The sequence below is a fragment of the Beta vulgaris genome, chromosome 2 (assembly GCF_026745355.1).
Source record: "Beta vulgaris subsp. vulgaris cultivar EL10 chromosome 2, EL10.2, whole genome shotgun sequence".
NCBI lineage: Eukaryota > Viridiplantae > Streptophyta > Magnoliopsida > Caryophyllales > Amaranthaceae > Beta > Beta vulgaris.
The window spans coordinates 34,456,826-34,528,914 of record NC_079203.1 but is presented as its reverse complement, the minus strand read 5'-3'; the positions used below and the strand labels follow the sequence as shown (position 1 = coordinate 34,528,914).

At 33.8% G+C, this 72,089-nt stretch overlaps 2 protein-coding genes and 1 pseudogene across 6 annotated transcripts; all 3 read right to left on the bottom strand.

The window, feature by feature from the left end:
- Positions 1 to 17,472: 17,472 nt before the first annotated feature.
- On the bottom strand, positions 17,473 to 21,783 carry LOC104906078 (AP2-like ethylene-responsive transcription factor TOE3). Of its 5 annotated transcripts, none has more exons than XM_010694787.4 (10): positions 20,779 to 21,780; positions 20,617 to 20,642; positions 20,478 to 20,508; positions 20,292 to 20,379; positions 20,035 to 20,180; positions 19,708 to 19,752; positions 19,512 to 19,618; positions 19,257 to 19,393; positions 18,972 to 19,091; positions 17,473 to 18,123 (listed from the first exon to the last, which is right to left on the bottom strand). In XM_010694787.4, exons 1-10 carry the CDS (start codon positions 21,378 to 21,380, stop codon positions 17,866 to 17,868), a joined length of 1,560 nt encoding a protein of 519 aa, XP_010693089.1. In that variant the 5' UTR covers positions 21,381 to 21,780; the 3' UTR covers positions 17,473 to 17,865. The 5 variants fall into 5 exon arrangements, with proteins under 5 accessions (XP_010693089.1, XP_010693088.1, XP_010693092.1 ...); XM_010694786.4 differs by having other exon boundaries at positions 20,035 to 20,183; positions 20,779 to 21,779; XM_010694791.4 differs by having other exon boundaries at positions 17,960 to 18,123; positions 18,992 to 19,091; positions 20,035 to 20,183; positions 20,779 to 21,783.
- A 14,285-nt stretch (positions 21,784 to 36,068) lies between these two features.
- On the bottom strand, positions 36,069 to 37,226 carry LOC104906101 (uncharacterized). The gene is made up of 3 exons (XM_010694817.2): positions 36,993 to 37,226; positions 36,491 to 36,888; positions 36,069 to 36,414 (listed from the first exon to the last, which is right to left on the bottom strand). The coding sequence occupies exons 1-3, from the start codon at positions 37,224 to 37,226 to the stop codon at positions 36,069 to 36,071; spliced, it is 978 nt and encodes a 325-aa protein (XP_010693119.2).
- Positions 37,227 to 50,871: 13,645 nt separating this feature from the next.
- LOC109136319 (uncharacterized) lies at positions 50,872 to 53,820 on the bottom strand (annotated as a pseudogene).
- Positions 53,821 to 72,089: the final 18,269 nt, after the last annotated feature.

Here is a 72,089-nt window from a genome sequence, read left to right as displayed (position 1 = left end):
GAGTTAAGATTATTAAAATTCATAATTAAAATCTATAATGACGTGATGATGATAACAAGTGATGTTTAGTTATCCCTAAAAAATAGGAATAACGGTTCAACAAGAACATATTATAAAGTGTTTAAACATTAAGGCTTATAAAGTGTTAGATTATGAGTTTTTATGTGATTTTAAAGATTTAGTTTCACTACTATGTTTATGGCTTTTTAGGTTAAAACTTTAATATTACAGGAACAATTTTTTAAAGGTTTTAGAGACCTTTTAAGTATTATTGTAATTGCTGATGAATTTTCTTATGATAGTGATTAATTATTATGATTACTTGTAGGAGAATCATACACGTTCAGTTACTTTAATTTTAGTGCACCAAGGTGGCTCAAAGAATAGTCTATATATACAAGGTATGTGAAGGTCTAAGAGTTTCGGACATAGTATCATTTACTAGGATTGATTTTGGAACTTAGTATAATGCTTATGGAATTTTGATAGTTCTTAGACAAGATTGTCTGCAACAAAATTTCATGTTTATGTGAACATGTGATTATTATTCATTATATGTTTGTATGGGTGGTTTATTGAGTTTAATTATTTATTAATCATATTTATCTATAGTCGGCAAAATAGACTCGTACTCGTGGACCCGACCAGATATATCCAACCCGATACCCGTTTTCCACCTGAAATTAATGACCCAGAAAAGAACTAAAACCCAAAATAACCAGACCAGACCCAAAATAAAAATAGACCTGAATATCACCTAAACCCGAATCTACTCGTCTCGTAATTGACCTGATAATGATGACACCAACCCGAACTTGACCCAAAAAGTTGTCATATGAGTTTCATTTAAAACAAATTTAAGGAAAAAATTGTCATGAAATACTATATATGATTTAGCCACTGTCCATTAATTATTTAGCTTACTGTCATTAGTCTAATATGTATTTTATTTATTTGCGAGATTGGAAACTCGATTTAACCCGACCTGATGTCGACCCGTTATAACTCGACCTGATGTCGACCCGTTTTAACCCGACCAAACTTAACCCGACTTGATATGACTCGAAATCTCATGGACCCGAGGTTGATATGTATCCGAACGGACCCAACCCAACCCGAACACAAAATTGACTTGAGCCGTACTCGACCCATATAACCCGATTATCTATTACAAATGAATCGTAGAGGTGGTTGGATTTGATCTATACTAATAGATTAAAAGGCGTGCATAAACCAGGAACGGTGCCACTTGGCGCTCTCCCTAATGAGTTTTAGTTCATGTAATCCATGTACAATAAAAAAAAAATAGAAATTGCATAGTATAGGTTTTGATCCCGTGACCTCAAGTTCATGTACTAAAGTTTTAACCACTAGACCAAGTTGTATTTAGTGTTATCATATCAAAGTACAATATTAATAAATGAAATTTTTTTTTACCCGGGGCATAGCCCGGACCTAATAACTAGTTATATACTATAATCCATGTGGGATATTAATTACCTCTTGTAAGGCAAAGTTGGATTCTTCAAATTAATCGTGGTATGATTTTTCATGTTTTATTATTTATTTATTCTCTCACAATCGTGGATTTGTGAAGGGTTAAGTAGAAGGTATGTCTTTATTATATTGGTTATTGTTGATTTATTCAACAACTTGGTTTAAAGGATTAACTGTTATGGAATTGGTTAGTTTGTGATAACTTTTATTAATCAAAGATAAAATGTATTTTTGAATGTTGGTTGCGGTTTTGTTTGTTGTGGGTTGGTTTCATTCTTGTGGCAAAGTTATCACTTATAGACTTATAGTGAAAGAGAATGAGCAACACAAGCTCTAGATTGGTGCATGTCAATAGGAGTTGGGGCATATCACCTATGGCTTTTCGAGGACAACTTGATCATTGTGTCTCTTTTTTATATAATTTTAATTTGTTAATATTGACTTGTTTGCAGGCATATAGTCGTGCCTATGCCTTACCTTCTTAATGAAGCATGATTTATGGGTTCGACAACTCATTCATTGTTTATTGAAACTAATTAATTAATTAAGTTATTAGTCAAGTTGTGTTCTATTCTAGTATTATATATTTTGCCTGCACATCGTGACTTTTATTTTTATTTTTTTAGTATCATGCTAGATTGTTTGTTTATTTATTCTTAAATTTTATGTACTCATCTTTGCTAATTATGTACTTTATATGTTTGATCTTGGCTTATGCATTATTGATCTTATGTCGATACATATTTACTTCGTATTGTTTTGCGAGAAGTCACTTACATCAAATGTCATCACTCTTTTTTCGGAGTTCATAATGGATGGCATGCAGTGCGAGTGTAGCTATTTTGTTTATCTGTTTTTATATTGTTGGTTGAATTATCGTGAAGTCTCTTAAATATTATTTCCGAATTTATCTTAAACTCTAGAGTTGTTTTTGGCTTGACTTAGTTATTGACCCTCGTTTAAGGTTTGGTGGGCCATGTTGGTTCCAAGATGTAAGTACTTTGAGTTGACTTTATTTATTTGGTATGAAATATTTTATTATTTACAGTTGTAAAATTCTAAATAAGTCGAAATGTTTTCACACGTGGAGGTAATGCGTTGGTAATTTTCTTTTATTTATTGGAAAATTATTTTAAAATAGAGAGAATTATTAGGGTATTACATAAGTGACATGTGATTTAATTTAAGTTTTTAAACAAGGACAAACTCATAGAGATTCACTTAAGTTATTCTTCCTCTATTTTTTTAACATTTATATTTTTAGTTATCAATAAGCAAAAATTATAAAAAGTTGATATTTGAAAATGTATTTTGACAAATCTAATAAGATCTTACACGACTTTCTTTTTTTCTTAAATACAAATAACAAGAGATAGTTAAAATCACGTTTATATACATATTGTCAAAAGTCAAAGTAAGTCACAAAGAAAATGACGGAAGTATATAAAATTAGCCAAGTAGCCAAATTGGTAGAAGAACAATCCATCCCTCGATCAAACAAATATATATAACAAAACCATTGATGACATATTATATCTAAACTATATATTAAAAAGGTATAGCTTTTTATAGAACTCTACTATGTGGTAGGTCCAGCCGTCTAAGGGTGTATATGATATTAGTCTATTCATTAGCATTTTGATTCGACCTCACTCGAGTCGAGCTTTAATTGAGGTTTCATCGATTCAAGTTTTATTTGAATCGAATTTTGGCTGAGTAGATCTCAAGTAGTTTGCAAGTATCCTGTGTTAAAAGCAACCATAAGGCAAAAAATATGTTGAATTTATATATCGTGCTTTAGATAATTGAGAATTCTACCTTCTCACGAGTTTTCGAGCGGGGTACTGAGTTGCTCAACTCAACTCACCAATATCTCGAGTTGAGCTAAAGTTATATTCGAGTTTTAATAAAGTAAATTTCAAGTAACTCACAAGTGGTCTCGTCTAGTGGTGTCAGAAACAGATCTAACCGCATAGTCAACCTGATTCTGACCTGACTTGAACCCGGTTCGACCTATGATGGTCAGTCCCCAGACCTGACCGAAACCTGACCTGGGATTACCCAGACCTGACCGGCACCTGGCAAGAATATATCCTGACCTGACCAGACATACCTGCATTCAAACCCGAACCCGACCATACTCAACCAGATATTACTAAAATTCAATTATTTTTTATATCTACAAAATCATTTAAATATATTAATTTATAAAATTGGTTACATATAATAATTAATTAAATAAAAAATTAAATTACATATAATTTAAAGGTTAAACTTTAAATATCATGTACTTGTTTATATTTTTATTTTAATTTATTTTTGAATTATTTGTATACATTGCTCTCTTGTTTTGATTTGACATCTATGTATATGTCATACATACTATAACTCATAAATCACAACATGTATGTATATACGTAGTATTTTAACAATTTTCTAAAGTATCTAAATTTTTAATGTAATTTTGAATATCATCTATTGATGGCTCAAGGTTTCTTTAAGAATTAGTAGGCTTGTTAGCACTCTTTTACAACAATAAGGCTGAATTTTTCTTAATGATACGAAATTAGGAATTATATTTCCAGAATTTTTTTTTTAAGAAACTGTAACATTCAGATGAACATTATGAAAACTAGATCTAAATATTTAGAGCTACCTAAAAGTTAAGATATAAAATTCTATAATGAAAAACAAGATCTAATAATGTATATTTTAAGATCTAATAATGAAATATTCAATGTTTAACCATTCTAAAATATTACAGGATTATGTACATTCTAAAATAAAATTCGAAAATGAAAAACTAGATCTAGAGGATTATGTACATTTACACCAAAATTTTCAATGGTTAACCACCTTAATTTTGCCCAAAATATTATAGACCTCCAAATCTAAAATTCAAAACATTAAACTTTCAATTGATTTCCATGTTCCAAAAGCTCCGAATTCATCCAGTCATGCACCAACTCAAGTAGATTCCATTGTATCAATTGATATAGGATCCGCATATTCCATTGTAGCTTTAACAAAAAAAATTACTGCTCTGAGAGAATTCAATTTACATGAGGGGTGTTACGTAGTGCTTGACTCGTAAATAATTACTACTATCCCAAGCAGTAAGTTCTAGAATAGGAGACTTGTGCAACAACGCCTGAACTCAAAACCCGAACCCGGGCTCCTCCTTTGGACCTGCAAAAAGGGACCCACCTTGGAGGTTTGGGTGGTATTTCCCTCTCCGGAGCGTAAGTCAAATATCAGGAGTATGAAGGAACTTTTAGAGAGAGAGAGTATTTATGGCAGAATAACAATACTATGCTCTTCAAAACGTACCTTTCCCCTGATTTCAAGGACTATTTATAGTGTCTGAAATGACTGTTGTACCTTGATGTCATCCTAATTTGGGAGCATCTGATTGGCTAAGCAATAATGTTGTGACACGTGGCAATCACTGATTGGAGAGTATACATCCCCTTTTATAAAGGTGTTTTTTGTGTTTACTTGGGCCTAGACACAAATTGGGCCATAAAAAGGGCTTAGTACACCTTTCTTTATCCAGAAAAATGTATTTCACTCCTTATGAGCTTTTGGTCCATGTACTTTACAATAGCAAAGAAGAGCGCCACCTTTAGGGTTGTAATGAGGCCACATGTCATGCCTAGAACCGTTTATTTTTAGGCTACAACAAGGGGTATGTCATTAAGTATATTTAGAACCTAAAGCAACACTTCTACCACCAATACTTCTACCACAACCACCACAGAACCTCCCTCACCACCATGAACTCGACCACCATAGACACCGCCGACACCACCTTAACCTTACAAAACAAACCACCAAAACCCAAATTCGAACCGCAAATCCCTGATTCGAGGAGAGAGAAAAAAGTTTCTTGATACTTTGAAGAAATATTTGAGGAAGATAATGAAATGAGAGAGAAGGATGATGGTTCTAACCCATTAATTCGAACCCATATCTGGAATTTTGGGGGGTGCTTAATTAAGGTGGTGTGGTCGCCTGGTGAATTTTAGGTGTGATGGTTTATTCAGGTGGTGTGGTGGTCGAATATCAGTGTTGTGGTTGTCAAAGTGGGTGGTGGTGGAGAATGGAGCGGAAGAGATGGGTGGTGGAGGTAAACATCGCAAGGAGAGAGGGAGAGGTGACGAGGATGAGGGTGTCGGTTTAGGGTTTAGTATGAGATAAATGAGAGAAATTTAGGGTTTCATTTTATGGTTAGTTTTTATAGCGGGTTAATTTGGGGTTGTTTCAACCATTGGATTAGATCTAATGGTTAGGATAGAAAGAAAGGAGAGATGAGAATTTCTGAAAAAGAAGGAGAAATTGGATCATTTTAGGTCATTGGATCAATAAGGTTTTGCTCTTTACAAATTTAAGGCTAAAAATTAGGATTTGTGTGTTTGTTTTTTGGCCAACGAGATTTGAGAATGATAATGTTTATGGATTATGGCAAAAGAAATTATTGAATAACTAATTAACAATATATTGTTATTATTATTGTTGTTATTATTATTATTATTATCATTATTATTATTATTATTATTATTATCATTATTATTATTATTATTATTATCATCATCATCATTAATATTATTATTGTTATTGTTATTCTTATCATGTTATTTTATTATTATTATTTCGAATCATAATGCTCATCATAATCGAGTCATTTAAATTTTATATAAATTAAGTAATTGATCTTATACTGGTAGTTAATATATAATACTCATTATTATCATCGTTATTTATACTATTAGAGCATATTAGGAGTTGATACTCATTAATAATCATTCAGGTATTAGCTAGAATGGTTCCAATATTATTATATCGTACTAACATATATAAGCCTACTGATAAAATAGTTTTTTTTTATAGTCACATATATATACAAAGTTAAGAGAAGACCATAAATACTACTCCCTCCGTTTCATTCTAATCTACACACTTACACTTTTCACGCATGCCAATGTAAAATTTTGAGGACATATATCTTTAGTTTTGTATTTGTAAAAATTATAAAAACTCTATATTAATAATAAAATACATACTAAGACAAATCTAACAAGAACCCACATGACTATGTTTTTATTCACGTATAAATCACAAACGAAGGTCAAAGTGCAATTTGTGAATAGTGAAAAATGTCAAAGTGTGTAGATTAATATGAAACGGAGGGAGTATACTAGTATTAAACTATAGTATAACATAAAAATGATTAACTTAAATAATCTTATAACTTATAAAGATAAGGGAGTGTTATGGTTGTTAATCTTATACTAGTATTAAACAATATGGTTGTTAACAAGTTACTACTCCCTCCGTTTCATATTAATCTACACACTTTGACATTTTACACTATTCACAAATTGCACTTTGACTCTTGTTTGTGATTTATACGTGAATAAAAACATAGTCATGTGTGATCTTGTTAGATTCGTATTAGTATGTATTTTATTAATATGTACTTTTTATAATTTTTACAAATACAAAACTAAAGATATATGTCCTCAAAGTTTTACATTAGCATGCGTAAAAAGTGTAAGTGTGTAGATTAAAATGAAACGGAGGGAGTACTTGTTAACTATTTTACTTAACTTATGATTGTTACTTGTTAACAGTTAACTTATTTTAATAAGTTATTAGGGGATAATGATTTGGGGGTATAATTTTTTATTTATTATTATTACTATTATTATTATTATTATTATTATTATTATTATTATTATTATTATTATTATTATTATTATTATTATTATTATTATTATTATTGTGCAACATTTGAACCCTGGCCTCGTTATAATCACTTAGGCCACATATGAACCGTCGGTGTAAACATGTGAATGTATGATTGTCATTTGTTATAGTATTATAACATATTAAGAGTTGTTATACTAATTTGAATGTATGATTGTCATTTGTTATAGTATTATAACATATTAAGAGTCGTTGTACTAATTTTAATCAATAGAATATTAGATTGGTTTTAGAGTTATTTTGATATCAATCTTATATTCAAATGATTCAACATATTAGTATTTATATTGTTATTGTTAGTATTCTTACTTGTTCTTATTTGTATTACTATTTCTACTAAAACTGTTATTATTTGTATTTTTACCTATTATCATTGTCGCTTTATGTTTATTATTAGTATTATTCTCATTACCATCATAGCTATTTACAAACTTATATATCTATTATAATGGTTATAATAACAAATCATTTATATAAAGTTTGGAATTGATCGTCTACTCGTTATTATTGTCGTTGGTTCTAATATATAATATTAAAACATGCATATGAAGAGTCGTTCTACTCCATTACTCATTAGAGTGGTTTTACGCAGTTGATTATTTGAAATAAGAGTTGACTAAGAGAATACACTAAACATCACGGTAATCAATATAGTGTTTTTATTGGTTTTTCTTTCATATCCATATATTGATCGCGCACACACATGTATATATACATCGATCTTAATACTTGTATTAATATGATTCGTTTACAAAATTCATAACAAAATAAAGATGGCCCGATCACGAGTTACTCGAAGTTGAATTGACGTTCAATAGCGAATGGACCCGATGTTTCACAATGATCGAACTAAGGTCATTACTAATTCAACCCCGGTACATTTGACTTATCTCAACTATACATGAAACCTAAATACGACCTGCGCAAACCAGACAAAAAAAATGTCAACAGGCGATCATACTCGAGAATGAATCGACTTGTAAATGGGACGCCCAGATTTGTCCGGCACCCGGAAATCCAATGATTTTAAATGTGTTCGACCCAGTTGAACAAGACCTCATCAATCATGATCTGGGGCATTGGCAATCAGAATCCTAACTTGTCCGGGTCTAACCTGATTCGCCATGGGTATATCCAGAACCTGTTCGAGAACCTGTTTTGACACCACTAGTCTCGTCTCATTTAAACTCCTAAGTAGGTCCACTTGAGAGTATGAGACAAACATGTAAATGTAATGTATGTGAGAAGAATTTTGTGAAAAAGAGGGAGTAGAGAATCAAAGTCCCCTTCATTGTCATTTTGGGTGTAGAAAACAGAAATATGAAAAGTATTAAACACAAAAAAAAAAAAAGGTTTTCGGTTGCCATCTTTCAAAATAAATAGTATGTTTTTTAGGGGAAAATAAATAGTATGTTTGATATAATTATGAGTAAACTTTAAGTTTATTGTACAAGTTTATGTCATATAAGGAGGACCACTTAAGAGCTAATATCAAAAGGTGAAAATCTACAATAATACCAAACGTGCTCTAATACAAAAGATTTTTTTTCTTCTTTCTGTTTTGGAGTTATATATATGTACAAGAAGCATAAACTTCCAAAAACATAATAATTTCTCAAGCTAATAAAGTAAGTTGGAACCTTTTGTGATCATAGGACCAACAATCAAGTAAGGAGAACCAGGGAGTCACATATTTCTTTTTTCTTTTCCCTTAATGTCTTTTCTTTTTCATTAAATTATACAATTTAATTTTTAGGTGAAGAAAATGATGAATCAGCTAAAGAAATATCCAATTCATACTCAAGTGGAGAGACAAACGACGCAAGGATGTGGACAAGAAGCCAACCACACAGATATCTAGCACCACAAAATTAGAGGGTCGGGCCTATTTCTTATTTAAATCTACTAAGTAAATTTAAGACAACTTGTCAAGTAGGCATATAGATTGCTTCACTTTAGCCAACAATATGCAAATTTTAAGCTTTGTTTTTCTTAAGGAACTGGTTTTTTGTGGTCTAAATTAAATTGATCTTTGGACGTGCCGAAGTTTTGTTAAATTGGACTTTGCAGAAGTTTAGTTAATTTTTGAAAGAAAAGGGATTTCATTAATATTTCGCCAAACGGCACTTACAAGCCATTTTTGAAAAACATAAAATTCTAAGAGAAATACATATCACCCTAGAAATGTAAACATCGCAGATTTGACTTAATTTTGCCTTAATAAAAATCTTCATCTGAAGCAATACAATCTGTGAGTTCGCTCTGGTTCGGCATACGATCTGCAGATGCGGAAATTTTGGGATGAACGTACTTCAATAGTCTTCCATAATTTTACAGAAGTTGTGAAACCCTAATTCTTCAAAAACCAACACAATCAACATAGTAGAAAATATCACCATCTAAAAGATGGGAACTTTTATTGAAAGCAAATAAAAATGATTTTTCGGGGCTTACCACTGGTTAAGACACCAGTGGTAACCCCTAAGAAAAGGATGAAGGAAGAAGAAGAGGAAGAAGGAAGGAAGGAGAAAGCTTTAAAAAAGTGAAAACCCTAGCCGCGGAGGCTAGGAAGAATCCCTCCCAAGGAAAAACCTAGAGGGAACAAACTCTCTCTAGAAAACTAGAGAGAGAACCCAGGCTGCTTTATCTATAGTACGTTCTTAGACTTGTTTACATAATTGTTATTTCGAGAAGTTTAGTTAATTTTATATCCATAGTTACAACAAAAACAACAATAGTAACAATAATAATAAAGTAATAATAATTACGATTTGTATTACTATTATGTTTCGTAATATAAAAGTATACATCTATTATATAACATCTATACAAATATATTAAAAGGCGTGCAAAAACAAGAAATTGTGCCACGTGGCGCTTTCCCTAAGGAGTTTCATTTTCATGTAATCCATGTACAATAAAAAAAATTAAGAAATTGTATAGATAGGATTTGATCCCGAGATCTCAAGTACATATACTAAAGTTCTAACCACTAGGCTAAGTTATATTTAGTGTTATTATCATAATATATTATATTAATAAATAAATTTTTTTTACCCGGAGCATAGCCCGGACCTAATAACTAGTTTATTTTTAAAACTCGTGATTTTCTATATAGTAAATTATCTATCCTTTCAAAAAGAATAAGGTAAACTCTCTTTATCTTTTGTTGTATAAAGACAAGAAATTAGGCAAGAATGTAATGGATCCTTCCCATCCCCTCAAATCTTCCATCTCATAATTTGTGAACTAGTTTTTGGTTCCTAACTTTGATGTATTTTGAGATTCTAATTTAGAAATTGTGACCTAGTAAAAGTAACAACCAATTAATAAAATAACCTACAAGTTAACCACTATATTGTTTGACAAAATTTGATTATCCTAAGCCAATGATGTTCCTCCTTTGTCTTGTCTATACAACTTCTTACCTTATTCTTGTTCCCATTCATTCAAGTACAATAAATGTGTTTCTTTATCTTCTTAAATACCACCAAATCATTTTGATTTTCCTTGAAAAAGAAAACACTAACAAAGAAACCAAGATTGTGAGATGAATCATTCTACATTTCCACTTGATTCAAGTAGGAATTATATTGAAATTAGCATTGGCAAGATTATACTTTCAAGAATGTATTTATCGCTTCAATTTGTGTTGTTGATTTACATTATCTGTTCTATCATTCGTCGAATTTGTCGAAAACTTATCGATTTCATGATTGCCTAAAGTGACTTGATTGGGAGTATGATGTTATGAGATTGCTAAATCAAGTCTTATGCTTAATATGCACTAGAAGTTGCTCTGATCTCATGAGAACAATTTCCTAATGTTTTCTTTTCCTAACACCTTTTTTAGAAAAAATTTATAATGCTAAATAATAAAACAAAAACCTCTATAATACCAAATACATAAATATGAAATAAAAAAAATTTCCTCTTGAAGTTCTAATTTCTAGGAAGAGACGAAAGTTGGTTGGTCGCTTATATGAAGTAAAACTTCCCATGTGAATTCTACTTTCTTAGTTCCCCCTAAGTAAGAAACTACCTTCATTTGTGGGAAGTAGAACTTTCTAAAAAGTGAAATTTGCTGGAACATTCATAGTTAATTAAATGTGTCCGTTGTCGATATGTGATGGTATTACGTTTCGGTATTGTGGCGTTTAATGAAACGTAGTGAGAAAGAAGAAAACGGAAAAACGGAAAAGAGGTTTAATCTGCAGGGCATTTCTGGTACCCACACCTCACATAACGGTGCACTCGCACCCTTGAGTCTGGAACTCCAATTTTTTTTATCAAAAAGCCTGGTGCGCCCCCACCATATTGTTCAGACGCGATTCTTCGCGAAGTGGTACATATTTCTTCGTGTAAATGGATACATGATTTTGTGCTTTTCTTCTGTAAATCTTCCTTAGTATGTATATAGGAAGATATCACATGTGAAATGGGGTTAGAAACATTCACATACTTGCCTTAGGAGCTTTATTTTTTAGATTTCTCTCCTTATTCTAAGTAAAACACAAGTTTCAAACACATCATGTAGTGTATATAGTTTGCCATCAACCAAACTCCATTGCATTAAGGGGGTAAAAAAAAGTCAAACTTAGGGAAATAAGGTGGTTAGAAGTGATTATGAAGCGGAAGAAGTGGTGATAAAAGAGATCAGCTACTGATGGTAGGAGGAAAAAAGAATGGATAGGGGACTTTTACTCTCATTATGGAATTAAGTAATAGTTATCCATCACCCCCAGAATAATTGTCACCCTCATTTGGAGGTAATAACTTATTCTTCCCTTCATTCTCATCACAATAAAATCACACTATCCCTTTACAACCATATCAATTCACCTTCATGTTTCCTTTTGTTATGCGGAAGCGTTTATATAAACCAACAAGAATCCACAACAACCAAGCACACACACAAGAAAAACAAGAAAGCGAATAAATGACACAGATTTAACGAGGTTCACTATCAATGTGATAGCTACGTCCTCAAGGCAGGGAAAAAGATCGTTTCACTATGAACGAGACGATTACAAATACAATAGGCAAGATTCAATTCAATTGAATCTCAAAGACTCTCTCTAATCTCCTCTATTGTGTTTTCTCTAATCTCTCTCTAGTATTTGTGGTTAAAAGCCCTAAATATGACAAAACATATTTATATGAAGTCTAAGATACAAGCCCTAAGTCGTAAAATAAAACCGAGCGAAGAAATCACCCTCGCGCGTCGCGGAAAAATAGCCCAGATCGCGACCCGCGACAAGCGTCGCGACTCGCGAGAAGCTCGCGAAGGCCTCGCGACCCTCGTCGCGACTCGCGACGAGGCTTCTGTCTTGCCGCTCAAAAACCGAGTCTGCCGCACCTTGCGAAGCAGGTCGCGACTCGCGGTGATGCTCGCGACTCGCGACCATGCTGGTCTTCTCGGCTCCGCAAGTCACATTTCACAAATCTCCACCTTGACTTGCATCTACTACACAACTCCACCTCGAAACCATCAACACAACATGTACCTCTGCAACAGTACGCGAGATACTCCTTTCCCCTCCTGTTCATGCATCTTTCACCTGATGCCAGGCTTGCCCTCATATGAGTCTCACCCAATCTCGCCAAGATCGCTGACCACTCATCATGAACGACCCGGTCTCACAGCCTATGAGACCCATGTTGCTCATTCACCTGAAACCCAATTTATTACCCGTCGGAAATCAAATCGCCTTCATTGAACCGCAAACACACTAGCTCCACCTTAATCAAGACGAGCCAGTACCCTGCCAGTTGCTCCAACTAGAGCCATTTGCACTTACGTCTAAGTACCCAAAACAAATCACCCATGGCGCAGGGGAACTTCCGTCGAAGTTCTTCTATGCTCGCGCCGGAGCACTCCACCCCGTTCTCACTGGAACGCAGGCAACTCCTCCTAGAGTTCCAATCTAGCTACCTCTTGGTGACTTCTCCCAGAATCACCTCTCAACCCAACACTCCCTAGCAAAAACATGTCGCTCGAGATCCTATAGCTATAAGGTGGCACACAAGTATCGATAGAACCGAACCTTATCATACCAATCTGCTGCTGAGAGACCCTTGGTTGTTCTTCTTGATGACCCTTAGTTTCAACCAGTTGTGTAGAAGTTCCCACAAACTCTACCTCACTGTTGACACTCTCATCCTCAGCCCAAGTAGTACTCTCAAACCCGGTTGTTGAACTCATTCCCGTTGACTCTGACCTCTCAACCTGTGAAGAAGCCCCCATAAGCTCCACCTCACACTCAAGACCATCATTTTTCAACCCAGAATGCAGCTTCAACTCAGAATCATCTCTAGCCAATGTCGTACCCTGCAAATCATACAAGTTACCCACACCTGACTTCACGCCACGAAGTAACTCACAAGAACCCTTCACCACACGCAAAACCCCATCCCCTCCTTGGAATCGAAAACCCTTACGGTCTAACATCCCAAGAGATATAAGATTTCTCTTAAGTTGTGGAACATGCCTCACGCCTCTAAGATCCTTAACTCTCCCATCATGCATTCTAAACCTCACAGAGCCTACTTCAACCACCTCACACATCGTATTGTCACCCAAAGTAACACTACTTTTGCATAAGCTATAGGTCGAAAACATCTCATTGTCAGAACACATATGTGAAGAGCATCCACTGTCAAGAACCCACTTATCTTCTAAGCGTTTCTCCTCATGGACAATTAGAGCTAAATCCTCCTCAGAATCGTAGTCAATCTTATTTTGTTTTGCAAAAGAAGCCGAACCATCCTTCTTAGGACATTCACTCTTCCAATGACCCGTTTCTTTACAATAATGGCAAAGATCACTACTTTTAGAGCCCTTCGACCTAGGTTTTCTCTTTTCCCTACTCGAATCTCCCTTATTTTTCTCATTTGCTACCAAACCTGTAGAATAATCACGATCCTCTACCATATCACCAGTTGCTTTATGACGCAATTCCCTAGTGTAAAGTGCCGACTTTACCTCCTCTAGGGACACAGTGTATTTTCCAATCACAAAAGACTCTACAAAATGTTCATAGCTACTTGACAATGAAACCAACAATATCAACGCAGCATCCTCATCCTCAATCTTAACATCTAAATTACGCAGTAAAATAGAATTCAAACGATCGAGATGATCTTTTAGGGACATACCTTCTCTCATGCGTAGGCCAAACAACCTTTGCTTCAATAGCAATTTGTTTGTGAGCGACTTTGTCATGTACAAACTCTCCAGTTTCAACCACAAACCTGCAGCCGTGATTTCATCTGCAACTTCGGTGATGACATCGTCCGCCAAGCATAGCAAGATAGTGGAGTGTGCTATTTCCTCCATAGATTCCAACTCAGCCTCAGTTAGACCAGTCAGATTTCCATCTTTTGATGTCGTTGTGAAACCCTTAATCAATGGTTTCCAGATACGTTGTTGTTTCAATAAAGCTCTCATCTTTATCTGCCATAGCCCAAAACTATTCCTTCCCGTAAACTTGTCGATCTTTAAGGTTGTTGTTACCATGTCCCAAAAGCGATTAACCCCGGTGTTAACCTGTAGCTCTGATACCACTTGTTATGCGGCAGCGTTTAAATAAACCAACAAGAATCCACAACAACCAAGCACACACACAAGAAAAATAAGAAAGCGAATAAATGACACACAGATTTAACGAGGTTCACTATCAATGTGATAGCTACGTCCTCAAGGCAAGGAAAAAGATCGTTTCACTATGAACGAGATGATTACAAATACAATAGGCAAGATTCAATTCAATTGAATCTCAAAGACTCTCTCTAATCTCCTCTATTGTGTTTTCTCTAATCTCTCTCTAGTATTTGTGGTTAAAAGCCCTAAATATGACAAAACATATTTATATGAAGTCTAAGATACAAGCCCTAAGTCGTAAAATAAAACAGAGCGAAGAAATCGCCCTCGCGCGTCGCGGAAAAATAGCCCAGATCGCGACCCGCGACAAGCGTCGCGACTCGCGACGAGTCTTCTGTTTTGCCGCTCAAAAAACGAGTCTGCCACACCTCGCGAAGCAGGTCGCGACTCGAGACCTCACCAGCTCGCGACTCGCGGTGATGGTCACGACTCGCAACCATGTTGGTCTTCTCGGCTCCGCACTCCGCAAGTCACATTTCACACCTTTATTAAAGTGATTTGACTTTTATTAATATTACCCTTAATCCATTACTTCGAATCCAAACATGCCCTTAATCAAACTCATTCAATTATCTCCCCTTGCACACCGAAAATTTCCTACTTTGCATGTGTCACATGAGTTACACAGATGTAATAAACGAGTTTTTAGTGGTATTAATTTTTTGTTTAATTAAATTTTTTGTTAATCTTATGATCTTAGTATGCGAGTATTGTAGTTGCTTCTTCGAATACTACATATGTTACAAGTGTCTAGAAGTGGTAAATGAACCATTATGTCGACAAAATGCTGACTCGCGAATCAAACAATCATTCACCAAAAAAAATCAATGTCATAATAATAATTTGTACAAAAAATAACTATCATCATAATCAATTATCAAATACTTCCTTCGATCCGCTTCTAATTATAAGGCTGTTAGAGATATATTAGGCATCTTGAGATATTTTCATATATATTTTTTCCTATTTTTTAGACAAGTTAATTATCTTCCTTGATTGCCTCCTCTTTAAGGACTCTTGCATATTATATTACGTGAATGAGAAATCCCCAAGTTTTGCTAGTGCCTAAGATCACTTTGTCAAAGGCATTTTCGTTGAAAAAACTTCTTTCACAATGTAAGGCATATTCTACACATCAAAATGATAATAAAAGTAAGATATCTATACAAATATATTAAAAAGCGTGCAAAAACAAGAAATTATGCCACGTTGTGTTCTCCATAGGGAGTTTTAGGTCATGTAATCCATGTACAATAAAAAAATTAAAAAATTGCATAGTATAGGATTTGATCCCGAGACCTCAAGTACATATACTAAAGTTCTAACCACTAAGATAAGTTGTATTTAGTATTATTATCATAAAGTATTATATTAATAAATGAAATCTTTTCTTACCCGGAGCATAGCCTGTGCCTAATAACTAGTTCTATATCATTTTATGCTATCAATGTAAGATTATAGATTGGTTTGCATTTTTGATACGATAATGTCAAATCTTTTTACAAATGTAAATATAAATATAACTAATAATGTTAACTAAATTATTAATATGCATAAAAGTGGTTTGCATGTATCATATTATTAAAGGAGCTAATATAAGATAATCAACAATTACTCAATAATAAATTATTGAGCATTCATTAGTCTTAAAATCATCATAGCTATTACCCACACAATAGTAAATTAATTATGGTACGAAATGTGAACTTAAAGTTTAACTACATTTTACCAATCGAGTTTGGGGAAACTCAATTACATTATTTTGTTAGATTGAACTAATTCTCTTATTGAAGTATAATGGATTTACTAAAATATTATCTACTGTATTTAATTATATTTTCTTAGCCTCAATTCGTTGGATCGAAGTGGTTATTTATAGACTAAATTGATAATATTTTGATTACCCCTTGATTTATTGCTAACAAAAGTGCTTATTATTAAACCAAAATATATAATAATACTTCCTCCGTTTCTATATAAGTGCAACATTTGCATAATGTTTACTATTCACAAGTTAAGTTTAAATTAGCTTTGGTGATTTACATTTTAGGAAAAACATAGTCATGTGGGATTTTGTTAGATTCGTCTGAATGTGAATTTTTTTTAATATTAACTTTTTATAATTTTTACTTATTGATAATTGAAAATATTAATGATTAAAATAATACATTGATAAACGTGAAAACAAGAAGTGTTGCACTTATTTAGAAACGGAGGAAGTACTTCTCAACGATAATCGGACAAACATAGCTGATTTTGTAGGACAAGAGTAGTTACTGTTGGTACTCAAGATCATGGATCAAATCCCATTGGTGCACTACGTTTTATAACAGACAAAATTTCCTTTAGAAAAGGACAGGGTTTGGGCTACACTGTACAGTGCTATATACACCTTTAAACTGTTGATTAATTTGGGTTCCATATTCAAATCAAACACTACTAGACATGCAAAACGAATCTGATGCTTTTAAAATCAGTCCTGATTGCGTGACTGTAAAAATGCCTTTGAACGTCAAAGCAGTCAATATTAGATGACAACAATAATCAGAAACTATTCATCACACAATACTTTGGAAATATCACAAGAATCATGCAAATTCTGTGCTCAATCGTCTTCTACTTTACAAGGAATATCAAGTCACAAATGAGGAAGAAAGGGGAGAAGTGTGGGTTAAAAAAAACAACTCTTTTAGTTGATAGTGAATTGTACGTACTTGTATCATAGATACAAATTAGTCCTGCAACAATCTTATATCCACAAATGCGCTTCGCAAACTTGTGATATACACTTGCAAAAATTAAAACCCAACTCCTATATATATATATAATCATATAAGTATCTGTATACTTTATGTTCAGCTTCGTTGCAACCCAAGCCATTTAAGTGAGAAAGATCAGATATCTGGCATAGGAAAAAAACTGTTGGAAGCCTTGTGTCATCGACCACGACCATGATTATGAAAGTCATTATGTGGATTTGTAAATGGATAGCCCGCGGATGAACCAGTGGTGGTAGAAAATGATGAGAATCCTGATGATGCTGCGGTATTTGAAAATAGTTGGACTTGGTTTGCAGTACCACCAACTCCACCTCCACTTCCACCTTGACCTTGGTTTTGCATGTACCATGCCCAGTTTGGCAATCTTGCTGCAGCTGACATTGTCTCCAGCTTTTGATGATCACCAACTTTGTCCTGTTAAATTCATTGAAATGCAATTTAGTATAAGTAGTTCTTTTAGAAATGCTAAAATTTGTAAATTGATTTTTTTCTTTAAGTTCACTTTGATGTTCTGAAGATAGAAATCATAAAGTGTGGACCGTCTTATAGTATCCAATAGAAGGAAAGTCATAGAAAATTGGTGATCAAAGTTCAAATTATGATGGGAGACCAGAAATTTATGTTGAGCATGATCATAATTAAATGTGTTCCTGATTCACACAATTTGGATTTATAAGTCAACTCACCGAATTCTAAGCCTTCGGCGATCATAGATCATTCTATAACTATAATACATAGTTACATACTAAGAGCATGTTTGATCGACAAAGCATTCTTTAGGATTAAACGGAAACGATATAATTTTGGTAAGAGAAGTACGGATAATTCATAATAGTTTCCATTTTCGACGATAAAATCATCCTCAACCTGATAATAACACAATAGATTATATATCCTCCTCAGTCTATAAGTGTTCCATTTCCATATTGGAACCAAACACCCACAATTACAGTTATTATTCCATCTTATTACTTTCTCTTTCTATTCCATGAGTTGAACCAAACACGAATTAAGTTCTTTCACATAACTTCTGTTAGCAACACTTATGCATACTAGCTACTTCTAGTAGCGAAATGTCAAATGGGGTGAACAAAACTTATGTCCCCCTTTTAGTGCAAGTTTATGAGGTTCATTTCACTAAGCATGAGTTAAAGCTGGACCTCTAGAACAACAGAGCTACTCTCGCATATATGTTCTTATTATGAACGTAGATCAAATTAAATATAGCAAGAAATTTGAGAAGATAAACAAACTAGTTGTACCTCATAAGTTCCAGACCGACCTGGTGGTAGACCAGACCACGTAGTAGTAGACTGTCTCGATGCCAATGGCTGACCATAGAGCGGAGGTGCACCAGGAGATAAGTAGGTAGAGCTTCCATTCTGTCATGGTAACAAGATAAGTCTATTAATATTCATTGAATTCAAAATTAACACAAGGATTTCTGAGTGAGTGTAGTGTACGGTGCCTAAAGATTCCAAATTAACAGATGATTCTAGCTCTTTGAAACTGATGAGTTTCGAATTCCTGATTTCTGTTTCACTTACCACAGGCCATTTTCCACTGGCAAGGTGAAGAGGAAGATGCGGAGTTTGTGATCCTCCTACACCCTTATCATTGCATCCTTGTGGACTGTCTATGGTGATCGAAATTCCAAGATTCAGGTCTAGATTTTTCCCATCGCCTGCCAAAACCGAACATTCCACCAATTCAAACCACCAAAATCAAGCAAAATCATGATACAAAACAAGTTGATCATGTCATGTATTGACCAATTTGAAGTGAACACGATATATATATACCATCATTGTTTGCTTCCATAATCGGTATCTGCCCTTCATATGAACTAGGGTCGAAATTGGTAACTGCTTCTCTTCCATTACATTGTATAGCTGCCTTATCATAAGCCCTGCACCACCATATATCATTGCGCGTTAATCAAACACACAAAACTCATAAACCAAGAGTTTAAGGAGCTTTTCATGATCATAAAGGGACCTTGCGGCTTCTACTTCGTTGTCGAATAAGCCAAGATATATATACCTGCAACCAAGCATAACCGCGTCCATTGATAAACACTGGGTTCCTCAATTATCTTCCTCCTATTTACCCTCTTCACATTATTATGCCATCTTACATTCTTACTACTACTAAACTACTAATACCTTGGGCTGTCAGCCTGTCACACTACTAGTTTTCAAGTAGAAATCATGCTATCTAAGACACTGAAAAGTGAAAACAATGCAATACATGCTAATCAAAGGACAATAATACAGTATATACTTTTAAGGGTTTTTATATTTTCATGTCAAAGTTGTAACTTACTTCTTGCCAAGAAATTGACCCATTCTAGCTTCCCACCGGCCACATTTGTGAAGCGTTACACCTCTATACCTCGAACTTCCTCGAGAGAAGCCGGTGCTTTGACGCCGAAGGATGTGCACAAATTCTTCCTTGCTTAAGGTTTTCATCTGCTGTTAGTCATATCACAACCATATGGTATATTATTAATCATGAAATTATCTAGAAAATAACCATGTAAATATATACTTCCATGTGTTTATCTCAAATTGAGACCTTACTTGTGTCATATCTTCCTCATAATCAGCAATAGTAAAATTAATATCAGCATCAACTCCACGGAATTTAATTGCTGCTCTATCATATGCTCTGAAATCAATAGAAAACAAAAAAACATAAATATACAAACAAAAAATGGATTAAAATTCAAGCAACCAAGATATAATTTGATATTATAATTAAATTACCTAGCAGCAGCATGAGCAGTGTCAAATCCACCTAAAAAAAATTCCATGCAATTTCAATAAAATTAGAAAAATTCCAAAAATAAGAAATAATCCCATTTAAAATAAAATAAAAAATCATTAATTAGCAATTTCAACTCACCCAAATACACTTGTTTTCCACAATCCCTGTTCAATAAAGAAAACCCACCAATAAAAACAAAAGTCAGACTACCCATTCAAATATACAGAATAATTCAATCAAAAAATAACAACTAACCAAATTAATAACACCTAAAAATTCTTATACTAAAAATATTATTACCATATATGAGACTCCCATCTACCAGTTCTCCGGTAAAACGTAACACCCCTATATTGAGAACTCCTTGACCTTGGCCCTCTCCTACTCTTCCTAACCTGCTGCTTCACATTATTTTGCTGATCCGAACCCACACCCGGACCCGGACCCGAACCTAAAACTGACAGGTTCAGCCACTGATTTTGATTCACCGAGCTTCGGCTCGATGATGAAGACGATGATCCAAGTCTTAGAAGCTCCATATCTCGATTACCATCACCATAATTGCTAGCAATTGATACACTCATTTTTTGTCCATTGTTGTCGTTTTCGTCATTCATCGGAAAGAGCTGCCGAGTAATGAACGGCGATATGTTGTCTTCGTATCGAGGCGGCTTTGAGAAGAAGTCATACTCTCCGGTGCCGGAGATCGGAGACTCGTCGGCGCCGGCGTTGACTAAGGAAGAAGCTGAGGATGTACCTGATAGCTCAGTGTTGGTTGCTGAACCTTCTTCATCTTTCATTGAGTTTTCTCTCTCCTCCTTATTAGTCTCATTGTTAGAAACTATGTTGTTGTCGTGGTTGAGGTTGTTGTTCATTTCACCAATGTTCAGATCAAACATCATGTTGCGTTATTTTTAAATACCCAGAAGCTGAAATTAATACCCAGAAACTGAATCTCAAATTCAGAAGTTGAAATTCAATGAAATGAGTTTGAATTTTTTTTATTTTTTTATTTTTTTTGGGTTCTTGATCAATGAAAGAAAAATGGAGATTTTTGTTGTGTTAATAAATTAAGACAGAGTAGGAGTATTATAGTGTTGAAAAAAACGGCCGTTAGTCATGGGATTCCGTGAGAGAGAAAAAAAACTGCTTAGAGAGAGAAAGAAGAGAGATAAAGTAGGACAGTTGTATGAAGTATCAATGGAGATTTGAGGAATGGAAAAAAGGTTGATAAGAGAGGGAGAGAGAGAGAGAAGGGCACCGGCCAGAATGAGACGTGTGAGAGAGAATGAAACGTTTTTAATTGGAAGATATATATAGAAATTATAAGTAATAGTAGTACTAGTATATAGAAAAAAAGGTAGGTACTTTAAATTGTTAATGAAAAAAGAGTAGTACTATTTCTGATTCTTACTATTATTACCATTTACAAGATTATAGTATCCCTTCAAATTTGGGGTATTTGCTTTTTTAGGTATTACTACCTCTTTGTGTACTATATTGGCACTAATTCTATATTTTTGGCTTTTTGTAGGCTACTTGGGGGTGGGAAGGGGTATACTAATATAGAAACGTGATAAGACTATGAAGAATGATGCGGAAGGTAATATTTTAATTGAGTGCTTGACTTTTGTGATTAGGGATTTGTTTATTAACTAATTGTAATTTGGTTCCATGTAATCATTATTTAACTACCTAGTCATGATGATAAGTTTAGTCTTAAATATATAATTATTATTAAACCTAGTATACTTTATTTGCAATAACTTAACATAGGTATTGTGTGTGTCACTTAGGTTTGTGGCTAACCTAAGAACAACAAATGTAGCGTATTGTTTATTGCATAACTAGCTTTTAACCCGTGCAAAATGCACGGGAGGTTTTATATAGATATGATTTGGTCCCGTGCATAATCTATGTGTTGCATTTTGTTTATTAAGTAGTGCTTTTATTCCAATTTATCTAATTCATAATTATTAGAATCCAAGAATTTAAAGTTGAAAGATTATAAAATGTAAAATTATATATCACGATATTTGTTACAACATTTTAAAGTTTGAAAATCTTATAATTGTGATATATAAATTGATAAATACGTTATGAAACAAAACACACATCAACATGCACATAAAGTTTTTTGTTTTATAAATTTAATATTTTAGGATGGTCTCGTAAAATTATAGTTTGAATATTAGCTCTTGATTTAAAGTTTTTATAATAATATCGTGTATTAAGAATACATTTTAAAATCGGTTTTAGACTTGTGCCACTTGCACAGGAAGTTTTTGTTTTAATAAATTTAAGATTTTATATTATCTCTCCTAAAATCATGGTGGAAGTATTTAACCCGTTCATCTATGAAAATGATAATATAAAATTCAAGAATGTAAAAAATGAAACATACATATAAGTTTGAAAAAGTAAATTTTAATTTGCTATTCCCATATACAGGTTTTCTAAAGTATGAGTGGTCAGCTATAGGAAATCAATGGTTGAATTCATGATTATTTACTTACATAGAAGAAAAAAAATTGTTCAATACTGTTGAATTGGTATGAAATACTTTTGACATATTATTATCAATTTCAATGATTATAGTCAATGCTTTTAGATTTTAAGAACTCATGAGATAATTCTATCTAAATTTTAAAACTAATAATATGTGTTTTAAATTTTATGATCTTGTATCGAGAGTATTGAATGTGGCTATGACCCGTATGTTATATAGTTATGATTTTTGTAAATTGGCCTTGATATCTGAAAATTTTGCTCATACTCTTGAACTGGCAATATAAAATACTTTTACATGTTTCCATCAATGTTATTGACTATACCGTCCGTGCTTTTAAACTTTGAGAACTACATTAGAACAATTCTATCTAAATTGTAAAACTAATAACTTCTGATTTAAATTTTATAATCTTGTGTTAAGAATAATTAAAACCTGGTACGTTGAATAGTTACAATTTTAGGGAGAAGTGTTTGTTGTTGTAATGATTACTTAGCTTGTGTTCAATCAATATTCTTGTATTGAGAATAATTAAAATTACCTTATGACCGGTACATTATGCAGTAGTTATGGTTTAAAGATGTATGGATTATATTATACAATGAATATTAACTACACGATTTTCATAACTCATATAAATATACTATCTAGTATTGCAAGCTGTTCCGATGTAAACATATAATATAATTTACAGTTATTAAAAGATTTATGCATAATATGATGTAACTGATAATTTTTAGAAAGAAATCGTAGTGATTTGATTGTGCGTTTTAATAGTATTTTATTGAAAAACGTGAAAAATAAATAAATGGTGACATATATATGATTTTCGTTTTTAACAATTTTTTGAAAAAAGAAAGATAGATAACTGAGATCATTTCCAAAAAAAATAATTCAAAGTCCTTTTTCAATTTTGAATTTCAAATTTCAACAATTGTAAAAATTACAGCTAAACATAATGATATTAGCTGGTGATTTAAATTTTATGATTTTGTATTTAGAATACTCGAAAATTAGCTTGCAACCCATGTGTTGAACTATGACTTATGACATTCATGTTATATTATACAATGTCAACGATCCTGGAGTATTTACTAACAATGTTATATGAAAAACTTTTTAGTGCTCGCAAAGGTAATATAATAGTGTTATATCCTTGTTATATCGTACAATATATATTATGGTAATAACTAATAATTAAAGATGTAATATAATTTTGAAAATAGTTTCATTTTTCTTTGCTCAAGTTAAAGATTTTTTTAAAATCTCTATTCTCTTCACGTGGCTAAAATAATTTTTGCTTTTAGATAAATATATAGATTACTCATACTTTTAAAATAATGTTTGCTTGAAATAGTGACACTTCATTGTTTCAATACTTGGAGAAAATATTTTCTAAACTTTCCTTAAAAATAGTGTAGATATCATATCATCATACAAATTTGGTTTGGTCAAATTATTATATATATTTGCCTAATGAAATATTTTAAAAACATGGTCCAAAAAATTATACCCTAATTTTATGTAACTAAGTTGTTAATCTTATTTTTTCTTTAAAATTAAAGTCTTTCTCTACCCGCATCTACTATATAACTTTGTAGATAACAATTATTTATAACTTAAAATATACCATTTTTCCCCCTTTTGTTTAAGTGACGTTATATTAATCGATGCAATGGATTAATGTATTATGATTTTTGTATTGATGGAGCAATGAACTCAGCAAATGGTATAACAATATTTTATGATCATTTGAGACTGATGGACATGAACTCAGCACGTGTAGTATTAGGATTTTTGTATTGATGGAGCAAATGATTTAAGGATGATAACAAATAATACTTCCAATAAAATTTCCTTAATTCTTGTACATAAATCTTTTATATGTTTATTTGCTTGATTTAAGGATGATTATAATACTCTTTCCAAATGAAGAGGATCGTAATTGATTTACTTAATATTCTTTCCTAGCTTTAAATATTATGGCACACGCCTTAAAGTAATATGCAAACGACACATAAGCAATAGATTTCCTCCAATTTACACGTGGCATATGGATTGTGAAAAGGCATGAGAATTTGACATTTGGCGAATTAATTGTGAGGGTGACACATAGGATTTATGTACCCAACTTTATATAGATATATAGATAGGTTGAAATATTTATTATGGTCTTGTGATTAAAAAAATTTAGAATCTTGCAATGAGAATAGTTTAAAACTGGCTTACGACGCGACCCTTGTGCTGCAAGATTATGACTTGTGAATTATCTATAATTAGTAGTATGATATGACTGTTCTTATTTTATTAGAACGGGCCTTATAAAAAATATTCTAAGTTTTAAATTAGAGAGAAGAAAATTAGAGAGAAAACTACAGCCTACGTGGCAAGACATGAAGCTTCCTCTGCTCTCCTTTATCCTAATTTTTTCGGCCACCTCTTTGCTTATGCCACGTGTCATCTTAATGTCAACCTATTGCTTTGCTTTACCACGTGGTAATGTAAATGCAAGGACAATAATATTACTTTAGGAAAGAATATGATGATATTACTTTAGGAAAGAATATCATTTCGGCCATCAGTTCAAGAAAATCAGTTTTATAGGTGCAATAATATTACTTTATTCAATTAGAATCTTTACTTTAGGAAAGAATATGATGATGAAGCAATAATCTATGCAAGCAAATCGGTTTTTTCAAGAAAATCAATTTATACACTATGTAGACCATGATGAGGCAATAATCCCATTAGTTTATTCAAGCAAATCGGTTTTTTACATATAATATTATAATATAATGCAAGCAAATCTGTTTTTTTAAATATTATTCTAAAAAAAACACAATCGATTATGGGTCCTATATAATACCGTTATCAATTCTTTAACAGTCACTACAATACAATACATAAATAATCTTATTACTTAATAAGATTACATTTTTTTGTTATAATAAGATTTTATAAATATAAAATTCTGAACAATAAAGTAAAATTATAATAAATCAAATTTTTTTTTATGAAACATGTTTTTATTTATTAAATCAGATTTTTATCTTTTAAAAAATAAAATTTTCGAAATCAGAATTTTTTTTTGTAAATCAGTTTTTCATCCAAAAAAGAAAATTAGAGAGAAAAGAAAATTCCGAAATTATAACTTGAGTTGGTTTTGGGAAAGGATTAGATTTATTCCAGTTAGTGAGTGAGAACATATTGAAAAAATCAAGATTCTATGTTTTAATAGATAGTGAAAATTAATTATTTAATATATTAGTAGTATAACTGTCATTTAGGAATTTATAATTGAGATTGAAATTAAAATGAATGCACATTTTAATTTTTTGGACAATCAGTTTATATTAGGGTGTGATTACATGAACATCTTATATAATAACATTTTTTACCCCTTTATTTTTCCGCAACTATAATGACAATTCTTGGCGGGTGAATTTTGAATTTTAAATAAAATACATTTAATTATATTTGACTGGTAGCTATAATTTAGGCAGTTGTTTAAAACTTCCCACACTAATATCATTGTTTGATTTCAAGGTAGTTTTTTTTTTTTGGAAGGAAATATCACGCCATGTGACATCAGAATTTTTGGATGTGAACACGTTATATAATAGAGTGTCGAATTTGGCGATGACACGTGGCAGATGTAGTAGTAGCATGACACGTAGGCGAAGTGAACATTGAATAATGCTGGCTTGACACGTAAGCAAAATGAACCTTGTTTTATATATATATATATATATATATATATATATATAGATGATATCTTAACTAGTTTTTACGGTCGGATTACGTTTTGGGTATTTAGATCTTTCATCTATTAATATTTTACTTTGAAATAATAACATCAAGTATCAATTGGTTTAGTGATTAAGAATTTAATAAATATGCTTGTGATCTCGGATCGAATCTTATCTAATGCATTTTCTATTTTTTTTAGTGCATGTGGATTACATAGCATAAAATACGCAATGTGAAGGTGTTACGTGACATTGTCCTTGCTTAGGAACATCTTTTAATATATTAGTATAGATTAGTGATTGGTTCAGGTGATAATTCTGCAATTGTATAACCTATATCTATTCATAATTGAACTATTTTTCAAGACTAACAATATCATCTTTATTGTTGAAAAAGAAAAAATTGTAAAATTGTAATTGATAAGTGGATAAGTTTCTTTCATCATTACTTAAGGTCTTCGTTTATATTTTTTTTAGTTGTGAAAGGTTTAGTGTGGAGTTAGGCATTGTAAAGGAAGATTGCTACAAGATGTATTCTAGTGTTAACGCTTTTTTTAAATAAATATTATCAAATGAAAAGTTAATATGTATGATAAAGGAAGCATTTTTTTATTTTCTAATCTTTTGACAAACAATACTTTCTCAATTCTAAAACTGATATTAATGGTGTGAATCGGATTTCCAAATTAAAGTTTTCTAAATCAGTAAGGAAGGATTATATGGAAGAAAAATTATGACAGTCTCCAAAATGGAGTAGTAAATTAAAAATCTATGATAGTTGCAATATATATACAACCTATAAACTAAATTTCAAACTTGTCATTTAACCAGCACAACAAAAGAAGTCTCATAAGCCTAAACTCCCAGTGACACGGTAATTCAAAAAAGTACGCAAACCACAAATCAATGGTATGCACAAGCTCAAAATAGATAACAATACAAGAAGTTTTGTTTTATATAGAGGGAAATTTTTTATTTTTACCAAATGTGAGAGTTTATAAAAAAAAAAAGGAACTCCCACATTCTACGAACATGAGACTTTCACCATTTTCTCCCAAGAACAACTACAAGGTAAACATTCCAATATATCACTTGAGCCTTTTGCATTACATCCCCAAGGAGTCGAATGTCCTACTTCATATAGTCTAACAAACTTTTTTTCATACTAGTCAGATTTGACAGTTTCACCTCATCATATGGTATAAAGCCTTTCGTGCCAAGACAAAGACATAGTACTTTCTTATCATAAGGTGGTATTCTCAGACTAACTATAAAGGTAGTATGTTGTATGTGATTGGATGCTAAACCCCCTAAAACAAGGCATATAGCTTTCTTATCGGAAGGCGATCTTCTCAGGCGGTCGTGCACTCTTCATCGTATACAAAGTGCAATAAAGATTAATGATGCATGACTTCTATGGCAGCTATTGAGCTTTCTTTGGGACTGGTTTCTCACGGGTTGTTTCCACAAAGCCTTTGCACACGCTCAAAGTCCAACAATTAGGAGATTGAGTCATATTATAGTGGTTTGGTGTAGAGATGGCCAACAGTGCGGGTCAATCCAGCCCAGCCCATCCCACCTCATGGGTCGTGTGGGTCGGGCCCGCAAAAAGCCCAGTCCAGCCCAACTCGAACCGTGAAATTTATGGGTGGGTCGTAGGCCAGATTTCTTGAGCCCAACCCACTAAAGCCCGCTACTAAAAGCACCCAGCCCGAACCACAAAACCGGTCCAGCCCGACCCATGAACTGGACCATCCCAATCCAAGTAAATATTGAACCAAATTGTTTAATGTTTTAATCAAATTGTATATATTTTCATCAAATTGCATATATTATAATTCAATCAAATTAAAAAATAATGAAATTATTCATCAATACTAATAACTGTATATATTTTAATTCATTTTAAAGATTTTATGTAACAATAATGAACAATTTCAATGATTAAATAATTTTGAGAAAAAAAATTCTCATGTCGGCCCGCCAGTCGATCCAGCCCACTAGACCCATGAACCGCCAGAACGCTTCTCGAACCGTGAAAACCGATAACAGACCGGTGTGGGCCAAGATTTTTCAGCTCGTGGACTAGCCCGCCTATCCCATGAATTTCATGGTCCGCATCTGGTCTGTAATATCTCAGCCCAACCCACTAGGGCCCACAGTCCAGCCCGCCTAGCCCGCACCATTGGCCATCACTAGTTTGGAGTGAGTCCAAGTTTTCTATAAAGGGATAAGATAACTTCAATGATACATATACTAATTAAGACAACCAATGCAAAATAGGACCAACAAGATTAGCAATAAGCGACTAGCTTAGATTTTGATCCCTTAGATTTGCAAACTCTATCATCAAAGATAGAGAGAAGATAAAAGTTAGAGAAAGGTTTGTACATAACAGATGGTCATTAAGGTCCAAGGGTGTTATTTAGATGTATAAGTTGTTTTTTTTTCTTCTTTTATAGAGAGGTATAAATGATAATTGCGTAGATATAATTTAATCTGTTAATTTATATTTTAATTATGACCTCCAAATTAGTTCACATACATAAATAAATAAGAGAAATCCCAATTATTTTATGTAGAATAATTATATATAAATGAATTTGAAACTACGACAAGTAGAGAGTCACGCCCGGCTAATGATAACTGCAACGTGTGCACTAGAACAGGGCCCCCAATAAAATGGGCCTCTAATTAATATATAGAATATTTTGAACCATGTCAACGTGGTGTAGTGGTCTTCAAATTGCAAGAGTGCATGTGTTCGAATCTTTATAATGATTTTTAATTCCTAAATTATTTCTTTCTCTTCCAATAGGTCTAATGCTTACTGTATTTATGTCATTTATGTTTTACATATTTTTCTTAGTAAATGCAGTTGAACTATATAGTCAATCCATAAAAGGCTAATGTTTTTAATTTTTTTTTTTAACTTTTATGCCAATAAATCACTAACACTACCTAGCAAATAGCGCAATCACCCTCAACAATTTTTCTTAAGAACCCCAATTCCTTGCAACCACTAATTATACTTTAATGTGGATGTCATCTAACTTGAGGATAAAACTTAGTTAACCCAGTGGATAGTTACCTGATACTAATATAATTTAATTAGTTTAATTAAAGTCCCGAATTATTCCTCGAGTGATTATAATTTTCATTTGTTAATTTTTTTACTTTAGAATAACAACATCAAACATTACTTGATTTAGTGGTTAAGTTTGAACTCATGGGATCAAATCTTAGCACAACTCTTAGTTGACCTCTAATCCCCAAAAAACACTAATAATACTTCAACAATAATACTAATATGAAGGTAGACTAATTTCATAAATAGATAAATTTAGAAGAAAGAATTTCTCCAAGTTCTGATTCGATGATGAAATAATGTGTCGAGCTTAGTAAAATGTTCAAAAAAATGTTCAGATGCGGCTGTCGGGGCTGATAGAGCTGGAGCAGGGGCTATTGTCCGAGATGCTGTAGGTGATGTGCTCTTAGCGGCGGGGGTCAAGATGGAAGGGGTGGCATCCCCGGAAGAAGCTGAAGCGCGAGCTATATTGTTTGGAATGCAAGTTGCCTTCGAAGCGGGCTCAGGAACTTGAAGTGGAATCGGATTGCCTAAATGTGATAAAGCTTCTCAATGGGCATAAAGCAAGGACCCTTACTCAAGTTATTGTTAACGATATTTTAGCTTTGTCGAACTCGTTTTCTTTTTGTTCTTTTTCGTTTGTTAAGAGATCTTGTAATAAGGTGGCTCACTCTATGGCGCAACTCTCTCTTTCGTATGATGAAGTGAAGGTGTGGCTAGAGGAACACCCCCCTGACTTGCTTTCCCTTGTCCTGGCGGACAAGGTGTTGATTCCTTAATATATTGGCTCATGAGGTTTCCCGTCAAAAAAAAAAAAAAAAAAAGACAACCATCAACTTGAAACAAAAAGTAATCGAAAATAGTATTACTAATTAAGGGCTCATTTTCTATTAGTTGCACAAGGCCTCCATAATTATTGGGACGGCCCAATATGGAGTTAAAAAGTTTGTTGGAGATGTAATAAAAACAAATGTAAAAAAAAAAAAAAAAAAATCAAAGATCAGATCTTTCAAACAATACGAGCAACTTTCAATGGCTTCGAGTATAATCTCTGTCACCAACAATGACAAATCTTCATGTACGTGGGACCATTATTGCTTTCGATCAATAATTGTAGTCCTGAATCCTTAATGAGCCTCAAGCAAAGGATATAGACATATGTGGTGCCAAAAATCTCCACAGATTTTCTAGTATGAACTCCCAATCAGGGGAATTCACATGAATCACATGCCTTCACAAAATTGGATCATAATAGTAGTATGAGGATTTTACCAATTTGGGTCATGCGACTTTAGGTACACCAATATTTCACTGATCATATTATATACGCCTTTATAGAATATTAACTACCTTTGACTGCTAAATTACACATGAAAATCGAATTTCATACACTTTTTAGGTACAACGTAATAATTCTTATTGTCATTGACCCTAGGGGCTGTGCCCCTCTTCTTCACCCAAAAAACACAATCTTTGTAATTGACCTTATAAAAATATGAGGTCGGTTAACCAATTCTTTGCCAATATTATGAGTTTATGACCCGTTCACGCAATTTCACACTTTCTAAAACTTATTGACCTTTTTGTTACCAGGAAGGAAATCATATGAAGTATATTTTTTTGGTGTCAGCATATATCTTCATTAATTTCTCATTTCTACACAAATTTACACCTCAAACCTTTTGTTATACAATCACGAGTACTTTGGTGTCAACATATCTCAATGGCTTTTTATTCCCTAAATTGTGTTCTCTTTAACTGAATTTACCCAATTTAATCTAAAAGTTTGTAATGGATACATTACCAATTTTTCTTAGTAGTATATAAGTATCATCGTTTTTTTTGTTTACTAGTAGGAAGTAGGAACCACTACAACGACTCCCTCCATTTATAAACGCTTTTTAACCTTACTCTCCATGCCAATATAAGGTTATGTTTCAAAACCTCTTCAGCAAACTTTTTTTTTTAAATGTATGAGGGTGACATAACGTTAAGTTTCTAGCATGAATGACGAGCACCATGTGACAAATATAGTATATTTTTAATGTATATTAATAAGTATATATAGTAGAAACATACACGAGTCCGAGTCTACGTGGCTAATTTTGTAACTTCACTAAGTAATATGGGCTCACTATTGTCCTATGTTACTTTTACTATCAATATATATTATCAAATTATGTGCGCAAGACATGACAGGGTATGTCCATCATATGACACTTCTTTCTCATGAAAAAGTTCTAACATGATAATCAAAAACAAATTTAATTGTAATAGGATTTGAACTCATGACCTTATAGTATGTATGGGGCTTCTACAGATGAGCTAACGTATCAATAATGCTCTTTTACTCCAAAGAAAACTTACAAGAGTATTCACCACAAATTACATTACAAAATAAATGAAAGAAAAAGAATAGCTTAATACACCCTTTTTAAACATTGTAAGTTGTATTTGGGAGTGGAAAATATTAGTCCCATATCCAACTTTCAATGTTTTGAAAGGGAAGGGTGGGTTTTCATTTTAGAGAGAATCACTTTTTACTTTTGCATTTCACAATTGCAGAAATTATGTTATGAGAAATATACAGTGGGAGGATTTTGAGTGGAGGGGGAGGAATTTGAGGCAGGGCAAACATGTATGGGAGGATATATCCCTACTTACACCATCATTTACGGCGAACACTATCTCCCCCTACTCTCCACCTAATTTGCAGAATAGTTTTTTTTTTTTTTTGCTAAATAAGTAACTCTCATATATCCACACAAAAACAATACAACCTAATTCTTAACCTAGGGAGAGCAAACCAACTAGGTTGGACACCTCAAACCCAAGGCAAACTAAACAAAACTTTAATACTACTATACATTTTTACACTTTAACAATTCAAACCAATTGTTATCCTTTACAGAAATCTTCTTTGGTAGAACTAGGCTAACTCTTAACAGCACTATACTTATGATCCTCTTCATAAGAACCTCAGGCCTCCAAACTTTCAGATTCCAAACCACTTCATTTCGAGCCCACCATATATAGTAAGCTAAAGCACAATATGCTGCAACTATAACTCTTCTTTGAAATTGAGACCTCCTATTCTTTGACAAGAAATGCACCATTCTGTTAAACCAGGACTGTGTCTGACTTAAACCCAGCCACCTTTGCAGCATTCTTAAACACTTATGAGAATAATCACATTCAAAGAACAGGTGCTTATGTGATTCCTTCCTTGTGCATAAAACACAACTATCATCATTATAAATACCTGTCGCCATCAATCCGTCTGTTGTTCTAAGCCTCTCCAATATGATAAGGCAAGAAATAAATTTGTGTTTAGGCACAACAAGTCTATTCCAGATATATCTATCCCAATGGACTCTGTCAACCTCACCAATCAGTAATTGGTAACACTTTTTAATAGAGAAGTGCGATAATTGTTTCAGCTCATTTTCACTATAGATGCTCTTAGCTTCCTCCTTCATTCTACAAATCTGTTTCCAGTACCAGCTACTTCCAGAATTGGGGACATAATCCCACCAGGTTGCTTCCTTGACTTATACCCCATTTACCCACTTTATCCACAGAGAGTCTTGTTTAGCTGTGATTGCCCATACCTATTTCATCATGGCAGCCTTGTTCCATAGCTTGATATTTCGAATCCCCAACCCTCCTGCCTTTTTCTCAGAACAAATTCTCTCCCAAGCAACATTTCCAACTTTCATACTGAAATAAGTGTCATGCCACAAATATGCTCTACACACTTGCTCTATTGCATCAAGGACACTTCTAGGCATAACATATATCTGAGCTTAGTATATATGTATACTCATCGAGACTGAGTTAACCAACTGAAGCCTGCCATTATAAGAAAGGTTCCTGGACTGCCAAACCTTTATCTTGTCACACATCTTATCCACCAAAGCATGACACTCACCCACAGATAGTCTCCTTGCTAAAATGGGTACCCGCAGATACTTAAAAGGCAACCTACTATGCCTAAACCCAGATACCTACCTTATTCTCTGGATAGTAGTGTGATCCATGCCAGCAGAATAAAATTCTGATTTCATTTCATTTATTCTTAACCCAGATGAGTTAGAGAATAACTGAAAAAGCTTGTAGCATCATGGAGGTGGATGGAAAATCACCTTTACAGCACAGTATTACATCATCAACAAACACCAGATGGTTTAACTTTAGGTTCTTGCATCTTGGGTGAAAAGAGAATCTAGGAACTTCCTGGAGTATATTCATTAACCTAGACATATACTCCATGTAAATTACAAAAAGTAGAGGGGACATTGGGTCACCCTGCCTAATTCCCCTCTTAGCTTCAAAGAATCCATGAAGGGATCCATTTATCATAATAGAGAATTTTGGGGTTCTCACACATACCATGATGAGATTAATAAAATGGCTAGGAAATTTCAGAGCCTCCAACATTTCCTGCAAGAAATCCCAGTCAATGGTATCATATGCCTTCTTCATATCTAGTTTCATTAACACACTAGGTCTAACACCCTTCCTACCATAGTGTTTCACCAAGTCTTGACAAACCATGATGTTGTGCATAATAAATCTCTCATGAACAAAAGCCCCTTGGTTTTCAGATATTAGGCTAGGCAGCACCACTTTTGATCTATTGCATAATACTTTTGTAATGATCTTGTACAATACATTACAACAGGCAATAGGTCTAAATTCCATAACACTACTAGGGCATGCTACTTTAGGGACCATGTTTAAAATAGTAGTATTAACCTCGTTTAACAAATTACCTGTTTGAAGGCAATCCAACACAACATTAGTGACCTCCTGTCCAATTATATCCCATGTATCTTTGTAGAAAAAATCCCTATAACCATCAGGCCCTAGAGCTTTCTCCCCAAGAATAGAATCAACTGCCTTCTTTACTTCCTCAGCTTCAAAATTTCTACTCAGGACTTAGATTTGGTCCTCAGTGAGCATAGGGCCCCTCTCAATCACCACCTTCTTGACAGGCACTCTCTCATTCATTGACTTGCCAGGCAGCTCCTCATAGTATCTGAGGAAAGCCTCAATAACCTTCTGAGGTTCATCCTGCCACTCACCAGCACTATCATGTATAGCATATATAGTATTTTTAACTCTTCTAGCTTTAATTGATTGGTGAAACAGGTGGGAATTCTCATCTCTCTCCTTACACCAACTCGGCTTTGCCTTTTGGCTCAGAAAAGAGATATATAATTTATGCACTCTTTTATACTCCCCATTTGCATTTTGTTCAGCCTCTCTTTTAACAGGGTCTGTAATATCCTCTTTCAGCTCTGCCTGGCATTTTAACAAGTTTTGCATAGCCTTAGTTTCAGCAACATGTATGTCATTGAATCCCACAACATTCAATTATTTCAGAGCTTTCTTAACCATTTTCATCTTGCACACCGCTTTAAACATGAGTGATCCCTCAACTCTAGTACTCCAACAAGCTCTCACAATCTCTTGGAAATTCCTTGTTGAACTCCACATAGTATAGTATTTAAAAGGAGATCTACCTATTTGTAGCTGAGGATAGACTTGCATAATCATTGGGCAGTGGTCAAAACTTCCCTCTAGCATGAAGTGTGCATTGGCACTTGGAAAAGCGTCCTTCCATGCTTCATTGACCATAACTCTATCAAGTTTACTAAAAACCCTAGTTTCCTCCTTATGCTTATTATTCCAGGTAAACAGGCACCCAGTGCTGTTCAGATCATTCATCCCACACCTCAGCATACATGCTTGGATATCCACAATCTCCTAAGGCCTCACAGCTGCACCTATTCTTTCCTCAAGCTTCATTATGCAATTGAAATCTCCCATCATAACCCAAGGACCCCTTATGGTGTCTTAAAGTACCATAAGATCTTCCCACAATGCAATCCTCTCCATAGCACTATTAAAGGCATAGATGAAAGAACACCAAAAAGGAGGTTTACCTCCTGTCCTTTCTTCAAGCCTACAGTGAATCATCTGACTTGTGGATTTTATAATGTTCACATGGAAGCTATTTGGGTTCCAAGCCAACGTTATCCTCCCACTTTTATGATTTACCAAGTTTGATGTAAAACACCATCCAGCAAACAACCTCTGATAAAGGTCTCCCAAATTAGGAGCCTTTACCTTTGTCTCAAGGAGACTAACAACCCCCACATTCTTCATGTTAAGAAATATCTTAACATCTAGCTGATTCTGGTAGCTGTTAATCCCCCTGACATTCTAGCATATAATACTATCCATTAATATCAGGAGGCAACACCCCTCCTGTGTCAATAGCATTCACCTTTGTGATGAACAAGGTCCACCCTACTTCAGTTACACCCTCCGTTAAATGATTAAAATCATTATGGGTACCCACTGGTGCAGGTGAGTGGATCAGCCTTCTTGTAGGGTTCCTCACTTTCTGAAACCCCTGTTCCACATCCATGGCACCTCCCTCACTCTGATGATGTTCCACATGAGGCTCTTTCTCACTCCATTCTTGTCTAACCACATTCTTCCTACATTCACCTACGGTATGACCAACACCCTTACACAACTGGCATAGAGTGGGCTTCCATTCATAGCTCCTTATCCACCTGAACCTCAAGCATAACACGAGTATATTACAATTTTTCTCTCTTGATTGTGGCTTGATCATATTTCACCACTTGCCCAACCTGCCCAGCAATCTTATTCAAATAACCCTCTCCCCAGTATTTAAACTCCAAGTGCAGATGTACCCATGTAGGGAGAGTTTTAACATCTTCCTTTAACATATCTATATCCTGGTGCCATGGTTTAATAATTACAAGTTTACTATCAAAGAATATATGGTCCTTCAACGCATGATCTCTCTTCTCCATAGTCTTAAACCTTACCATAAACATCCCCTTCTTCACCATTATCACCTTGTCTACTCCCATATTTCTCCATACCCTCCTAATAAAACCTTCCATAACAAGCTGAGGAGGATGACTTCCAACAACATAACAGTATATAGATGAAGCCCAGAAATCAATCTCAGATTTAATTTCAGCTAGCTCAATCTTAACAGGTACAGATTTACTATTCTAGTTACCACATTATCAGGTGAAAAGAAGATTGGAACAGGGTCAATACTTACATGTCGTTCAGATTGCTCCTATTGTCTACTCCCCTCTGATTTCTGCATCACATCCAACCATTCAGAAAACTGTGTTCGGACCTCGGACTGTCTTTGGAGCGTTTCCAACGACGTTCTTGGCGGGAGAATCTCTTCCTGCATAATACTCTCCACATCCAACGCAGTTACCCCCAATATTTCATCCATCGATTTCACATTTTTTGCATGAGTATCAGACTGTGGGCCCTTCATTTTTCCAGGCGACGTCACCGGTTGCTTTCCCTGAGCTTTCGACTTCCTTGCCATGGCCACCGTTATCGGAGAGGTCACCGAGACCAGAGAGAGCTATTACTAGAACTATGAATATCAGCAATGGAGATACTGTTCCATTGGGTCTAGAGAGAGGAGAGAGTTTCTCTCACTAAAACCTTTTTCCTACACTTGAGGCTAATTTGCAGAATAGTTTGATATACACCATATTGGCATCCTCTTTTACTACTATCATATCATCCTTATAAATCTTACTAATGAAGAAACATGGTTGTTTTCATAAGTTTTCCACGACTTTATTTATTAACACTACAAACATATTAAAAAGTAAAAACACAAAATGTTCCAACAAAATTTATACTTTTCATCTCAATTTAAATACGATAAATGACAAGATCAACTTAAATACAAGCTACATACCCAAACACATATGTTACAATTTCTATCTATAATTTTACCAATATAGTAATTGTCAAACACCAATTTAGGTATATGAGATGTTATCTACAGTTTGTTGTGGATATTATTGCTTGTGCTAACATATCTTCATTCAAGTCTCTAGGAATATATAGATGCATATAGCCGAATTTCAAGAAACAATTTCCTAACATCTATCATAGGATCGCAAACGTAATCAAGCACATGAATCATTTAATAGGGATTAAATATCAAAACCTTTGTAGCGTGATAGAACTGAAGAGTGAATTCTCTTGTTTTTGATGGTATAGGCCCCGGTTTAGAGGGAATAGTTTAGGACTTCACTTTCTCTCTCTTGTGAAAAGAAACTAATTAATGAATTGATCACCTAAATCATAATATTATATCCTATAGATAATAGAAGAGTCCTAAGCTAGTTAGGAGAACTAATTATCCTCCTATTTCCCTTAGGACCGGCTCAATCCTAATCCTAAATGGATTTGGATTATTTTGTCCAACTTGTGATACAATGTGTGACCTCATGGGATCAATACATTTTAGTTATAGGCCCGATCAATATTGTCCTATAATCATATTTATTCTCTAGCAAATAAATGCGATTACTAAAATAAAACTTCATTATCTTCATAATATAACTCCTATTAATATTTAGTAGTTGTTGGGATGTTTAAGGACATATTCCTTCAATCTCCCACTTATTCGAAGACAAAAGCGTAATGTTAAATTCCTTAAGTTACTTAATGTCAAATTTGATAACAGAATATTATTCTTAAATTTATGTTCCTTGATCGTTGAGTTCGAACTGCTCAAATAAGGATTAGATTTCTATTCCTATATCGCATGGCCACGCAATTTTCCAGTTCTCGCTCATCAAGAGGCACATACACCATTCCTATTAAATTTGGAGGACTTATCCACTCTTGTATGACCATAACTCCACTCAATTCTTAGCACACCTGATCACTGCCTTTATAACCTCATTTTACGGCACGGCTTTTAATAGTGTCAAATTTAAACTAATTACATTATGGTTATTAAGACATACTCATGTCTAAGGAATCCACTAAATATAAAAGTTTGATTCTACTTCTAGAGTCTAATTAGGTCAAGTCTCAATGTATCAACTATACATCCATATAATCAATTAGACATCTCTATGTCTCCATAGTCCATGGAACTGCGATATCAATCAATTATATACTAGCCTTTTAAATAAATCACTTATGTCCAAATTAGGGATTAGACTGGGGACTTTAAATAGATTGTGATTTCAGTTCACTTTATAGTGTTCCATTATCAAAACGTTTTCGATAATCCTAACTAAAAACACAAATTATCTGGACATTTTATTGAATACTAAACAATACAATTAAATAAGAAATGAATTTTTATTGATAAACATTCAAAGCATAATAAATGTCTTTACAATTGTAAACATGAAGTAAACAACCTAAAACTATTCTCTCATATGCTTAAGCCTCATATACCTAGTATGACACTCATGCTTAGGTTGAGCACGCGGTTTAGTCAGAGGATCTGCAATATTATCCTTCGTATGAACCTTGCTTACTTTCACATCCTCTCTTCCAACGATCTCTCGAATAATATGGAATTTCCTGAGCACATGTTTAGACCTTTGATGCGATCTGGGTTCCTTAGACTGAGCAATAACACCACTGTTGTCACAATACAACTCAATGCCATTCTCAATGCTAGAAACTACACCGGGATCACCAATTAACTTTTTCATCCAAACAGGTTCCTTTGCTGCATCAGCTGTTGCAATATACTCAACCTCTATTGTAGAATCCACGATGGTACTTTGCTTAGAGCTCTTCTAGCTCACATCTCCTCCATTGAGACAAAATATGAAACCAAATTGAGATCATAAATCATCTTTGTCACTCTAGAATATTACATTGGTATATCTAGTAACAACCAACTCACTGTCTCCACCATAAACCAAAAAAATTATCCTTACTCCTTCGCAAGTACTTAAGGATGTTTTTCGCTGGAATCAAGGGCGCATCTCCTGGATTTGACTGATATCTGCTGTATATACTCAAAGCATATACAACATCCGGTCGAGTGCATGTCACGACATACATAATGAATCCTACTGTAGAAGCATAGAGAACATTACTCATACGTTTGACCTCATCGAAGGACACCGAGTCTTGCCAAGTGTTATGGCATGTTGCATGGGAATGAAACCTCTCTTGGAGTTTTCCAGCTTGAACCTTGCAAGAACCTTATTAATATAAGTATCGTGATTAAGTCCAATTAGCCTTTTAGATCTACTCTATAGATCTTTATTCCCAATATGTATTATGCGTCTCCTAGGTCTTTCATAGAAAAACAATTTTTAAGCCATTCCTTGACTGACTCAAGCATGGTTTTATAATTTCCTATAAGAAGTATGTCGTCCACATACAAGACCAGAAAAGTAATACTACTCCCACTTAACTTCTTGTATACACAAGATTCCTCTACATTTCTGAGAAAGCCCAATTTTTTGACTCCCTCATCAAATTTAGGTTCCAACTCCTTGATGCTTGCTTTAGTCCATAAATGGACTTCTTAAGCTTGGATACCCTCCCTGGATTTTCTAGGTCTTCAAAATCTTGAGGTTGTGTCATGTACACATCCTCTCTCAAGAACCCATTCAAGAAAGCGATTTTGACGTCCAGCTGCCATATTTCATAGTCAAGAAAGGCAATAATTGCAAGGATTATCCTAATGGACTTGAGCATGGCTAGTGGTGAGAAAGTTTTATCATAGTCAATACCATGAATTTGTTTGAAACCTTTCGCCACCAGCCTTACTTTGAAAATACTAATGCTTTCATCCTTGTCTGTTTTCAACTTGAATATCCATTTGCATCCAAGGGGTTTTACCCCATCAGGCAAATCAACCAAGTCCCATACTTGATTTTCAGACATGGAATCCATTTTAGATTTCATGGCCTCAAGCCATGTTACGGAGTCTTGACTATCTAACCTTCTTTGCATCTAGTAGGTTCTTATGATTCTAAAATCGTTATTTCAAAACTTTCAGTCAAAAGGAAATCAATATATCTCTTTGACGGAATGATGGTCCTACTAAACCTACGTTGGGGAACAACAGAAGAAGTTTCTACCTCACTAAGTTGAGTGACTTCGCATGGAGTATCTCCAAGTGGGACCGTAGGAGGTAAGTGAATTGAATGCACCGCCTCCTGAGCATGTTCATGCCGAGCCGTCTCTGATGAGGTGTTAACCTCATTCATTTGTTGCTCATCTCGAACTTCTTTGAGATATACATTTCTCTCACTTGTTTTTCTGGAAATAAACTCCTTTTCTAGAAAGAAAGACATCATTATGAGCAACAAACACTTTGTGTTCGCTTTGGTTATAGAAGTAGTATCCCTTATTCTCTTTTGGGTATGCCACAAAGAGACATTTATCGAATTGGGGTTAAAGCTTATCAGAAAGTAAATGTTTTACATAAGCTTCACAACCCAATATCCTTAGAAAAGACAATTTCGGAACGTTTTTAGTCCACATTTCATATGGTGTCTTTCCAATTGCTTTGGATGGTGCTCTGTTAAGTGTGAATGTCGTTGTTTCAAGCCCAGCCAAATCCCAGATTGGAATAGAAAGATCAGCAAGACTCATCATGCATCGAACCATATCAAGTAGAGTTCAATTCCTTCTTTAAGAAACGTCATTTAACTGTGGTATTCCTGGTGAAGTCCATTGTGAAAGTATTCCACAATCCTTCAAATGATCACCATATTCTTGAGAAAAATATTCAGCACCACTATCGGATCGCATTGCCTTAATGTTTTACTGATCCTTCAAACGTGCGTCATTTAACATATGTTACAATTATTAAGTTCTAAAACTAATCCTGAAGGTAAATAAAAGTAGACTATATACTCCCATTGCCAATGTTGCAACACATGCTCCATTGCCAACACGAAGATCTACTTCTCCCTTTCCTAATGTTTTACTTCTTTTGAGGCCTTGCATATTACAAATAATGTGCGAACCACAAGCGGTATCAAATACCAAAGAAGTATAATTGCTAAGTGAACTTCTATAACATACATATCTAAACTAGAAATTCCTTTCTTTTGATCCTTCAAATACTTGGGGCAACTACTTCTAAAATGACCAACCTTGTTACATGTATAAAAATAGTGCTGATCAGCAATTTTTTGTTTTGATGTAGTCTTTAGCTTTTCAAAAGTTTCAGACTTGGCAACTTGTTTGATTTTGTCCTTCTTAATAGGAATCCAAATCCTGTTGAGTGATTGTCCTTTACTAACCATAAGAACATCCTCGTATTCTTTTCTTGACTAGTTGAGGATGTTTCGCTTAGTCTAAGTTAACCTTTCATGCATCTTTTGCATCTTTGCTTCCTTCTAATCAGTTGTGAGAACGATTCTCATTTCCCTTTCACTTGCAATGGAACATTCAATATTCAATTTTTCCTTCGAAAGGACGTAGCTCAAATTACAAGTAGAATTGTTGGTGTTGATGTTCTTGTTACTAGACATAATTACTACAACAAATAATAAAGCAAGATTCAATCAATTTTATTAAGAAAGCAGCAATTAGGATTTTTTGTTCAAAACCACCTAAACTTTTCACGTTTTTAGAAACTCCCACCTTAATGAATTTTTTTTTATAAATTTCCACCTACCATTTCCAATTTTATTAAAAACTCCCACCATTAACGATTTGTGTTAAATTCCGTTAACAAAACCGTTAAGTAGACCTCATATATGCATTTTATTATTAATTTACGCTGAAATCAAAGTCACTTTCATCAATTTAAGGGCAAAATCTCAACAATTTTGGAGCAAGTTTGGAACGAATTATAACTATTTGGAAAGACTTGCAACTAATTCAAGTTCGATTTTGTTAACAAAATGTATATGAGGGACCCATTTAACGGTTTTGTTAATGGAATTTAACAAAAATCGTTAAGTAGTGGGAGTTTTTAATAAAATTGAAAATGGTAGGTGGAAATTTATAAAAAAAAATTCATCAAGGTGGGAGTTTCTAAAAACATGAAAAGTCTAGGTGGTAAGATACGATTTATCCCAGTAATTAAACAACTTTTAGTTAACTAGTACCTTTTATTCAAAATGAAAGTCTCCTATTGAATAAAGAAATAACCAAGATCCCCTCCCAGTATAATCATACAAACTTTGGCCCTGCCTTCAATTTATAGTAGTTAAAGTAAGTAAACACTTTACTAATTATAGACAGGTTAACAACTCCTTGTTTAATCCTATGTCTTAGCTGCAAAATCCAAAACTTTGTCTGTTGATGATTTTGTTGAGTTAAACCAAACATTAACATGTAAGTTTCAAAACCTACCCTACTATCCCCGGAAATATGAACAACACCCTGCTTTGGCAGAACCCATTACTCATGATCGAAGGCTTTATAGGTGTTGTTGGAAAGCTATAAAAATTCAATATTACTTTTAGGGACCTAAGTTTACTAATATGGTCAATCAATAGTGAACACATGAATCAATGAACCACAAACAAACTTAGAAGCAAGCATTTAAGCAAAATAAGTGCAAGAAATTAATTAAAGCAATAATTAAAATAATCTAGTATGACCCCTATACTTAAGAAAATAACTAATCTTCATGAATCCTCCCTTGAATCTCCATGGATCACCATCCTTGAAATTCCTTAGATCTTCATGGTTGACTACATAATTTGAATTAAATAAATAACAAAAATTTATAGTTACAAAAATACAAACGATTCACATATCGTATTTACTGTACATTCAAATTTAAGGATTCGCAGACCGTATTTACTATCCTACTTTGGGCTATACTAGTCATAACATGCAAAATATAATATCGTACATATTATATTAACATCCACGTATTTATAATATCATAATAAAATAAACACAAACTATTTACTTATTAACAATAAATAAGCAAATAAAACTTTTCATAATAATTATAAAACTTAACAAATTTAAGCTAGAAATTATTTAGAAAACTTTATTATTTTGATTCAATTACTCATTTAGCTATGACAATAATCATTATTATTCACAAATTTGCAAAATAGAAAACTTTTGAATTTATGGTCAACTTTGGAAAAACAAATTTTCTTAAAAGATTTTTAAAAAAATAGAGGTTTGACTTGTAGACTAGTAGCACAAGGCTGCCAATCAACAACCAGTACCCCTTTCCCCGCTAGAAATTTCAAAACTAGCACATGCAAAATGCTTCACCGCTGGAAACCCAGCCATAAGCCCACCACGTCACACGAGCACCAGCATCCCACATCGCAGGCGATAACGACCTCGCCGACCTTTACCCACGACGTGTCCCCCTCCGGCATCGTCGGTCAACTATATGCCGGCAACCAACGCGTCACAGCGTCTAGCCACTACACACGCCAAACGTGTGTGGTTTCGACGCAGTTTCCCGGTCGTGACATGCTACCCTATGCTCGCGCCTACCTTCGGTTCTCCCGCCAGCCACCTTCGCTCCATCGATAGTGGTGGGGCTACCCAGCCATGGTTGAATTTCTCTTTATTTTTATTTAACAATTTACATAAAATTAAATTTATCTTTATTTAACAATTAACTAAAGATTTAAGAGATTTCGTTAGGCTTTAAAAATCCAAAAATTATGGCATAAATTTTTGAATTAATCAACAAATCTTAAACAATTTTTAGTCTTTTTCATATTAGATTTGAATGTAGAATCTATATTAAACAATAAATCTAATCAAGAATTCAAAATTAGGGCAAAATCAAATAATATTCTAAAAATTCAGAAAATTAACAATTAATATCTGGAAAATTATAAATTTATTTTTAGGGTGATCTAGTGAATTATCGTGACAAAGAAAATCAAATAATTTTTTGTTATCCTTAAAATTTATGAATAATCAAATTAAACATAAAATTTAACCAAAATTCATAAGTAATATGATAAAATTAAAAAATTAATGGGAAAAATAATCAAATTATTTCCAGCCATCATATTATTTGAGATCTATGTGCGTGATGAAAATTATATTTATTTAACAAGTAGAAAATCAAATAGTTTAATGGTTAACAAATTATTTCAATAATCAATCTAATTAAACATAAATAATTTTAAATTTAACAAATATATTTAGAAAAATCCGAAATTTTTTGAGTGGATTAAAGAATTTATTGCGTCCATAATATAAAAAATTCGGAACTTCATGAAATTATTTGAGCATAAATCGCAAATAAATCAATTATTTATAATTTCCAATCAATTAATATCAATTGTGCAAATTCTAGCCATAAATAAATCCTCCCTTAATTGAATAAAAATATTAAATTTGTATACAATAACATGATTATATGAATATTATGAATTATGCAAAACTGATACCACTATAGGAATATATGGATGCATATGGCTGAATTTCAGGAAACAATTTCCTAACACCTATCATAGGATCGCAAACATAATCAAACACATGAATCATTGAACTCTGGATTATATATCAAACCTTTGTAGCGTGATTTCTCTGTTGTATGCAAGCTTTGAAGATCCGAGAGCCTCAAGTGTTCTTCATCTAATCAGTCCACGAGCACCCATTGAACACCAACGTTTGCTAGAACTGAAGAGTATAAATTCTCTTGCTTTTGATGGTGTAGGCATCGGTTTAGAGGGAATAGTTTAGGGTTTCACTTTCTCTCCCTTGTGAAAAGAAACTAATTAATGAATCTAAACCCTAATATTATATCCTATATATATTAGAAGAGTCTTAAGCTATTTAGGAGAACTAATTCTCCTCCTATTCCCCTTAAAACCGGCCCAATCCTAATCCCAAGTGGATTTGGAGTGCTCTGCCCAAGTTGTGCTACAATGTGTGACCTCATAGGATTAATACATTTTAGTTATAGGTCCAATCAAATTAATCATATTTATTCTCTAGCAAGAAAATAGGATTACTAAATTAATTAACTTTCTTATCTTTATAATATAACTCCTATTAATATTTAGTAATTGTCAGGATGTCTAAGGACATATTCCTTCAAAGTCTTCCTCCATTTTAGTTGACACTCAAGCCAAGCTCAACGCCACCTCTAGACCACCGTGAAATGATCCTACTTTTTACTAGTAGCCTTAGCTTGTAAGGGACATCCAGTACTTGACTTCTACTAGACCTATACTAGCCTTCTTTGCACGCGATGCATGCGTGAATTATCTTGGCGATTATTATTAAATTTCATCTAAACATAATTTTGAAGAATGTAAATTACAATCATTATTAGTTCTAATTAAATATCCTTTGGTGTAAATACAAAATATAAAAATTACTTGGTGAAGAAGTTGTTTTCTTGGTATTTTTATTACTTGTTAATGGATGTTGGTATTGTTATTACATTTCAAAGTTTAGGTAAAATTAAAATTTTATGCCATTGATTTGAAAACTGCTTAAGTTATGTTAATTTGTTCTTCAATCGTAAACTTTTTCTTTCACTACACATATTTCTATGAAAGTTTATTTTAGCTACTTTGAACTTCTTTTGATATACATATTTTAAAATAGCAAGGACTATGATTGAGGAAAATCTCAAAATCTTAATTGGATGAAGGGTTATAAAAGTCTTTTCAAAGGGGGACACCGTAGCTCCCCCCTTGGCTTATATAAAAGAGATATATTATGCTGTCCACCAAGTGATTTTATATACGCATGAGGCACAACAACATCGCATGCATGCTCTTCGTCATATTATCTGATGCTTGCAAGGTACTTGGGAGCTTGGAATTCATCTTTATCCATCTACTCTTGTACGCCTTATCTCTTATACTGATGTCGATTGGGTTGCCAACCTGAATTCCCGGCTCCATCTCTGGTTATTGCGTTTTTCTTAGTGAAAATTTTAATCTCGTGGTATGCAAAAACGTTAATCCGCTTTCTCCCACTCTAGTGTTGAGGTCTAATGTTGTGGGATCGCTAATGTGGTGGCAAAAACTTGTTGGATTCAAAATTTATTGTTAGAACTTTATAGTCCTCCTAAAGAAGGCTATTTTGGTGTCTAACGATAACATTAATGCGATTTACCTTTTGGGATACCCAATTCAGCATCGACATAGCAACACATTGTCACATTGAGATAGATATTCATTTTGTATGCAAAAAATCGCTCTAATTCAGGTTCGTGTCCTTCATCATGTTCATTCGAGCTATCATATTGTCGATATCTTTACCAAGGGAATACATTTTGATGACTTCCCGAACCGCATTTGCATACGACAATATTTTGCTCCTACTCTAGGGGTATATTAGATTATGCAAAACAATTCTCATTATTATTTTGTAACTATTCTCTATATTGTTAATGATATTCCTTATATAGGACTCGCAGGTTACTTGTATAAATCCTTGGAAAGAAATGATAATAATGAACAAATACTTTCCTACAATTTCAAAAGATATAGGAGTAAGGAGTTTTGAAAATGATTAAAAACTAGTTATTAGACATGGGGTATGTCTCGAGAAAGAAAAATTTTCATTTATTAATATTAAAACTTTAAAATGATAACACTAATAAATATCACTTTCTGTGGTGGTTAAGACTTTAGTATATAAACTTAAAGTCATGAGATCAAATCTTATACTATACAATTTATAATTTTTCATTGTATTTGGAATAGTCACAAGTGCAACCAAGCTCTAAATGGAAAAAAAAAAGTCACTCTTATTACAAATATGCCACCAAAAAAACAAGAGGGGGCCACAACTTTTTTGTTTTATAACTCTATTTTATTGTGCTCCAAACTTTCTCTCTCTACATTACTTAGAGCCCGTTCTCCCCAGCTTATTTTCAGTTCAGTTTAGCTCCATTCTTTTAGAACAATTTTCTTAAATACTATTATTTTATTGGTCTAATTTATTTTACTAATTACTCTTATTATTATTATTATTATTACTCTTATTATTATTATTATTATTATTATTATTATTATTATTTATTTTTATATCATTATTATTAAGTATTATTATTATTTCTATATATTATCTTGTTTATTATAGCTTTACTCATTATTATTACTATTATTATTATGAGGAACATGGTTTATATCAAAAGCACAAATAAACCCACGTCTTTTAGCTCATAAACCAATCAAATCGCGTCAAAACGGTTTATGATGCAATTTTGCGCTATCCCATCCAATTATTATTTTTTTAACTAAATATTTTATATTATTAAATCTACTATTATTTATTTATAACTATCATTCAAAAATATCCAAAATATTATTATTACTTTTCATTATAATTATTATTTAATATTCATATTATTATTGGTTAAATGGTATTTACATACTTATTACATTTAATTTATTTCAATTCTGTTTAATTTAATTCAATTCAATTCAATTCAGTTCAGCTCCAATCATTCCAGTTCAGTTCAGTTCACATGTTTTACGCCGAAGAGAATATGCCCTTAGTAACTTCATATGTTATGTTTGATGTATTGAGAAACAGAGGAAGTATATTAGTATAGATATATCTATAACGATTCATGTGATGATGTGAATATGGGTTAGTAAGAGCACCATTACCCACAATCTTAAAAAAAGATCGTTCCACTTTCTTTCTAATTTTCTTTCTCTAAAAAATAACATCCCACAATCTTTTCCCACTCATCTTCTTAACAATGATCCAAAAAAAGATCATCCCAACTACTTTTTCTTCTCTCTCCTACTTTTTGACCCCACCTAACTATTTTTTCTCTCTCATCACCCAACCACCATCATACAATATTTTTATTATTTACTTTTTAATAATATGAAATATTCATTACTAATTGCTATTTTATTATTAATTAATTAAATTAATAATTTTAAAATTATAATCATCATTTTTAATAATTAAGTTATCTACATAATTAGCTTTTATTAATACGTAGCATACGTAATTAGCGTTTTCATCAAGTAATTACCACTATCTTTTGCATAAATAATTTACCGATCTACTAATTAATTTATGAGACACAATTAGCATTTTAAATATGATTTTAAGAGCGAAATACATAAAATACATATTGTGCTACAATGGTGCGATAATTAGAAACTTAATTAAGAAAAAAGTACATAAAACTTAACTAAGAACGAAAAACATAATACTTAATTAAGAAAGAAATACATAAAATGCTCTTAATTAGCATTACGATCAAATTTCTGCCATATATTGGCAACCAAATCACGTTTCAAGGAATGATGCACATGTTGATCTTCAATTGCATCTCTATTCGCAATGTACTGGTTGATATCTACGATTCGATCATGATAATATTCAAATTCGTCCCATTATTACTTGTGTTGTAGGAAATTCGGTAGTATCTGCGTAGTGTGCATATGTATCTCGTTCATCTTCCACAATCATGTTGTGCATGATAATGCAAGACAACATGATGTCATTGAGAATTTCCTCATCCCATGCGAGGGATGGTCTACGAACTATAGCAAACCGAGATTTCAGCACCTCAAATGCTCTCTCTACATCTTTTCGAGCTCCTCCTTGGTGTTGAGCATAACTTGTCCTTGCGATTTTGAGGACATGTAACTGATTGAATGAAACCATCAGTGAGATAATAACCCTTATCATATTGGTTACCATTCACCGTAAACTGCACGGGTGGTGCTCGACCTTCTAAAACATCCCTAAACACAGGAGATCAGTGAAGAACATTTAGGTCGTTGCACAAACCTGGTATCCGAAGAAAGAATGACATATCATAAGTCACGATCAGCAACAGCTTCAAGAACTAAAGTAGTAACACCAACTCTTCCTTGATATTGTCCTTTCCATGTCGTCGGACAATTTTTCCATTCCCAATGCATACAATCTATGTTTCCGATCATGCCCGAAAATCCACGTTCTTCACCGAATCTGAGTAGTCTAGCTAAATCGTCTGGAGTAGGCTGTCTCAAGTACTCCGCACCAAATTTCGTGATAACCCCCTTCGTGAATTTCATCAATGCTATTCGAGTTGTGCTTTCACTAATTCGCACATACTCGTCAAGCGAATCCGCCGCTACCCCGTAGCAAGCATTCGAATAGTCGTTGTACACTTTTGTAGGGGCGATAAACCTAACTAACCCGTAGCATCTCTTTTTTGAGTGAACCATACATCACTTGCAACAACACTTTCCATAATCCGAAGAAAGACATGTCACTGCATTCGAAATCTTCGTAGACATAAACGAGCTGGATAGACTGGTTGATCAGCAAAGTAATCATTGAACAATCGCCTATGACCTTCATCCCTGCCTCGATTAGGCCGTGAATGACCTTCTTCATTATCATCCGTCACTTTTTCTCTTCTATTCCTTGGTGTTGGAGTTACATTTGATATAAGAGTTGGAGCAAATGGTTGAACAATATTGGTCAAGAAATCATCTATTTCTTGATCAATTATTGCTCGGGATGATCTTCTTTCATCAGAACTAGAGGAACTAGAGGAACTTGAACGGGAAAAGTTTAAGTTGAAGGAGTTCATTCTTGTGTTTAGGTTTGGTGTGAGAAAATGGTGAACAATATTGTGTTTGGGTTTGGTGTGAGAAAATTGTGAACAAGGATGCTTGAGTTATATAGCATAAAATAATGTAAAGGGAAGTACAATAATGTAAAAAGCAGTACAATAGTACATAAAAGCAGTAAAATAATGTTAAAAGCAGAACAATAATGTATAAAGCAATACAATAATGTAAAAAGTAGAACAATAATGTTAAAAGCAGTACAACAATATAAAAAATAGTACAATCATGTAAAAAGTAAAAATAGTTACAACAGTACAATAATGTTGAAAGTAGAACAATAATGTAAAAAAATAGTACAATCATGTAAAAAGTTGTATTCATATGTCAATTCATATAATAGATAAAGCTTAAAATTTACACAAGTAAATTTTTAAACTTTTTTTTATTTAAAGAACTTAAACATACAAATGTTAACTTTTACATAAACTTGTACGTAAACATAAACATAAACTAAAATTTAAACTAAAACATAAACTAAATTGGAATGTAAACATAAACTTAAACTTAATCATGAAATACACTTAAACCTAACTTAACTTTAACATAAATAAACATAATCACTGAAAAATTGGATTATTCGTCAACCATGTTGTTATTGTCTCAATCACACCCTCCTCAAATGTTGTTCGATTTTCCTTTGCATACAATGCTTGTAGCAATTCCATGTTCTTATGATACTCATGCACTTTCTGCATCCTAGTTTGCAACACTATTTCTTGTTCCTTTGCAGCAACCTTCCTTGCTTGAACCTCCAACTTTCCGTCTTCTCTTTCAACATTTACACTCCTACCCTCTGAATGGATCTGAAGCCTTTCATTAAACGTATTAGAACACTCAACTGTCTGACCAGACACCCCTTTGAGCTTAGACTTCGCTTTCTTAACACCATAGGGACGTGGGTCCACTTCACCTCCTTCACCATTGGTGGGTGTCTCGGGCATTGAGTCGCTTCCATCAACTCTTATCCTCTTACCGCTACTTCCGCTTCTAGGTGAATCCATATTTTCTTGTGGATTTTTGGGGTTAGCATGTGGAGTTCCCATTGATTTTATAGCTATTGACCTCCATTTTCGAAACTTCCTCAACAAATTCCAAGCATGTTCGAGGATGAACCTACCATGTTTCCTATTATGCAATACACTAGTGCAGAATAGGCGATTTGCGTCGGATGTGAGGCGCCTATTTGCGTCGGACATGGGTCCGACGCCAGAGGCCTCGACGCAGATGACTATCAATGGTTTGCGTCGAATGCAGATCCGACGCACATTTTCACCTATTTGCGTCGCACCTCGTATACGGTGCGACGCATATGTCTATCCCAGCCCAATTTAGAGAAAACCAAAGGTTCACAAAGGAAATGTGCGTCGCACATTGCCTAGGGTGCGACGCACATTAATGATTTGCGTCGCACCTAGGGCAATGTGCGACGCAAATTACTGTTTTAATAAAAAAAAAAAACATTTTTTGAACTAGGATATACTAAAATTCCAGATTGAACATCCAAACATAGGCCAAAAGAAAAAAAATAAAGAGAAGAACGATTAAGGAACATTATTATTATATAATTTGAAACCAAAAAAATTAATTTTACAATTTATTACAACTTTTACATAGATCCAAAAAAATAAAAAACATTCTTCAATCTTCATCGTCAATAGTCGCACTAGCCGCACTCTTCTGTTAAAAATCAAATATATAAAATAAAAAAACGCCATTATCTTTCAGATCTAGAAAAGTGTAAACAAAAAAAATCAGATATAAAAATTTAAAAAAATTCGAACCTGTTGGAGATGGAGAATGGCAAAGAAAGCCAAAGAATTTCGGTCACTTTCCGATCCTGAGATGAAAAATAATCTTCGTCGAGGTCGATTTCATGGCGGAGCGATGCTTCTTCATTTCTCAACTCCGTTGGAATTGGCTTCTCCTCTGTTAAATTAATTAAAGATAAGTCAATCAATTTCAATCCAGAAAAACAAAAAAAAAAGAAAATTAAAGAAAAACAAACAAAAAAAAACCTTCAAGAGCTTCTCTGATTTTGCGTTTCTTATCAGACAAAAATTAGAGATGGAGAACGTCGAAAAAAGTGAAATTATTTCAGATCTTCACCAAGCTTTTTTCGTCAGATCTTCGAAGGGGTTTTTCGAAGCTTTTTTTGTCAGATCTTCGAAGGGGTTTTTCGAAGCTTTTTTCGTCAGATCTTCGAAGGGGTTTTTCGAAGCTTTTTTCGTCAGATCTTCGAAAGGGTTTTTCGAAGCTTTTTTCGTCAGATCTTAGAAGGAGTTTTTCGAAGCTTTTTTCGTCAGATCTTAGAAGGAGTTTTTCGAAGCTTTTTTCGTCAGATCATAGAAGGGGTTTTTCGAAGATCGATTCGAGTGAAGGAGAGAGAGGGAGGGAGAGAGAGAGAGAGAGGGAAGGAGAGAGAGAGAGAAGCAACGTTCTTCAGAGAGAAGTTTTAGGTTAGAGGGAGATGGGGAGATGGGGAGATGGGGAGTTGGGGAGTTTTAGGAGAGAGAGAGATACGCGCTGGCTGGCTTGAGATAATGACTTTTAGGAGAGGGAGATGGGAGATAATGAGACGCGCATGGCCCAACTAAGATGTGCGTCGCACCAAAGCAGAATGCGACGCACAACTACAATATGCGTCGCACATACTGAGGGTACGACGCATATTGCTCGTTTTTGCGTCAAATGCTCTTTGGCATGCGACGCAAATAGGTTTTTTGCGTCACTTCCGTGTCTGTGCGACGCAAATCAGGGGACGCAAATCGTCCTTTTTCTACTAGTGATAAATGAGCTTCTCTCAGAACATCATAATCGTTTTGAGCACTCTTCTCTCTTGCAAGAGCTTCATCATAAAATGCAGCCTACCTTAAAACCCGTGGAGCAAGTCTACTCCAACAACCTTTCACCATATCAGCATTTCTTGGAGCTATTTCTGTTGGGTTTGCTATTCTTCCTGCCTCGAAAGCTTCCCAAACTTTTCCCTAGAAGACATTTTTCTTTTGGCTTGTCCCACTCACCTTATCAAGAGAAGTGTTCATAAATGCGGAGATGAGGAGTTCATCTTCAACGTGATCCCAAACCCTTTTATCACAAGAACTTGTTGCTGTGATAAGTGGGTTTTGTGATTGAGCGGGTTGTGTTTGCGGTGGTTGCTAAGATTGGTTAATTGATAGTAGCTGCGAAAATGATTGAGTTTGCTGAACAAAGTCCTCAAAACCATCAGAATCATCATCTTGATAGTGTTGACCAACACCATCACCATCATCACCTTCTTCGTATTCACCACCACCATCATCAACATCATTGTTTGGAGATGAATCTTATTGGTATTGAGAAAATCCATAATTAGGATCAAATTGACGATATGAAAGGTTGGCATTTTCAAATGGAGATTCATGGTAGAGGTTATCATATTGAGGAGAATAAGTTGAGAATTTTCTCCCCTTGGATTGGTATTTATCTGAGAGGGTTGACAATATTTTGATTGATTTTGAGAAGGTTGGCGATAATTTGACTGATTTGAGAGCTAATTAAGCGATTTTGTTGCCTAGGAATTTGGTTTTTTGAGCGGTTTTGGGGTTGATTTCTTATATAATAAGGATGATTAAGATCCATAATTATAAGAATTTGAAAATAAAGAGCAATGGAAGAAGAGTTAATGAAAATAATTAGAACAAATAGAAGAAATTAGTGAAGATGGAGAAAATTAAGTGTGCCCAAAATATAGCAAAATGGGTCTCTATTTATAGATCTCGAAAAATAGAGTTGTTGGTAATTTTTTTTTGATTTATATTTTAAAAATATAACCGTTGCAAATTTTACAACGGGTATATTTTAATTTGCAAATTAAACAAAGTCATGTGTCAAGACTGGCAACAATGCCAAATGGCACGCTACAACTAGCGCTGATACGCGTGTCAGCTGCCAACTGCAGCGTGTCAGCGGTGAAATTTTTTTTGCTGCGAAGACATGCAAAAAAATTTTAAAAAATGATGATCGGGTAGTGGGTCTCACTCCCACGCCTACTCATCTTTTCACTCACCCCATCTCTTTTTTTTCCAATCATCTCACAATCTTATTCTCAATTGTGAATAAGACACCTTTTTTTTTTTTAAGATCATCAACTTGATCTTATTTTTTAATTGTGAGTAAAGGTGTTCTCTAATCACGGCACGAAAGACTGTGCCTGAAAATGGAAAGAAAATATCTAAACAAACCAACCCTCTACAATTCTTAAATTGTTGACTGTTCCAATTGCCAAAACTGGACCTCTTCATGACCAGGCTGTACCTGTACAGACTATAATCTCTCTCATCGTACTCAGTTGGGCCCACGTAACACATATTCAAAGCTTAGATAGTACTTCATCTAATCCAACGGCTAAGATTTTCTTCCAAAGATCAATTAGATCCACCTATGTAACAACATACTTATATCTTCCAGTATACTCCTAATTGCCACCTGTGTACATTTTTTATTAAACTAATGTTAAGTTGTTAACAATACAAGGCAACGTTGTCAAAATTAAAAAGACAATATAAGGCATCTAGTACAGAACACAGTCACAGATATCTATTTTCAGGAAGGGGGGGAAGTGGGCAGAAGGATTAGTATACCGTATACGGACTTGTCCTGTCGTGAATCGTGATAGTTGACATAATGTGCCAGCCTTTGTCATTCAATGATTGAGAGTTGAGGGAGGCCGGATGGAAAGGAATAATGAATTTAACAAATTTTACCAATCTAAAGCTTTTTTTTTAACTTATTTTCAATTTAGTTAATTTCAATTCAGTTTACGTTTACTTTTTTTTCGTAATTTAGTTTCTTTCAATTCAATTCATTACAGTTCAGTTTAGTTTCTTTAAATCCGAAAAAACGGCCTATCTACACTTTCCCCCGTTTTTCTTAATTGATACATTTTCCTTACATTTTGTTGCTATATTGTTTAATGTTCCTTATTTAAGGTATATAGTCTACCAAAAAGTAATACTATTACATTTGTTTTTCTCTTTTTCCACCAAGTATTAGTTTTTCACTTTTTTCCCATTATTTTGCATTAAATGGATCAAAAAGTACCCTCCAAAAAGTGTGAAAATAACATTGACTAAACTCTTTTGCATACATAACATAATGTAGTACTCCTTTCGTATTTTTTTAATTGCTTCATTTTTCGTAAATAGTTGTTTCTTTTTAATTACTATATTGTCAAAATTTTCCTTACTTGGGGGTATATGGCCCACCAGAAAGTAATACTATTATACTTCCTCCTTTCTTTTACCCGTAACACTTTCCTAAAAGGGAAATAATTAATTACTTGCAACACTATCTATTTTTGCTTTTCTTTTCTGTCTATCTCTCTCCAATCACACGGGCCCTTTCCTTTTTTCCTCTCTACATCTCTTGTACCCGAAAATTGCATTGGAATTGATGAAAAAAAAAGTATTGCGAGTAAAAAAAATCGGAGGAAGTCCTTGATTTTAACTTTTCCCGCCAAATAGTATTCGTTCTCCAAATCTCCACCAAAAAGTACTACTTTTTCACCTTTTTTCATTTATTTTACATTGAATGGAACAAAAAGTACCCTTTAAAGAGCTTGAAAGTGACATTGTCTAATCTTTTGTGGAATACATAATGTAGCAATAAAAAATGGAGGGAGTAGCAATTAGAAAGAAAAGGAGGAAATAAAAATTTACTCTTTTTATATATAAATTTGTTGTCCCGAGATATGCTCTGTCTTGTTGTTTTCCATAATTTTTTGCCTAATGAAGAAAAATAGACGTAATAACATGATAAGTACTTACATGATATTTTGAAAAATAAACCCCTTAAAAGTTTGGGGATGAAAGAAATAGCTTAACTTTATACAAGGAATTGGAGTAAGGGCCTGTTCTCTTCGGCATAAAACAGTTGAACTGAACTGATTGGAGCTGAACTGAACTGAACTGAACTGAACTGAACTGAACTGAATTGAATTGAATTGAACTGAATTGAATTGAATTGAATTAAATTAAATTAAATTAAATTGAATGTAATAAATATATAAATAATATTTAAACAATAAAAATATGAATATTAAATAATAATTATAATGATAAGTAATAATAATAATAAATACTAATAATAATATTTTGGATATTTCTAAATGATAGTTATAAATATATAATATTAATAATCATAAATTAATAGTAATAATAATAATAATAATAATTAATGATAATAATGATAATTAATAATAATTATTTTATATTATTTGTATTAATATATTAATACTTGATGATGATATATAATAACAATAATATCTAAGAAGTAAATTAATATTACTATTTTAATAATTAGATTTAATAATGTAATAATATTTAGTAATAAAAATAATGATTGGGTTGGACCGTGAAAATTACATCATAAATCGTCTTGACGCGATTTGATTGGTTTATAGGCTAAAAAACGTGGGTTTATTTGTGCTTTGACCTAAACCATGTTCCTTCTAATAATAATAGTAAATAATGAGTAAAGCTATAATAAACAACAATAATATATAGAAACAACAACAACAACAACAACAACAACAACAACAACAACAACAATAATAATAATAATAATAATAATAATAATAATAATAATAATAATAATAATAATAATAATAATAATAATAATACTTAATAGTAATGATATAAAAATAAATAATAATAATAAGAGTAATTAGTAAAATAAATTATACCAACATAATAATAATATTTAACAAAATGGTTATAAAAGAATGGAGCTGAACTGAACTGAACTAAACTGAACTGATTGGATCTGAACTGAACTGAACTGATTGGAGCTGAACTGAACTGAACCACTGGTAGAATTATTACTTATTGCTGTGGTTTTACCTATACGCAGTAATATATCACGTTAAAGAAAAGATAAAATATAAAATAACCATATTGCTGCGGTTTTCGACAGAAACCGCAGCAATATTGTTTCAACGAAAAAAAGTTTAAAAAAAATGACATTAGACCAGACATATTGCTGCGGTTTCTGACAAGAACGGCAGCAATATATTAAAAAATTAATATTTTAATATATTGCTACGGTTTTTGTCAAAAACCGCAGCAATATATCTAAAAAAAATAAAACCCTAAATTTAAGTTAAGTGGGGCCCCCCTCTCTCTCAAATCTCCCTCCCATATATCCCTCTCTCTTGTAAACCCTAAAAAATACTCCCAGCCGCTCTCTCTTTCCCTCTCTCTCTCGAAATTCCGGTCGTCATCCCCTCTCTCTCACAATCCCGGAAATCTCCCTATCTCTCTTCCTTTTCGTTCGTCCTGCAGCCTACTCGTGACCGAAAAAAGAAAGAAATTAAAAACCCCAAGCCCCGGTATTAGAAGAAGTGGCCGTCAACGTTCAGTTCGAAAGATGAAGTCTATTTACAGACTGACGTTCCACAACCTTCATCGGCCGTTTGTTCCACCAACCTTCGTCGGTCGTTCGTTCGTCAGTCGACTGCTCATTCTTTTCTCCTAAAACTCGAAACCCTTCGTTCCTCGCAACTTTCATCGGCTGTTCGTTTCTCCTCTATCTCGTCGAACTAGGACCGACGGTTTAATCCCGACCCACTATGTCGGCCAGTCGTTCGTACGCCAAAATCCAACTTGGCGTCGTTCACTTGGCGTTGGCGAGACTGAATTCGTTCTTTTTTTTTTTTCCTTTTTTCGTTCTTTTTGTTTTTTACATTTTTTTTTCGTTTTTTAGATCTGTAAATTTTATGTTTTAAGATTTTTTTTATTTTCAGTTGGTTATTTTTAGGATTTACTTTTTAGATCTGTAAATTTATGTTTTAGGATTTATTTATTTTTAGTTTGTTATTTTTAGGATTTATTTTTTAGATCTGTAAATTTTATGTTTTAGGATTTTTTTATTTTCAGTTTTTTATTTTTTGGATTTATTTTTTAGATTTGTATAACTGTTACTTTTATTATTATTTTTTGTTAAATCTGTAATTATATTTTTTTTTTTTTGTAATTGATCATTTAGTTATATTTATCAATATCGGACTCATTTGCAATACATTTGGGGGTTGAGTATGGTTTTAGTATTTCAAATTTAATTACGAAATGCAAAAAAAAAAAAAAATTTACCTGCCCAGCCTCTATTGCTGCGGTTTTAGGTAGAAACCGCAGCAATATGTTTGTTTTTTATTATAAAATACAACATATTGCTGCGGTTTCCCCTAGAAACCGTAGCAATATGTTGTACTATTCTGATATAAAATACTAAATTGTTGCGGTTTCTACCTAAAATCGCAACAATATTTGAAAATATTGCTGTGGTTTAAAACCGCATCAATATATTAATTACCTATTGCTGCCCCCTTAATTGCTGCGCGGCCAAAACAGCCGCAATAGGCCACTTAATGACCGCAGCAATAAGCATTTAGGGGGCGTTTGGTAAGGGGTTTACAAGAAAGGGAAAGGGAATAAAGTGATTCTATTCCCTTAAAAGTTGTTTGGTTGAGTGGTTTTACCTTTCCCTTTCTCCCATCCATTACCCCAAATCCCTCTAACCTGATTACCCACACCCCCCCAAGGTTTCACATTCCCTTTCTTTGACTCATCATTGACCACCTCCTTGACCATCCAACCACCACCACCACCAAACCATCATAACCTAACCCAATCATTACCAGCACTAGACTCCTCCACTTGCTCAACCAACCACCATCCAACAGCCACCAAAATCGGTTCCTTGACCACCCACCCGCCGGCAACCCTAACCTGACCACCTATCACACTCCCACAACCACCACCTCCATCCACAAGACCCAACCCGTAACTTCTTGGAAACCATAACCAACCACCGGTAACCACAACCAGCCGCCGGCAACCCAACACCGCACCACATAAACCGGCAACCCAACACCATTTAATCGCAAATACTGTCACCTACTCGCCGGGGTTCCTACACTACTCCCGAAAATCCGTCCCCGCCTAGGAAGACTACCCAACCACCCCTGAAAGCATGACCCACCAAAACCACCTCGGCCACCCCCACGAAACCCACATAAACCACCAAAAATCCCACCCCATCAAGTAGATTCAAGGGAGAGAGAGAAAAATCCACCTAATCTACCACCAGAAAAGTCAATCTAGCCCTACAAACACCACCACACCACTAGAATGCAAGAGAGAGGAGAGAGAAAAAGAAAAATCACCTTGATGGGAAGGGGGGCAACCGCGGAGAAGGAAGAGGGAAAGGAGGATGACGGCGGAGGAAGGGGGCGGCGGCGGCGGGAGATGGGGTGGCAGCAGAAAAGGAGATGGGGGTGGTGGCAAGGTGGTTTTAGTTGAAAGTTAAAGTGTGGTGGCAGTTGTAGAAGGTGGTGAATATTAGATTTCACTTAGATATTTGATACCAAACAACTTAGTAAATCTAAGGGTGTAGCTTTCCATTCTCCTTGTTTCTCTTTCTCAAACCCTTTCTCTTTCCCCTTGGTGAACCAAACGCCCCCTTATTCTACTAGTGAACTGAACTGAACTGAAAATAAGGTGGGTAGAACAGGCTCTAAGACTTTATGTTTTATAATAGTCTTTTGTTATAATCATAAAAAGGTTAGGTATCTAACTACTTGTGTAAATCTTTTAATGAGATATAATTATAATACTTTATGATATTTTATTTTGAAATAATAAACAATGGTGTTATGTTAGATTCACAGTTAAATTTTTATTTTTCATTTCAAAGTTCTCGTGTTCCATACCTTGTAACTACACCAAATTATTTTTTTAATTGAGGGTTTGACTTGAGAGTAAAGCATTTCTATTAAAGTCTTTGAAGAAAGTGACGCGTATCACACAAATTCATTAGAAACACCTTTTTATATATTTGTATAGATTTATTGGTTAATTATTGTTTCATGTTGAAATAGCCAAATTTGTGGAAAAAAGTTTTTCGTTTCTTTTTGGTAAAAAAACAAAATAATACTTTATAACGTTTCATCCACTGTCTGTCGGAGACAAACTGTGCACAACCCGCGGGCGCTTGAGTTTTCAACTCACAACATTCCGATGAAATAACCCATCAACGCAAATGAACTATTGATCTTAGCACTAGAGTTTTTACGTACATATTTAAGTGTGAATGTGTGATTATATATCTAAAACCTCTAGTATAATCATATTTTTATTATCTCTATTAGATAAGGGAAGAGGGGATCAATGGTGTCCTCTTTTGAAATGCCTATTTTACCCTCCCTTCCATTTCTAATTAATTACAAAAGGAATGTCAAAATCAAAATCGGCAATCAAAGAAAACTACCGAAAATTAATTTACAACACTCACTCACAAATCACTTAGAAGAAAAAAACTTTACAAATCACTCATACAATTGAGAAAATCACATTATAGAAAATCACGCAAATCACTCAAATAATCAGGAAACTTTATTAAAACTTAAAATTAACATACAAACTAAAACTAATAACCTAGAACGTCAATACATACAAAAATATTTACAAAAAGTTACTTACAAATCACTATTCTCAAGAACCATTCACAATTAATAGTGGACCATGTTAAAAAAAAATAGACGTGTATTTGTAGTAAAATCAGAATTTAGAAGTTAGACAAGGAAAAATTATTTACTTTTTCAATTATATAGTGTTTCCTATATATAGTAAAAAATTTACATATATTTGGACCTATCTTTTTCTATAATATAATAGTGATTAATTATCAAGGTAAAAAGGTTTATGTAAAATATCATTCAAGAATTAAAGTACAACATATCTCTATTATACTACCTCCGTTTCTTTTTAATTGTTACATTCTGACATTTTACACTATTCACAAATTGCACTTTGACCCTCGTTTGTGATTTATACGTGAATAAAAATATAGTCATGTGGGATCTTGTTAGATTCGTATTAGTATGTATTTTATTAATATGTAGTTTTTATATTTTTTACAAATACAAAATTAGAGATATAAAGGCTCAAAGTAGTGCATCGGCATGCGTGAAAAGTGTAAGTGTAACAATTAAAAAGAAACGGAGGTAGTATAAGAGAAGGGGGGAGCTATGGTGTCCCCAAATGAAGAGACTATGTTACCCCCTTCACATTCTAAATTACAAATTCACTTACAAATCAAATAAATGGGGCTTCAAACAAAAATACCAAAAATATAAACATAACAATCACTCACAAACTACTACTTATGAAAAAATTGACTTGAAATCAAAGTGTCCACTTTCTTTACAATTTATGAAGTACTGTACTTAATTCAAAAATCAACCAAAAAATTATAATATTAGAAATCATAAATAAATTTAATAAGATTTCTATTTTATTCATAGAATTTAACTTTGAAAGGTAAAAAAAGCCAAAAAGAATGGTGAGAGACTTAAGTGACAGAAACTAAACCAATCAATTTTTGCAACTAAAACCAATTATACTTCATATGTCTAAGGTTCAAATTTTGACTCTTATGCCGAAAAAAAATCGAGTTTCTGTTTTGAAAAAAAATTCAAGCACGCATCGCATGCAAAAAATTCTAGTATAAATGCAATGGTGAGAATTTACATATTTACCCATCCACACATAAAACCATTTCACACACATAAACTTACCAAAAAATCTCAACCCAATCAACTCATATAATTGTCAATCACAAATATCATGGACAATAAAAAATGACATTCTCATTACAAAGACAACTCATATACAAAATTAATCACAAATACAAACTCCAGAAAGAATTCAGTTTCTTCATTACTTGAATATGCAATTTCATCCGTTATAATTACTTAAAAATGTTTTTAGATACTATTTGTAAGTATTTAAATACTTCTTACTCACCAAATGGAGGTGAACGTATATATGTACTTTCATAATTTTATTTTTCAATTCTTTTAATACCGAGCAATAATTATGCCTAAAATGTCACAGCACGCATAGCGTGTAGATGAAGCTATGTTTATATAGCTCAACCCCAGATGTATATTATGCGTGCAGAAAAAGCTATTTTTATATAGCTCAACCCCAGATGTATATTATACTCCACATATAGTCCTGCCATTAGAGTATAACTACTTTGAAGTTGGGATTTTTTGCTGAAAAACACGCCAAACAAACATTTACGCATCAATAAATATATCGTAAATATTTGAATTCCCACTTAGTATAGCAAAGTTTACAATAGTGCTTAACGACTAAGCATTGAATCATACAATCTCTACAAAAAATTAGAGATGATTTATACATATACGTTTAATACAAACTACGTTATATTCATGACTCCTTTAAAAACATTAATAAGTTCAAATTTTGATCATGAGTGTTTCAAGTTAAGCTCGAAACTAGTTAGGTGAAGCGGCCAAATTTCTTACGTATATACATAAATATAAAGCTCTTGCAACATGAAAATCTATAATGATATTTATTAAAAAATTAATAACCTCAAACATTGGAGAAAGATAAGCAATTATACAATTTCCCGTAACACAAAATATATCGTATCCTTGACTCCAAACTGCAAGTTGGATCCATATTAATTTTGAGATATTGCGTCGTGCAAGAGAATTATGTTTTCAGCACTTGTGCTTTGGTAAGGACTTTAAATCCATCCGGGAGGGGGAGGATCTAGGAATATGTACCAGGGGTAGGGTAACTGTACATTATTGGAAACTCAAAAAAAAATACATAATTACTAAATTCAAAATATTACAAAATCCAAATACAACCTTGAAATCAATAATAAAAGAAAATTACAACTGTTCACGTCCGGTTCTTAAATTTAGGAACCGATCTACAATCGCATCAACTCCCAAATTTCCAAAAATTCAACAAAAATATCCCTCCCAAATTCCACAAATTCAATAACATATCATTCCTAAATTCACTAGCAATCAAAATTCACAAGTATAATAGAAATTTCAGCCAACTAACAATAAAAATGACAATAATGAATCAAAATTCAAACTAACAATCAAAATTTCAGCCCAACTAAAGATCATACTTCACAACAATCTCAACTAACAATCAAAATTCAGCCTAAAATTCAAAATTCCAACTGAACCAGCACAATGGCAAATCTTCAATCATTGGGCAAATAAGTTACTTAAACGCTGACTTGAAGTATTGAACAGACTGTCGGACTGACTTCAATCGTCGATCCATTTACCGGAGATAACAAAACTGCCATTAAAGAGGAAAGAGAAAGAAAGTTAAGATGAGGCGTAGAAATTTCAGGAATCACGAAATTTAGGGCTAGATTTATCTTCTAACAATCAAAGTTATGAGGAGACTCAAATTCAGCGCTAGATTTAGCTCAAATTATAATCGACGAAACTCACCATTTTCTCCGAGGCTCCAACAACCGACCGCACCACTAGTTAAACGGATCGCGGACTGACAATGACGAGGCGACGACTAACCGACTAAGAGGAGGTGAAGTGCGTTCTCCGAGAGAGAGGACTAGAGAGTGACTGAGTTGGAGAGAGTGAAAATGTCAAATGAAACGACACTGAGGAACTTTTAGGTGTCCTGTTTTTTTGCGATTTTTTTGAATTTTTTTTTTAAACAATAGGGGGTAGCACATGCTACCCCTTCCGCCACTGGATCCATCCCTATTATAATTGTTTACACTAACTCTTTGGGTAATGGTATTGTGAGTGGATTTGCCAATTTCACCCTACAAGATAATGAGAAAACTTATCATTTCTCGCATATAGCTATACTAAAACCTATGTGCCAGATATTTTTGGTAACATATAGTTGACTATATGATTTAGGGTAGTTTGTTTTCAAAGCATAAAACTTATAGGATTGACCAGACTTACCCTATCTTATAAAATGTACTTAATTTCTTTTTTCTCTAAAACTATTCTTTTAGATTCGGAGAATCTAACAATCGTTTGACACCCCAAACCAATAGATAATTAAGCTGAGGTTTCTTTTTGTGCCAAGGTTCATACAGGTGACCTTTGTTATTTTATTATGATTTCTGTTTAGATGTTATTTCGCTGACATAAATACATAAAAAGTGAAATATCGTAAGAACTATAATAAGTTGATAATTTTTAGTTGGACAAAATGTATGAAGTTTCACTTCTCACTACATGGAAGAAGTTTTTTACGTAGGGGAACCTAGCTAGGTAAGTAGAACAAGGTTCGCATATGCAACCAAACAATTTTACCGTTTTTGAGAAAATGGAACTTCAAGGGGAAAATAACTTTATAGGATTTCTACTTCTTTCATTCAACCTGTTAGAAACAGAATGAGAGCAATGGTTTAAGAACATAATTTCAAGGTTGTCTCGTGGTAAGAGACTATTGACATGAAAGCAGGAGACTATTGACTACTGGCTAGAATTCTACTCAAGGTTAACACAACATAACACTTAGTCACCCCTAACTGAGAGTGCTTTGGAGTATAGCATGCATTACCTGGGAAAAATAAGAGAAGAGAGCATAAAGGTGAGTTTTTATGTGTCTTGGAAATGGAGAAGGGGAGTAGATTAAAGGGCAAAAGTTTATAATGCCCGTGATCAATTAGATGCGAAAAAAATTAAGGTTGTAATCAAGGTTAGTAACAACTGACCATTTTGATTCATTCAAATTAGAACGTTACATACTTAAGGACTAAAGGGGAACAAAGTAAAGGGAAAAATTTGTAATGCCCATGATCAATTAGATGCGAAAAAATCAAGGTTGTAATCAAGGTTATTAACAACTAATGACCATTTTGATTTGTTCAAATCAAAACGTTACATACTTAAAGATCCTCAAAAGGAATTTGGTCTAATAGAGCTCAGCTCAAATCCCGGATCCCGGGCCAAGGCCTTGGCCCGGCCGGGCGACGTCACACATGCTTTTATTATTTAGCATGACAACAACATGTCCACAAATATACTATATACTAGCAATTCAAATGGTAGATGAAGGAAATGATATATAAAGAAATAAGACATTATCTCCATGACCAATGTAGGACAAGGTACAAAATGAAGCTTTTGGAAGCCTTTATCTAACAATCCCCCGCAAAGGCATTAATCCATCAAGTGCTTCTCGATAGCACCACCAAATTGGTTATGGATTTGATCATGCACTACCACATGCCATAGGGATGAGAAATGTGATGCTGGCTAAGAATCATATGATTTTGTTTAACTAAACAAGGGTATCCCCCACATTATCTTAAATTCAAGGGTTTTTAGCCCCATTCAAGGGTTCTAAACTTACATACTTAACCTTCTTGACCATTCAGGTTGAGACATATAATCTCTTTCTCCAAATCACCATTCAGAAAAAGTAGGTTTAACATTCATCTGATATATAACTAAGTCATGAATAACACTAAGAGCAAGTGGGCTCCTAATTGTGGCAATTTTGGTCATGAGTAGGTATCAAAATAGTTAAGGCCATGTTTTTTGGGTAAACCACCTAATAATAAGTCTAACATTAAAACTTTCTATTGTCCCATCAAGTCTCAACTTCTGTTTAGAGATCCACTTACTATATATGGTATTTAATCCTAAGAGTAGGCCAACTAGCTCCCAAGTGGAGTTAGAAACAATATATATAGCTTTTTCCCAAAAGCTAGCATCAATAGACCTTATAGCCTCATCAAAAGCTTTTAGATTTTCCTCTATCATGAAAGCATAATATTAAATCATCACTTAGCATGTTAGCACACACAAGCTTTCGAATTGAAAAGCAGTAACAAAATTAAAGCCAAAGGCTTTTGCTCCTTTTGGTATTTTACTTCTCCTAGGTTAATCTACAATAAAAAGAACTACTATCATGCTCATCAATTGAAGTACTACTGATAGGAAAAAAAATATTATGCATAATACAAGCAGACACATTATCAGTGGGAGAAGAAGAGGAAGGCACATTAGATAAATTAGAAGACAAAGCTGCAACACTATCCTTTTGAAAGGAAATACTTCCTCCGTTTCTAAATAGGTGCAACATAGAGAAGTGACACACATACCAATATTCTAGAGAGAGAAATTAAGGGACCACTTTTTCCCACCTTTAATGACTTCAATTAAGTGCTTAATTGCCAAAAAGAAATATACCCAGCTGTCACTTTCAGCAGAGATTAAAAGCAAAAAGGGAGGGAAGTTCTAAAATCTGGGATCACTTTTATAATTCAGCAAAAATTTGAATATTTGCCTCGAAAAAATAAACTGCCATCACGTCTTTATAGAAGGAGTACTACTGTTCACTCCATTTTTTACAACAAGGGTTTTTCACATACTTAAACTAGAAGAAAAAAAATTCACTGTCAACTACTTTCACTTGCACACACTAAGCACTTTGATTTTGAACATTTTTTATCTACACAATTTCAATGGATGAAGAAGACTTTGAGGCTTTTGTTGTGTTTGCTGGAATTGGAGAAGAATTTTGCATGGATGAAGAGGAACTGCTACTGCTGGAAGGTTTGTTGGGGCAGAATTCAGCACATGACATGAGTGTTGAAGAGCTCCTGAGCTTGGAACAACAGATGAGAGCCGATGAAGATGAAGATGAAGATGATGCTGTATGGTACTTCTCTGACTCAAATTCTGACAATGAAGAACATGATAACACAGAAATCATAAGTGAACAAGAAAATAACATTTCAACTAAAAAACCAAATTTACCAAACAATTTAAGAAGACAACTAGTCCTTGACCTTTTTTCGGCCGCTTCACCAGAGCTTGTGTTGCCTAGGGGGATGGTGACTCATGTTGTACTCCAATATACCATAAGTAGATTTCACTGTCAACAGAATTTGGGGAGAGGCCAAAAGACAAAAGTTGGCTGGTTTGGAGGTTAATGTATCAAGTAAGAAAAACAACAATGGGAGAAATCCCCTCATAACAGATGAGGAAGCTCTTAGGACAGTTCCTCTAAAGCAAAGAACAACCATGAGGTCATTTGCAACCGTTTTAGAGGTTAGCCCATCAACTATTTATAGGCTTCTCAAGAAAGGAATACTTAGGAGTCACACAAATTCCATCAAACCAAAATTGACACCAAAGCACAAAACTGATAGACTAAAGTTCATTTTGTCACACATCATACCACCCACAGTTACAAGCAAGCCAAGGTTTGATTGTTTATACAGTCTGGATCCAACAAGATAATGCCAGAACCCACATTAGACCAGATGACATGCAAGTTTTGGAAGCTGCAAAGCAAGATGGATTTGATATGCATCTAATGTGTCAACCTGCCCAATCCCCAGATCTAAACTGTCTTGATTTGGGATTTTTCAAAGCAATTCAGTCCATACAACATCAATATTTTCCAGATACAGTTGACAAATTAATTGAGGGTGTTGTTGATGCATACAATTGCTATGATTCAAGGATCATTAACTACACATGGCTGCATCTTATGTATGTAATGGTTGAGATCGTGAAAGAAAAGGGGAAACAACTACAAAAACCCTCATAAAGGGAAGAAAAGAATGGACAAGTTGGGTCAATTACCCACATCTGTTGAGGTCTCAGAGCCATTAATCAATGACACAATAAACTACCTAAATGAAAACATAGTGAGTTGAGCAGATCCAATGTGGGAGGGCATGGAATTAGGTCCAGAAATCTGAACCACCAACAAGCAATGGAAGGCAGCAGGCAGAAGGCAGAAGGCATATTGTAAGAATTAATACTACAATGTTTTAATCTTAAGAAGAGAAGGCATATTGCTGGCCACTTTTTGTAAATGATAGACTTATCATGTTTTTGTAAATGATAGACTTATCATGTTTTGAAAAGCATGTTTTTGTAAAGCGTATGATAGACTTATCATGTTATCTGTTCAAAAGTATCAATACATCATTTGGTTTCCTTAGTCATACATAAAAGGGACCTCTAATTTGGTTTCCTTAGTCATAAAACATTTTATTTCTCGTCCTCTCAGGAAGTCCCCATTCACCATCAAACACACATTACAAAATGCCAATTTAGTAGCCTCATCAAACATGAAAGCAGAGAAAACTAGTGGCTTAAGGTAGATAGTACATACACACATAGACTTCAGGATTTTTTTTCTCATATTTGACCTCATTCTTCATCGAGGATTTAACTTACTTTCATATTTCCTCTCAGGTCTCTAATACTTAATCAACATATCCAGCACAAAGTCTATGGCATACATGACTACACAGAAGCCTAAATAGTTCCCTTCAATGCTATCAAGTGGTGGCATAAAAAATGGCAAATTTGTTACATGTATTCTAGTGTGTGTCACAAACTTTCATCATAGAGGAACTAATAAAACACAGTGCAACATAGAGAAGTGGCTTCACATCTAACCATAATATGTAAAGACCAGACAACATAAGTTGTATCCTATCAAGAACCAGATTTCACAGCAAGACCCACACTGACATAGCTTTTGACCGCCATCTAAGGTAAACATCACACGCTACAGAGAGCTCAGAGTGTTTTTCTATGCCTCATCAACCTTCTTAAACAACAGCAAGCTCACAACATGTATCCTATCGTTAAAATCTTCAAAAGCTCTGAAGAACCAGATCAAAGAGCACCTGTTAATAAAGGATTAGAAGTCCACATAGTTGTATGCTATAATCAAATACGACAACAGTAAGATCCGAACAGGTCAACAAGAGATCATCAAGAGCCACACTCACATAGCTTTGAACAGCCTTCTTAAACAGCAAGCTCAGAACATGTATCCTATCATTAAAATCAAACACTACAGAGAGCTCAAAGAATGTTTTTCTATGCCTCGTCAACCTTCTTAAACAACAGAAAGCCTTGCAGACCCATTGATTTGTTTGGTTTTCAATGATAGAGCAGTAAATTAATCGCTTCAATCATTCAATGTAAACATACACACAAACACAATCCAAGCAACTAACCATATATCACACATAAATAACAAAAACCCTAACATAGCTTCACACCTAACCATAAAAACCACTAATAGGCCTATCCACAACATTTAATCCATGAAGTAACATAAAACCAGAACTTAAAGGCATGAAAAGGAACATAATCAAGGTATATATCACACATAAACAACAAATACCATAACATAGCAACATATAACCATAAAAAAACCACATGCAATAGAAAGCCAGCAACTAAGTTCCCACAGGCAATGCATATGTCAACATAGATCATCAAGATCTAACAGGATTTGAGTCATAGAGTTAGAAAATAGTCACCCATAGATGAGATCCCGCAAAATCAACAAGTAGATCCATTTGCATCGGATTCTGACTCAGAATCGGTTGCCTTTTTGGTCGAATCTCCAACAGAAGAAGTTTCATCATCAAGAACAGGGGACTTTTGTGGCGATTTTTCAGTTGATTCAATTTTTTTTGTTGCTCTAGCATCATATTCACGCGTAAACATAGTGTACTTCACTTCAGAAACATCAGGCTTCACAACCAATTTCGAAGTTGTTGTTGAAGATTCAGCGACATACCCACCTTTATCACGGTAGGACTCATATGAAGATTCGTTATTGTAACGATCTAATTTTCGCAACAACCATGATTCTTCTTCTGCTGATAAGTCATTGGATGCGAAAATTGCGTCTGCAGAATTCGAATACTCCATAACAAGATGAGAAAAAGAAGAGAGAAGAAAGAAGAAGGAGAAAACTAGATTCGCGAAGTAAACAAGGTCAGATCTAAATATTTCGAACACTGTTATTTGCAAGAAACTAGTGTTCTTCGTGGTTTAGAGAAGCGAGAAGAAGGAGAAGTGTAGATTCGCGAGGTAAAAAAAAAAGATCTCAAGAATCGAATGTAAATTTTTCTGGAAATTAGGGTTCTTCGTGGTTTAGGGTTTGAGATGCTATGTGTTGATGAATTAGGGTTCTTGTGGTTTGGGGAAAGTTCCAGATGAGATGAGATGGAGAGAGAGAGAGAGAGAGAGAGAGAGAGAGAGAGATATGATCAGATGAGGTGAGGAGATAAAAAAAAAGGGGAGGGAAGGGTTTGGGTAATTAATGTGGTTTATGTTGGTAGATGGGGAATTAATTGAGTTGTTAAAGATATTAAGTAATGGCACTTTCGTAATTAAAATGAAAAAAAAAATTCCAAAACAAGCTTGGTAGCACTTATTATGACATTTCCATTTTAGGGAAATGTTGCACTTATTTTGAAACGGAGGAAGTATATGCTAAGGAAAAACTCTGCATCTTTATATTCACATATAGACCTATCACTCATAGTCAATAATCTATAGACAAAATTAGCATAGAATAAAAATAACATCAAAGATGTTGGGTCCAATGTTGGATCTATTATAGTTAGGCAATCCAACCGTACCTAGACACCCTCACACTCTAAGGAAACTCAAGTTATGAGGATAATCATTCCAAAGTTCATAAGGAGACTTATCTAGCTTTTTATTGTAAGGCACTCGATTAAAGATATGTCATGCTAAAAGGAATGCTTCTCCCCATATGTCGTTGGGTAACCCTGGACTCAAAAGCATAGCATTCATCATATTTTTCGAAGTTCTATTTTTTCAAAGATGTTGAGGTACAAGGAGCACTAAGTTCATAGATAATTCCCCACTTTTCACATTGATAATTTAGGGAGCTATTATAACACTCTCGTCCCCTATCAGACCTAACCCTTTTGATTTTTCCATTAAGTGCTTCTCAACACCTGAAGACCCATTAACTTCAACGAGGTTGGCATTTGCGAAGTTAATGCCATATAATCAGTTTTGTCTTTGATATAGTTGGCCTCTCAGTACTCATATGACTAAACAGCTGTTGAAGGGACATATCCTTCTTCTTATGCTTGAGATGATTTAGGAAATCATTCAAAGGTGGGGGGAAATCTCTCGAGAAATGCATTGGCTTGGAATATCTCACATATCTACATGTCTTCCTGCTCCATAATTGTTTGCCATTAACCATCTAGAAAGCCAATCACTTTTCAAAAGAACATATATTTTGTTACCTACATTGTCAGCCCCATACTTCTTCTCTAAGACCTCTCAAATTGTTGTAGCAGACTTATGAACCATAAGCAGATCGAATAAAGTATTAGTCATATGATTAGGGGGATGGATCCTGACTATCTTATTGTCATTATCATATTTTTTGATATCTTCCTTATCTTTATGGAGGACAAAAATAACAGGAGGGATGACAGAATCATCCCATGTAGTAATAGTAGGTTCAGAAGAATAATTGAATATGACATAATCAATCTCCAATTGCTCAAAAAAGATCAACATTGCCTGAGCCCAACGTTTATAATTGTTACCATCAAGAAGATTTCAGTTTATATATAGATGTCGAACATAGACTTACTAGGATTAATAATAATTGCTTTCAAATTGTTAAAAACATAAGGAGAGCAATGACTTAAGAACAGAAGTACATGGTTGTGCCATGGTACGAGACCACTGACTTGAAAGCAATGATGACTCGACAATGGTGGTAGTTCCCACTGGCTGGAATGCTCCCATATGTTAGCACAACAATATACTTAGTCATCACTTACTGAGAGTGCTTTGGAGTATAGCATGCATTAACCACGAAAAAGAAGAGAAGGAATGTGGTTTTTGTGTGTCTTGGAAATTGAAAAGGGGATCATATTAAATAAGGAAATATTTATAAAGCCCATAACCAATTAGGTGCAGTAATCACAGTTGTAATCAAGGTTAGCAACACCCGACCATTTTTTACTTATTAATCAGAACATTACACATTTAAGGATCTCAAAAAGAATCAGATCTAAAAAGAATCTCAACTCAGTTCTATTTCTAATATCCCAGTCCGACCAGCAGCGTCGCATGTGTATGTTACTTAGCCCTACATCCTCATGTACAAAAAAGTACCATATACTATAAACTCAATGGATATATGAAGGAAAGGATATATAAAGAAAGAAAACATTATCTCCAT

Coding starts and splice junctions, on each gene's coding strand:
- LOC104906078 (XM_010694786.4), bottom strand. CDS start 21,380: ATGATGTTTGATCTGAACATTGGTGAAATGAACAACAACCTCAACCAC. Junction 20,643..20,778: donor AGATGGGAGTCTCATATATG/GTAATAATATTT, acceptor TTTATTGAACAG/GGATTGTGGAAAACAAGTGT. Junction 20,184..20,291: donor ATGAGGAAGATATGACACAA/GTAAGGTCTCAA, acceptor TATGACTAACAG/CAGATGAAAACCTTAAGCAA.
- LOC104906101 (XM_010694817.2), bottom strand. CDS start 37,226: ATGGCAAGGAAGTCGAAAGCTCAGGGAAAGCAACCGGTGACGTCGCCT. Junction 36,889..36,992: donor AGTTTTCTGAATGGTTGGAT/GTGATGCAGAAA, acceptor TGTGGTAACTAG/AATAGTAAATCTGTACCTGT. Junction 36,415..36,490: donor AAGATTGCTGGGCAGGTTGG/GCAAGTGGTGAA, acceptor CTTGAGGTTCAG/GTGGATAAGGAGCTATGAAT.